The sequence below is a fragment of the Beta vulgaris genome, chromosome 8 (genome assembly GCF_026745355.1).
Source record: "Beta vulgaris subsp. vulgaris cultivar EL10 chromosome 8, EL10.2, whole genome shotgun sequence".
In the NCBI taxonomy this organism is placed as follows: Eukaryota; Viridiplantae; Streptophyta; class Magnoliopsida; order Caryophyllales; family Amaranthaceae; genus Beta; species Beta vulgaris.
Genome location: NC_079209.1, coordinates 9,412,157 through 9,484,245, shown reverse-complemented (window position 1 = coordinate 9,484,245; position 72,089 = coordinate 9,412,157). Strand labels below are relative to the sequence as shown.

The 72,089-nt window shown below is 37.9% G+C and overlaps 4 protein-coding genes across 4 annotated transcripts; 1 reads left to right on the top strand and 3 right to left on the bottom strand.

Annotated features, from left to right (window-relative positions):
* Window positions 1-27,340: 27,340 nt before the first annotated feature.
* Window positions 27,341-28,303, bottom strand: LOC104901026 (uncharacterized). Its single transcript, XM_010688568.1, has one exon. The coding sequence runs from the start codon at window positions 28,301-28,303 to the stop codon at window positions 27,341-27,343; it is 963 nt and encodes a 320-aa protein (XP_010686870.1).
* Window positions 28,304-28,485: 182 nt separating this feature from the next.
* Window positions 28,486-28,998, bottom strand: LOC109135728 (uncharacterized mitochondrial protein AtMg00310-like). Its single transcript, XM_019251270.1, has one exon. It carries the CDS (start codon window positions 28,996-28,998, stop codon window positions 28,486-28,488), a length of 513 nt encoding a protein of 170 aa, XP_019106815.1.
* A 9,618-nt stretch (window positions 28,999-38,616) lies between these two features.
* LOC104900970 (uncharacterized) lies at window positions 38,617-41,119 on the top strand. Its single transcript, XM_010688510.4, has 2 exons — window positions 38,617-39,069; window positions 40,392-41,119. Exons 1-2 carry the CDS (start codon window positions 38,775-38,777, stop codon window positions 40,757-40,759), a joined length of 663 nt encoding a protein of 220 aa, XP_010686812.1. The 5' UTR covers window positions 38,617-38,774; the 3' UTR covers window positions 40,760-41,119.
* Window positions 41,120-41,742: 623 nt separating this feature from the next.
* Window positions 41,743-44,404, bottom strand: LOC104900969 (S-type anion channel SLAH4). The gene is made up of 2 exons (XM_010688509.2): window positions 43,477-44,404; window positions 41,743-42,236 (listed from the first exon to the last, which is right to left on the bottom strand). Exons 1-2 carry the CDS (start codon window positions 44,383-44,385, stop codon window positions 41,967-41,969), a joined length of 1,179 nt encoding a protein of 392 aa, XP_010686811.1. The 5' UTR covers window positions 44,386-44,404; the 3' UTR covers window positions 41,743-41,966.
* Between the last annotated feature and the right edge of the window lie 27,685 nt (window positions 44,405-72,089).

Sequence of the window (72,089 nt, the reverse complement as noted above, 5' to 3'; positions counted from 1 at the left end):
ACTTGTTCATGGACTTACTAAGTTATACTTATGGACTGTATATTAGTTAGACCAACTCAATTTAAGTGTTGCATGTTCACTAAATGGGGCTCAAATCTGACTTTTATTGTTTTAGCTAAACTACTTATATTAGATGGGCCAAAGTGAGTTAAACTAAAACTAATTTAGTATTTCATTAAGCTATGTTAGTTTAATTAATCAAGTTAAGTATAATGTTGGGCTTATAATCTGATTTACTTAGTTAAATCATTTAAGTTAATCTTGTTGCTTAATATATTGAGCTTTAGTGGGCTGATTTAGTTAGTTTTACTAAACCACCTAACTTATTTACTAAAATCTATTATTGGGTTATAATTCATGATTTCTAAACTAGTTGAGTTGTTTAAAACTAATTAAAAACTAATTCATTAAGCATGTTGTTATAATTAAGCTTAAGTAGGAGTACTTCATTAATCCTTAAAGATCATTTATAAAAACTAGTCACTTGACTTTTTAGTTTTTAATGACTAATTAATATTAAAATAATGTTAATGGATCTATTATAACTTTAAACTTAATTAATTATTATTAATGGATAACTAATTAGTTATTAACTATGAACTAGAATAATGTTATGTTTTGAAAGGTTATATAATATGTAAATATAACTTTAATGTTTCGATAATTCTAAAATATAGCTAAATGAGTTATTTTAATTAGTTGTTAAAGAGTCACCTTAATTAAAAATTATTAACGATTAAGAAATAATGACCTTTAAGGAGACCTTTACGACGTTATAATAACCGTTATGACCTTAATAAGCGCTAACTAATATTTAGGCTTAAAAGCTAAATAACGAAACATTCATTAATAAAATATTCTTGAATAGATTAAGGAAGATAAAGGATATTACAAGCCTCCCCGGCTATCAAGGTTATTAAGCAGGAATCCAGGTAACGTCTACTGCTAACACCCGCATTCCCCTTCAAAGTATGTTTTATGATCATGATTAATATTATGTTTATATATGGATTGCGGGAAATGAAATGTTTTATGATGGTTATTATGATATGATGCTATGAGATGATGATGATGACGTTATGATGAAATGAAAGAATATAATTATTCACGATGATGATGTTACTTAAAACCAATGAAACATGATAAATTCAAGTGAAAGACGGTTCTTGGCAGTATGATACGGGCACCGCAAGTGTCACCTATGTTGTGACCGCCTGATGTTTTATACGGGCACCGCAAGTGTCACCTATGTTGTGACCGCCTGACTGTTTTATGATACGGGCACCGCAAGTGTCACCTATGTTGTGACCGCCTGATGGTTTAAATGATACGGGCACCGCAAGTGTCACCTATGATGTGACCGCCTGACGGTTATGTAGTGGGAGACGTCCCCTATGTTATGATGTACTAGCCAAGTTACCAAAGTAAAAGATATATGATGATGAACATGATAAAGAAGATAATGTAACCATTATGATATGTTTTGAAATGTTTTATTATTCTCTTCTCTGTTTTTAACTAAAATGATGTGAAATGAATTTACGATGTTAGAGTAGTATGTTACTGAGCCTCGGCTCACGACGTTTTGTTTTATGTTTTAGGTACCGATGGTGATAACGGGATGGCGTAGCAGTGAGGATTTAATTAATATCTAGATTATCTAGACTCTCATGGTTTTAATTTAAGTTTATGTCAAAACTCTGATTAGTAACTAAGTTTCTATTAATCAAGACTAATGTTGGATCTATATTATGCTTCATGTTATAAATGTTTAAGTTTATGATTTTATGTTGCCTTGTATTTTCCTTATGGAAAGTACGGCGGTAACGCGCCGACTATCTAGGTTCCGCTGCTAATAATCGATTAATTAACTTAACCACGATGATTAGAGGTCGGGGCGTTACAGGTTGGTATCAGAGCAACGGTTCTCGATGCCTCAAGTAAAATCTAAAGGTTTTACTTAAATTAGTAAATAAATGGTAAAGTAATCTAGTAAAAGAGTCATCACCATAAGTTATAGGGTTTATATAATATAATAATATGAATACTAAATGGTGTAGTTAATAAGTGTTTAAAAAAAAAAAAAATGAAAATGAGTGTGAGTGTTAGGATCGGGGAAGGGAATATTTTATATTATTTTTACGATGATAGTCTATGCCTCGCTTAACATGTTATGCACATGGAATATGTGATGTTTTAGAACATGGCAACAAGTGGAAGTGGACCTACTAATGGAGGAAGTGGAACCCATGGGCCTGAAGTCACACTTGAAGAAATGAGGCAAAGGCTAGATACCTTGCGAAGTGACCCTGTTTTCGAAGAAACGACTGAAAATGCTAAGGAAATCAGGTGGATATAATGAAGCTGATGATGGAATTCTTGCAAGGAAACCGACCAAGGGCCAAGACGAGCAGGAAGAATGCTCCAATATGTTCAAAAGGTTTTCTGCTCACAAGCCGCCTACTTATGATGGAAAACCTGACCCCACCGAGTTCGAGGAATGGTTGAATGGCATGGAGAAACTCTTTGATGCCACCCAGTGTCCAGACAAGTGGAAAGTTAACTTTGCTGTATTCTACTTAAAAGGGCAAGCTGATTTGTGGTGGAAGACTGCTAGAGAGATGCAGAATCAACCTGGATTTGGATGGGAAGGTTTAAAGGAGGCTATGAGAAACCAGTTTTACCCTCAGTCTCTGCAACTCCAGATGGAATCTGAGTTTATCCATCTGAGGCAAAGGGGTATGTCAGTTCTGGAATATGCTGTGAAATTCAATGAGTTAGCTCGATTTGCTCCTGATCTGGTGTCTACGGATCGTCAAAGGATGAATCGATTTGAAGGAGGTTTGAATCTGGACCTTCAAGAAAGGCTTGCTGCAAACATAAGTAAGTCCTATCAAGAGCTATATGATCGGGCTATAAAGTTGAAAGGAAAATGAAGCTGCGAAAGGATGTTTATGAGAATGGAAAAAGAAAGGTAAAGGTCAAGAAGTTTCAATAAGCAATGCTTTAAGAAGCAGAACACTGGATTCTCAGGAAACAACAATGGTCAGAGGCAAATCCCTCGCTGCAACATATGCTCCAAATTGGGCCATGTAGCCAGGAATGTCGAGCAGGAACCGATCAGTGTTATCGGTGTGGTAAGACGGGCCATATGGTCAAGAATTGCCCGGCTTTGGAAAGGAAGAACGAGAACACTAACAACCGTGGCCAGTGCAAAGGAACAACTCTCAGAACTATGGTTATGGTGGAATGCAAGTAATAATGCCAACAGAAACCCTCCACGTGGACCCCCACAAGCCGGACGAGTGTTCATGATGCAAAAAGAAGAAGCTGAGGCTGATGACACCGTTATTACTGGTACTTTTCCTGTCAACTCTGTACCTGCTTATGTCCTTTTGATTCTGGAGCTTCCCATTCGTTTATATCTACTGCATTTTCTAGAAGCTTGAATGCAAAACCATGCTCTGAATTCTCTGCCATGTCTGTCACCATCCCTAATGGTGAATCCATCTTATGTGATGTCATGTATAGAAATTGTCCTATTCTCATAGGAGGATGTGAATTTCAAGTAGACCTCATTCAATTTGAATTAACCGACTTTGATTGATATTGGGAATGAATTGGTTGTCGAAGTACAAAGCAGACATAAATTGCCTTAACCATGAAATAACCCTCAGGAAGCCAGAGGGTAAGGTTTCTTATCGAGAGAAAAAAGTCCAACCCAAACCTGAAATCATCTCATCCTTGAAAGCCTTTAAGTTACTTTCAAAGGGTCATCATGGTTACCTATGCAGTGTGGTAGACCTAACCAAACCTGAACCCTTGTTATCCGATATTCCCATAGTTTGTGAGTACCCTGATGTATTTCCGGAAGAGATACCTGGCATGCCACCAGAAAGAGAAATAGATTTCAGCATTGACCTCGTTCCTGGATCTGCTCCTATCTCCAAGGCACCTTATCGAATGGCACCTGCTGAATACAAGAACTGAAAAAGCAACTAGATGAATTCTCGAGAAGGGGTATATTCGACCTAGTGTGTCGCCATGGGGTGCACCAGTTCTATTTGTCAAGAAGAAAGATGGAAGCATGAGGTTGTGCATTGATTATCGAGAGTTGAACAAGATCACCATCAAGAATAAATATCCATTGCCTCGTATTGATGATCTTTTCGACCAACTTCGAGGTGCAACTATCTTCTCCAAGATTGATTTAAGATCTGGATATCATCAACTCCGCATAAAGCCAGAAGATATTTCAAAAACGCTTTCAGGACCGATATGGTCATTATGAATTCCAGTAATGCCATTTGGGTTAACCAATGCCCCTGCTGTCTTCATGGATCTGATGAACCGAGTATTTAAATCATACCTCGATAAGTTTGTGGTTGTATTCATCGATGAAATCTTGGTGTTTTCAAGAAACTTGATCGAGCATGAAGAACATTTGAGGAAGGTGTTAGAAGTGTTGAGAGAAAGGAAGTTGTATGCAAAGTTGAAGAAATGTGAGTTCTGGTTGAAAGAAGTTGCCTTTCTAGGGCACATCATTTCAGATACGGAGTCTCGGTTGATCCACAAAAGATAAGAGCTATCATGGAATGGCCTAGACCCACTAATGTTCCTGAAGTTCGGAGTTTTATGGGTTTAGCTGGATATTATAGAAGATTTGTCCAAGATTTCTCCAAGATAGCCATGCCTATAACTCGATTGGTGAAGAAGACGGTTAAGTTTGTATGGAGTGATGAATGTGAAGGCTTTTCAAGAGTTGAAGAAGCGTCTCACTACTGCTCCTGTTCTTACTCTCCCTTCTGGAACTGATGGATTTGTTGTGTATAGCGATGCCTCTAAGCATGGATTAGGTTGTGTGTTGATGCAGAATGATAAAGTTATAGCATATGCTTCCCGTCAACTTAAGCCTCATGAACAAAACTACCCAACTCATGACCTTGAACTAGCCGCAGTTGTGTTTGCTCTCAAAATATGGAGACACTATCTCTATGGTGTTCCGTGTAAGATCTTCACCGACCACAAAAGCCTTAAATACATTTTCACCCAAAAGGAATTGAACTTGAGGCAACGTAGATGGCTTGAACTCCTAAAGGATTATGATGTCGAGATCCTATATCACCCAGGCAAAGCTAATGTCGTAGCTGATGCTCTAAGCCGCAAATCCTACCTAAACACAACCTTAACCTTGCCGAAAGAAATCAATGATGATTTGATGAAGATGAAAGTGGAGATCATGCAACCAAAAATAGAAGCACAATTGTACGCATTGGAGTTAAGGCCGACTTTGTTGGAAGAAATAAAAGAGGCGCAAGATGGAGACTTGGAGTTGCAAAAGATAAAGAGTGATGTGAAAAAGGGAAAATCACAGGGATTTGTGATCCAAGATGATGGCACGTTGAGATTTCAGGGTAGAACATGTGTTCCAGATAAGGAGGCATTAAAAAAGAGAATTCTGGAAGAAGCTCACAACAGTCCTTTTTCTGTTCACCCTGGAGGAAACAAGTTGTACAAGGATTTAAAGCAGACCTTCTGGTGGAGCAATATGAAGCAAGAAGTTGCAGAATTTGTGTCAAGATGTCTGACTTGTCAAAGGATAAAGATCGAACATCAGAGACCTGCAGGATTGCTGCAACCATTAGATGTTCCTGCATGGAAATGGGATTCAATTTCCATGGATTTTATCATGGGGTTGCCACCATCATTTCGAGGAATGAACTCTATATGGGTCATTGTGGATAGACTGACAAAATCCGCACATTTCTTAGCCATTAGAAATAATTGGAGTTTGGATAAGCTAGCTGAGTTATATATGAGCACAATTGTCAGATTGCATGGAGTGCCAAGTTCTATTGTGTCAGATCGTGATTCGAGATTCCAAGCAAAGTTTTGGAAGGAATTACAAAAGGCACTTGGTACGAGACTGGATTTTAGCACCGCTTTTCATCCAGCAACAGATGGTCAAACAGAAAGGACCATTCAGACTCTCGAAGATATGTTGAGAGCATGTATTCTGGATTTTCAAGGAAGTTGGGAGAAATACTTGCCATTGGTTGAGTTTTCTTACAACAACAGCTATCAAGCTAGCATCCAAATGGCACCATATGAAGCACTGTATGGAAGAAGATGTAGAACACCCCTGTGTTGGAGTGACATCGATGAAGCTCGAATGATTGGACCTGACTTGATAAAAAACAACGGAAAAAGTACGATTAATTCAAGCCAGGATGAAGGCTGCACAAAACGACAAAAGAGTTATGCGGACCGTCGAAGGAGACCATTGGAGTTCGAAGTGGTGATCATGTTTTCTTGAAAATTTCGCCTACTAAGGGTATTATGAGATTTGGTCAAACTGGTAAGCTAAGTCCGAGGTACATTGGTCCATATGAGATTTTGGATCGAGTCAACGAAGTAGCTTATCGCTTGGCATTGCCGACGACTTGGATAAAGTCATAATGTTTTCCACGTGTCGATGTTGCGAAAGTATATACCAGACCCTAGCCATGTGATCAGACACGAGCCTTTGCAGCTAAGGAACGATTTGACTTATGAAGAGAAACCGATTGAAATTCTTGATCGTAGGGAAAAGCGACTTAGAAGCAAAGTAATTCCTATGGTTAAGATTTTATGGGCTAATCACACGTCATCCGAAGCCACTTGGGAAGTAGAAGATCAGATGAGAACAAAATACCCTCACTTGTTTGAATAGATGACTTTGATGTGTTTAATTATGTGCTTCGAAACTTATGTATGAATGTTCAAGTTTATGAATGCATGATTTTATCCTTTTGACAATGCGATGTAAGTTTCGAGGACGAAACTTTTTCTAAGGGGGTAAGAATGTAATATCCTAAAAATCTTAAAATATTTAAGTGAGTAATTAACGTAATAATGTAGTTAGAATATATTCTATTTTATTCGTTTCACTAATTAAGCAACGTATAATAAAATGTTTATAGAATTTTCAACACAAAAATTTACTAACTTAAATTATGACGATAATATATATAATTTACGATTTTATGAGTTAAACAAGAAGGCTAATAAAGTTGATAATTCACTTAAAGTACAAAATGTTAACATTTCACCCAAAATGTCATCAAGCCACGTTTGAAGGTGTTAGTGTGGAAAATTTCTGATTTTTGGTTGGATACAAAAAAGGGCAAAAGAAAAAAGAAGCATGGTCAATTCCCCCATTTAATTTGCCTTCTTCCTCACCTTTTCATGCCATTTGGCACTCATGCAATCATCACTCTCTTCTTCTTCTTCAGTCAAATCTATTACCAATCCTCACAATTGCTTCTTCAAGTTAACAAAATCAGATTACTTACTTCACCATCTTCCTCCCAACCACTGATTTTAACTCCCAAATTTCCACTATAAATAGCCATGGAAATTCAACATCAAGAACACACAAACAACCTTCATCATCTCTTCTCCCTCTAATCTGAAATTCAGTCAATAATCGCCAGAAATTTGTAACTAAAAGAAATCAAAAAAAAAAAGAAAAAAAGAAAAAGAGAAAATCCCAAATTCATAATCTCTCTCCTCTGTTTCGAACCCCCCCACGACCGACAACCGTCGGCCACCGCGCGCGCCACCTGCGCCGCTCCCAGTCCCGCACCCACCTTGTCTTCACTCGCCGGTCACCAGCCCGCTGCCGGAGCTCCGCCAAACCGCCAGCAGCTTCGTTCTCTCACTCTCCTCTTCGCACTCTCTCACTCCTCTTCTCCTTCGCGCATCACTGCCGCGCGCGCAGCACCGTCGAGACCCAGCCACCACGCCACGCTGCCGTCGTTTCTCGCTGACCGCCGCTGCTGCTCGCCGTCGACCACCGAAGCCGGCGTCCACCTCAGTCGCGATTCGTCCTCCCTGCTCCTAGTAGTAGAGGTGATGATATTCTCCTTTTTAAATTTATGATTTCCTTAAGTTTATAATGCAAGCCCAAATTTCTACCTATTGTTAAGTTAGTTTAGATTGGGCCAAGAATAGTTCAATTAGAACCTAACCTAAGTAACTTAAAACTGAATCCTTGTTGTTGGACTTAGATGTAGTTGAACTTGTTCATGGACTTACTAAGTTATACTTATGGACTGATTTATATTAGTTAGACCAACTCAATTTAAGTGTTGCATGTTCACTAAATGGAGCTCAAATCTGACTTTTTTGTTTAGCTAAACTACTTATATTAGATGGGCCAAAGTGAGTTAAACTAAAACTGATTAAGTATTTCATTAAGCTATGTTAGTTTAATTAATCAAGTTAAGTATAATGTTGGCTTATAATCTGATTTACTTAGTTAAATCATTTAAGTTAATCTTGTTGCTTTAATATATTGAGCTTTAGGGCTGATTTAGTTAGTTTTACTAAACCACCTAACTTATTTACTAAAATCTATTATTGGGTTATAATTCATGATTTCTAAACTAGTTGAGTTGTTTAAAACTAATTAAAAACTATTTGCTCAAATTTGGAGATTTCTTGCCGTAAAGCTAATTCTTGTCCAAAAATCATCAAAGTCCCCTTCTCTCTCTGAGTTAGGGCATAATACCCAGCGTGTCTGGCTGGGGTCGCTACCTTAGGGTGGCCGGTTTTGACGTTGATGGCGGATGATTTAGTGGAACAGTGTGCTAGGTTGAATATTCTGGCGGAGGAGGAGGAAATTGTAGATCTGGGGGCGGTGGATTCTCGAAATTCGGCGGTGAATACTTCTCTTATGTTAGTAGGTAAAGTAATTACGGAGCGTACGGTTAATCTTGACGCTCTTAGACGGACGATGAACCAAATCTGGGCCCTTAATCATGGTTTGGTGGTGCGGATGATTGATACAAATACCTTTGTGTTCCAATTCTTTCACTGGAAAGACAAGGAGAAAATCCTTGAAGGGAGACCTTGGAGTTTTGAACAGAAATTGTTGGTTTTGCAACCCATTGAAGGGGATGAACAACCCTCGCAGGTGGTTCTGGATTCCTCTCCGTTTTGGGTTCGTCTTTATAATCTCCCATTCAACTGTCGAGCGGAGGAGGATGTGAGGGCGGTGGCCTCCTGCCTTGGTCCGGTGCTGGAAGTGGATGTGGACGATTTTGGCATCGAACGATTTTGTCGGGCGAAAGTGATGTTGAATATTTTTAAACCGCTACGCCGGCAACAGCGCATTAGGCGGAAGGATGGTGTGTTGACATTGATTGAATACAAATATGAACGACTTCCGTACTTTTGCTTTCGGTGTGGTGTTTTAGGGCACAGTGATAAGGATTGTAGTGTCGAACTGTTGGCTGAGAATGAATGTGAGTTGGGTTGGGGAGCATGGTTGAAAGCGTCTCCACATAAGGGGAGGAGCAGGAATAGGGAGGAGGCGATGGCCATCAAAGCTAGGAAGAAAGTACTCTTTGTGGTAAAGGAGGAAGGGAGGAAGGGTGAAGATCTTAACTCTCTCTCATGTAAATCTGATGTTGGTGTGCTGAATGCTGGGATGGGGGCGAAGGGTGTGAATGATAGCCCTTCTTATTTGAAGGCTGTGGGTGAGGAAGGATTGGTGCATGGGGATGTGGTGGACTGCGGGCCACACATATTGCCTAACACTGTCTCTCTTCTGGGGCAGGGGGATAATCCAATGGTGGGGCGTGGACCACTTGTCAATGTAATTGATGATGAGAGAGAGGGGGAGTTGAGTATTGATGAGGGGGGGACCACCTTGTCATTATTGTCGGCTGTTGATGTAGGGGGGAACCAGGTGGATGTGATGTTACCAACTGAGGCACAGCTCTCGAAACAACCTTCTGATTTCTGCTCTACTTTTCACGTGGGGTCAGTTGCATATGTTCCCAAGAAGGTGAAATCCAAGAAAAAGGTACACGTTTTGCATAAAAAGGTGGATCTTTCTAGTTATTCTGTCTCCCCTATGGATACTTCATATTTTTCCCCTGCTGCTCCTATTATTGTGGAAAATTTTGTTGATGATAATAATGGGAAACGTAAATGTATGGATGACTCTTTGACTGTGGATGACACGATTATGGTTGGGGGTAATAAAAAATTAAAAGGTGGAAGCCAGGATCAGGCTATGGTCCAAGTAACGGAGGTTGGTGTTGTCCAACCCCGTGAAGAGCAATGAAAATTTTAAGCTGGAACTGTCAGGGTTTGGCCAACCCTTGGACAGTTAGTGCCCTTCATTCTTTATGTTGGAGGGAGAGGCCGAATATTGTCTTTCTTATGGAGACAATGATTGAGTCCAAGATACTTGAGAAAGTTCGTAATCGGTGTGGTTTTTCGGATGGCTTATGTCTGAGTAGTAATGGGAATTCAGGTGGAATTGGTTTGTGGTGGAATGAGCTGGATGTTTCAGTGATATATTTTTCAGCCCATCATGTTCTGGCAGTGGTGTTGGATGATCAGAAGAATCCGAGTTGGTATGCGGTGGGAATTTATGGCTGGCCCGAAGCAGGGAATAAGTACATGACATGGCAACTGTTGCGTCAACTGAGACAACAATGTAACCTTCCTTTGGTATTTTTTGGGGACTTTAATGAGATTGTGAGTTTGGAGGAGAAAGAAGGGGGAGTTCCTAGGGGTGAACGATTGATGGATGCCTTCAGGGAGGTAATTGATGATTGTGGGGTCAAGGATTTGGGGTTCAATGGGAGCAGGTTTACTTGGCAGCGGGGGAATTCTCCATCTACTCTTATTCGGGAGCGTCTGGATCGTATGTTGGCTGATGATGAGTGGTGCGATCTTTTTCCGTCATGGGAGGTGGTGCATCTTCCGCGGTATCGATCGGATCATGCCCCGTTATTGCTGAAAACGGGGGTTAATGATCAATTTCGGCGTCGTAATAAGTTGTTCAAATTTGAGGCAATGTGGTTATCGCAGGATGATTGTGCGACGGTTGTGAAGGAGGCGTGGAGTGAGTCGAGCGGTGATGATGTGACAGCTCGACTTGAAGCTGTGTCGAATAAACTATCCTCATGGGCGGCGAAGGTTTTTGGCAATTTGAAGAAACGTAAAAAGCAAGCTTTGTCTCGCTTGGATGTGTTGCAGCAAGGAGCCCAAGATGCTGCGGTTATTGCTCAATGCCACGCGATTGCAGATGATCTTGATGCTATTCATCGCTTGGAGGAATCTTACTGGCATGCTAGAGCTCGGGCAAATGAAATTCGTGATGGTGATAAGAACACCAAATATTTCCATCACAAAGCTAGTCAGCGCAAACGTCGAAATTGTATTAAAGGGTTGCTAGATGAGAATGGTGTGTGGAAAAAAGGACGAGAAGAGATGTGTGATGTGGTGTATCAATATTTTGCAGAGTTGTTTACGTCCGATAATCCATCGGAAATGGACGTGGCCGTCGATGGTCTGCATTCATGTGTCTCCGCGGCAATGAATGAGCAGTTGGTTTCGCCCCCTTCGGGAGAAGAAATCCGTGAGGCTTTGTTCTCTATGCATCCGAATAAGGCTCCAGGTATTGATGGTCTTCATGCTCTATTTTTTCAGAAATTTTGGCATATTGTGGGTCCGGATGTTATTTTGTTTGTGCGAGATTGGTGGAATGGTGGGGTTGATTTGAGTGCCTTAAATAAAACCTGCATTGTATTGATTCCGAAATGTGATAGTCCGAAAAGTATGAGGGATTTTCGCCCCATTAGCCTTTGTTCTGTGATATACAAAATCTTATCGAAAACTTTGGCTAATCGACTAAAATTGTTGCTGCCTGCTATTATTTCACCAAATCAGAGTGCTTTTGTTCCCCGTCGGTTAATAACAGATAATGCTTTAGTTGCTTTTGAGATCTTTCATGCTATGAAACGGAGGGATGTGCGTGGTGATGGAGTCTGTGCGCTGAAGTTAGATATGAGCAAAGCATATGATAGGGTGGAATGGTGTTTTCTGGAGAAAGTGATGGAGAAGTTGGGGTTCTGTGATGAATGGATTTCAAAGGTAATGGCATGTATTTCGAGTGTCTCTTTTACCTTTAAAGTCAATGGGATGGTGGATGGTTTGGTGGTGCTTCTAGAGGTCTTCGTCAGGGGGACCCTATATCTCCTTACTTATTTTTATTGTGTGCTGATGCTTTTTCTACTCTACTAACCAAGGCAGCACAGGAGAATAGGATTCATGGTGCGCGCATTTGCCGGGGGGCTCCTTTGGTTTCTCATTTATTTTTTGCAGACGATAGTATCCTATTTACTAAAGCTTCCGTGCAAGAATGTTCTGTGGTGGCTGATATTATCAGTAAATACGAGAGAGCATCGGGACAGAAAGTCAATCTAAGCAAAACGGAAGTTGTCTTTAGTAAATGTGTGGATGAGGAGCGTCGCAATGATATTGTGAGTATCTTAGGGGTGCAGGAGGTGGCTAGACAAGAGAAATATTTAGGCCTTCCTACTGTGATAGGTAGATCAAAGAAGGTGACTTTTGCGTGCATTAAGGAGAGGATCTGGAAGAAGTTGCAAGGATGGAAAGAGAAATTATTATCGCGACCTGGTAAAGAGGTGCTTTTGAAATCTGTGGCTCAAGCGATTCCTACATATATGATGAGTGTCTTTTGTCTCCCGAGTGGCTTAATTGATGAGATTCACGCCATGTTTGCTCGTTTTTGGTGGGGTTCAAATGGGGTGGAAAGGAAATTGCATTGGCACAAGTGGGACTCTTTATGCCTTCCTAAATCAATGGGAGGTCTTGGTTTCCGTGATCTACACTGTTTTAATATGGCGCTATTAGCTAAGCAAGCATGGAGGTTAAGTCAAGATGGTCATTCTTTCCTTCACCAGGTACTAAAAGCACGCTATTATAAACGGGTGGAGTTTCTCGATGCTAGACGGGGCTACACTCCAAGTTTCACATGGAGGAGTATTTGGGGGTCGAAGGCTTTGTTGTTAGAGGGATTGAAGTGGAGGGTGGGTAATGGTGAAAGCATTAGGGTGGGGGAGGATGCATGGATTATGGGGGAGGGTTCCCACTTTGTCCCAACACCACAACCCAATAGTGACATGGAACTAAAGGTTAGTGCTCTACTGGATTACCACACTAGGGGCTGGAATACTGAATTGGTCCACCAAATATTCCAAGAGGCCGAGTGGCCCTTAATTCTTAATATACCGCTGTCGCGGTTTTGGCCCAATGACCAACGATTTTGGTGGCCCTCTCGCAATGGCCTCTTCTCAGTTAAGTCTTGCTACTGGTTAGGCAAACTGGGCCATCTTCGTACTTGGCGGCTGCAACATGGTGATAGAGAGAGGCAGCTCTGGCATAACGTATGGCGAGTGGAGGGGCCGCCGAAACTTCAACATTTTATATGGCGTGCGTGCAAAGGTAGCTTGGGGGTAAAGGAGAGGCTACATTGGCGGCATATTTGTGGGGAAGCTGTATGTCCGGTGTGTGGGGCTCCGAGTGAGTCGATCTGTCATGCATTATTTGAGTGTACTATGGCCCGAGAAGTATGGCAAGGAAGTCCATTTGTGGCCCTTATTGCTGCTGCCCCTATGGAGTCCTTTGAGGGGACTTTCTCTTGGTTAATTTGCAATAGCACGAGAGAGGAGATGCGCAACGTTTGTGCTTTAATGTGGGCTGTGTGGTATTGTCGCAACAAAATGGTGTTCGAACAGGAGCATTTGGTAGCACCGTCGGTGGCCGTGAATTTTGTGAAGCTAGTGGAGGAATATTGTGGGTATGCGAAGCGTGTGTTTCAGCCTTGTGGGGGTCTCCAGGTATCGGCTCCATCATGGTGCGCTCCTCCTGCAATGGTGTTCAAGGCGAATTTCGATGCGCATATTTCCCCTCGGGGTGAGTCTGGACTGGGGGTGGTGATTCGCAACGATGTGGGAGAGGTGTGTGTGATGGGGGTTCGACGGGTGGTTGCAAGCTGGGATGCGGCTACTGCCGAGGCTATGGCGCTGTTATATGCGGTTGAGCTGGCTACCAGGCTTGGCTATGGTAATATCATTTTTGAGGGTGATTCCCTGCTGGTGGTGAATGCACTAAAGAACCAGAGTGAGGGTGGATATCCTATCTTTCATATTTTTAATGACATTCAGCGTTTGTGTTTGGATTTTGTTTCTTTTTCTTTTTCTCATGTAAAGCGAGCGGACAATTGTGTGGCCCACCTGTTAGCTCGTTGGGAGTGTGCGGGAAACTCTGAGTTTGTATGGTTTGAGTCTTTTCCTCAAAGTATTGCTACTTTGGCGGAACTAGACCTTCTTTAATCTAAATCCTCTTTTCCCCTCAAAAAAAAAACTAATTAAAAACTAATTCATTAAGCATGTTGTTCATAATTAAGCTTAAGTAGGAGTACTTCATTAATCCTTAAAGTTCATTTATAAAAACTAGTTACTTGACTTGTTAGTTTTAAATGACTAAATAATATTAAAATAATGTTAATCGATCTATTATAACTTTAAACTTAATTAATTTATTAATGGATAACTAATTAGTTATTAACTATGAACTAGAATAATGTTATGTTTTTGAAAGGTTATATAATATGTAACAATATAACCTTAATGTTTCGATAATTCTAATATAGCTAAATGAGTTATTTTAATTAGTTGTTAAAGAGTCACCTTAATTAAAAAGTTATTAACGATTAAGAAATAATGACCTTTAAGGAGACCTTTACGACGTTATAATGACCGCTATGACCTTAATAAACGCTTAACTAATATTTAGGCTTAAAAGCTAAATAACGAAACATTCATTAATAAAACTATTCTTGAATAGATTAAGGAAGATAAAGGATATTACAAGCCTCCCCCGGCTATCAAGGTTATTAAGCAGGAATCCAGGTAACGTCTACTGCTAACACCCGCATTCCCCTTCAAAGTATGTTTTATGATCATGATTAATATTATGTTTTATATATGGATTGCGGGAAATGAAATGTTTTATGATGGTTATTATGATATGATGCTATGAGATGATGATGATGATGACGTTATGATGAAATGAAAGAATATAACTATTCACGATGATGATGTTACTTAAAACCAATGAAACATGATAAATTCAAGTGAAAGACGGTTCTTGGCAGTATGATACGGGCACCGCAAATGTCACCTATGTTGTGACCGCCTGACTGTTTTATACGGGCACCGCAAGTGTCACCTATGTTGTGACCGCCTGACTGTTTTATGATACGGGCACCGCAAGTGTCACCTATGTTGTGACCGCCTGATGGTTTAAATGATACGGGCACCGCAAGTGTCACCTATGATGTGACCGCCTGACGGTTATGTAGTGGGAGACGTCCCCTATGTTATGATGTACTAGCCAAGTTACCATAGTAAAAATATATGATGATGAACATGATAAAGAAGATAATGTAACATGTTATGATATGTTTGTGAAATGGTTTTACTTATTCTCTTCTCCCTGTTTATAAATAAAATGATGTGAACTGAATTTACGATGTTAGAGTAGTATGTTACTGAGCCTCGGCTCACGACGTTTTGTTTTATGTTTTAGGTACCGATGGTGATAACGGGATGGAGTAGCAGTGAGGATTTAATTAATATCTAGATTATCTAGACTCTCATGGTTTTAATTTAAGTTTATGTCAAAACTCTGATTAGTAACTAAGTTTCTATTAATCAAGACTAATGTTGGATCTATATTATGCTTCATGTTATAAATGTTTAAGTTTATGATTTTATGTTGCCTTGTATTTTCCTTACGGAAAGTACGGCGGTAACGCGCCGACTATCTAGGTTCCGCTGTTAATAATCGATTAATTAACTTAACCACGATGATTAGAGGTCGAGGCGTTACACATAACAATATGGAAACAACAAAATAAACCATCACGGCCAATTATTATCCTTTAGAAAAACAATTCAACTTCTGTGAACTTTCCTATCTGCACAAATTCCAGGATATGTATAATCATTGTTCCTTTTGGCGGTTTTGTAGTCCCCTTTTAATTTTTGTCTTTTGGTTTATTTAACCCCTTCCCTTGCACTTTTATTCTTCCCAAGTACTTTATCTTCCCAAGTACGCCACTTTTATCGTCACTTTCTCGCCTTTCTTCTTGTGTCATCTTCCTAAGAAAACTATTTTTAATACATTTCTCTCATCTTATGTTCCTTTATGATGACTCGAAAACACAACAACCCCTGATCCCCTCCTCAAAGGAATGTTCAAAACCTCTCTCCACCAAATGGTAAGTCCTTTATATTTTCTAAAATTGCAAAATCTTTTGTTTATTGGCATGTTTCTTGAATTGTGTGAAGCAATGATTGTTTATTTGTCCGTGGTTGTAGTAATTTACTTATTTTAAGAGGTTTTTTTTTATGTTAGATGGTGTTTGTAGTTGACCTAATTAAAACTGAACTTAAATTTTCTGAGCTTGATGTCTGTAATTTTATAATAATTCTTGTAGTGAAGTTGATTTAGTTAGTTTAGTAGTTGTGGTTAGTGTTGTAATTTGAACAACACCTTATCATGGGTTGGTCATATCATATTAATACGTATATATATAATTGAGTTTACCATGTGGCAGCCACATTTTGACAATGCCCAATCAAAACTGTGTATATGACCAAAAATTAGTTTTAATCCCCATTATCACTCTGTCAATATACAAGTTAAGTACAACATGTATAAGTTAGATATTGGGAAATTGTAGTTGAACTTAAACACAATAATATTAAATTTGAACCCCTACGTTTTATGTTTAGAATGAAATTGTAAGGGGCAACAACACTAATATTATGCCCACATAACAATATGAAAACAACAAAATAAACAATCATATTATTACCCTTTAGTAGTGATGTTAGTTTAGGATAATGATGAACTCTATTTTTTTTTAATGATGAACTATGTTTGACAGCCCTGGAGAATGCACATGAAATCTGTAGTGATATGAATATTCTGCACTTCCATATCTTTATCAAACTGGATTGGCAGGCTAGAATAAATGTTGAATTCACTTGCAAAAAATGACGCATATGGTCAAGGCATGGATATCTTGGTTACCCAAATTAAAAGGGCCTAATGGGTTTAATACCTGAGCACTTGATGATATCATCTACAACAATGACAGGGACCTCATTGCTTGGTTTGAAAAAGATATCACAATGTATTTTGATGGGTTTCCTTTGCTATTCGAGGAGTATTAGAGGATGACAGTTCGTGTTTGTGGTTGATTTTTTTTTTGCTGATATAAATGGTGGGTAGGCATAACATTTTTTTGGGGTTAAGTTGCCTTCATTGTTATGTTGATTGTTGGATTTTGGTTTGTTTCATAGCTTGTTTGAAGTGAATGTGACAAACACTTATTTACTTTTGTGTTTTTCACTGTTGTGACACAATACTAGTTTATGGGAAGCATGACTAAACACTATTTGGTTGTTAATATAAAGTGTTTAAGCCATTATTAATACTATGTAATAGAGATGATTTATGAAATGAAATGACTATTTTTATTACACACTCCTTTTTGTTTATATGTTATTTATTAGGTAAAACTGTACATTATGCAAAATTTGAGTTGAGTCGTCCTTGTATAGTTGTGCACTATGGGGATTATGGAGCATGGATTGTGGTGTGCTTTACCATGAAGGACATGTCAAAGTGTTTAAGTAGTTACCTGCCTCTTTTAGTGTGTCACATACTAAGGTCATAATTAATAGCCTTGATCATATTGGATTTTTAAAAGCACGTATGAAAAATCATTCAAATACTCAGGCTTCCACTTGTGAAAGACCACAGAAGTAGCTCAGCAATATTTAATATAGTAAAGTTAGGCAGTAGCCAACTAATCCATAAGTTGTAGTGCAACTTCCAGAGCAGGATGTTTGGTAATAACTAACCCAAATACCAAAAAAAAAAAAATCCATGATACAGCATAACAACTACACTTACTAAACCAACATAACCTTGGTTGATTGAGATAATAACAACTCCGGTGCAAACTAAAATAAAAAGGCATCATATAATTCTTAACCATCTTCGGGGTCGAAACGAACATCATTCTCATCATCATGTTGCATCACTAGAAACATCCTCCTCCTCCTCCTCCTCCTCATCATCCCTATCAGTATGACGCGTGCTTGCACCATCATCCCCCTCTTCATCATCCAAGTTATTGCCATTATCTTCGCTTGTGAATCACACAGAATGACTTTATTGCTTAAAAAATGCGCTGATGAAGTGTGGACTAAAGATAATACACCTGATAAAAAAAGGAGAAATTCACAAGAGTGGGCCCAACTATTACCCATTTTCTTTTATAAGTCCCAACTATGGATTATTCTCTTGTGAATTCAATATCTTGTGAACACAGGCAATTGGATTGCTAAATTATTAATGTGGTATGCGGACAAGAGGAAGAAAGATGGGATGCTTAGACATCCGGTTGATTCTCCGCAATGGAGAAATATCGATCGAAAGTTTCCCGATTTTGTTAAAGAACCTCAAATATTAGGTTTAGACTTTTTTACAGATGGGATGAACCCATTTGGCACACTGGGTACCCAGCATAGTACTTGGTCGGTTTTCCTGACCATTTATAATCGCCACCCTTGGTTATGTATGAAGCATAAATTTATTTTGCTATCGCTTCTTATCTCGGGTCCTTAGCAACCCAAAAACGACATAGATGTGTATCTTGATATACTCCTTCAAGATCTGAAATTGTTGTGGGATAAAGGTGTTTTGATATTCGATGCGTAATATGAAAACTGACTTCATATTACGTGGCATGATATTTTGCACGATTAATGTTTTTCCGGCTTATTGGAATGTGTTAGGGTATACAATCAAAGGAGCAAAAGGCATGCCCTATTTGTGATGAGGATATGAATGATGAGCGGTTACATTATTGTGGAAATAATTTATACCTGCATTATCGTACATGGCTTCCTTTAGATCATTCATTTTGTAAGAAGAAAAAGTTGTTCAATAGAAAAGTGGAGATGAGAGAGCCCCTTTACCCTTATGTGGAAAAGAGGGTTCTAACCGGGTAAAGGATATTAAAACGGTGTTTGGTAAGCCCTTTAAAAGTGTCTCAAAGAACTTATACAAGAAAAGGTCTAAGTTTTTGGACCTCCCATATTGTGAATGATTAGATGCTAGATATTGTCTTGATCTAATGCATATTAAGAAAAATGTTTGTGATGCCATTGTCGAAACATTGTTGAATATGCCCGTAAAGACAATGGATGGAGTTAAAGCTAGGAAAGACATGGCTGAAATGGGCAGACCAGAACTAGCACCTCAAGAGTGACAACACTATTATCTTCCACTAGTTTGTTACACTTTGTCTAAGAAGGAGAAAACGAGTTTTTGTGAGTCTCTGCATGGGTTAAAGGCCCTCGCTGGATACTCGTCAAATTTTTGAAACCTTGTCTCACTGAAGGACTTGAAACTCATTGGTTTCAAATCTCATGATTGTCATATCTTGATATAACACACTACTACATTTTTGAACAAAGGCAACAACTTGAAAATGGCTAATGCAACGACCTAATTTATGTCGTTGCAATAGAAGTGTCTAATGCAACGACTCATATCAATATGGATTAATGTGCTGGGCAATGGAAATGAAAAATTGTAAATTGTTGCGCTAGATTGATGAATGGCAACGGTAACGATTTAGTCGTTGCAGTAGGTACATTCAACTTATTAATCTATAGCAACGATCAGGGTTTAAACGTTGCAGTAGCATAGACTTGTATATCTTATCACCCTCGAACAACCTATGGCAACAATATCTCAAATTTAATGCATTGCTTGCATATAATTTTGTTTCCCCCTAATTCTCTCTAAATTTCAAACTCTAAATTTCAAACCCTTGTCACGTTATCTAGTAGAATTTGCTGCTTTTGTGTGGGGTATTTTCAATTGAATAACCAGGGGAGACTCTAACCAGGGATTCAAATTTGATTTTAGGGATTAACTTATATTCCACAAACTTGCAGTTTCACATAATCAACCAAAATTCAGGCTAAAAAAATGAGGAAATATTGAAAACGGACATAAGCAGGAAAGCGAAGAGCCAAAGAGAGAAGAGAATCGCGGCCAATTTCGATGGCTTAAAATGCAGCATACCATCTTAGGATTGAAGTTAGCGCTGTCGAGAAGTCCGCCGATGAAGGTGTTGAAAAAGACAAGAGTAGGTAGTGATAACTAGGGTTATCAGACCTTGAATTCCTAGTGTAGTCGAAATTAGGTAATTTTTCTTTCTCTTATATCTTTTTGCAATCATTAACAGGCATAATTCTGCTAATTTTGAGTTAAGATGAAAATCTTGAGATTATTACGCCATGATTATCTTGTACGCCATGCTTCGCTGCTTCGGTTTGGCTATAGTAATATCTTTCCTCTATCACCTTTACAGTTTACAGTAATAAATTGCTTCATAATCTTTTTCACTTTTCTTTTCTATTTTTTATCAGCTTCTTACTTCATAATTTCAGGGGAACATTTTGATTTTTCATGAAATTTGTGCTGTATAATGGCATAACCTTCATCTATATTGTTTTTCGTCAATTGTCTTTTTGGATGCCTTTTTATTTTGTTAGTAATTCAATGATTTGTTTATTGGATTTGATTTTGCGTATAATTAATGTTTCACTAGCTGTTTGCAGTATGGTTTGCTCATACAAGCTTATTTATGGTTTAGTTTAAATTCATTAAGGGATTGCTTGGCCTCTTTACATGTGCTGGTAAGTCTTTTACTGACAAGTTGTGTGCTACATGGATGCAGTAGCTATCTTTGCTTATGCACTTACTTTTACTATTGTTTTAAACTACAATCTTTCTCTCCCAGATTTTCCATGGGCTGCTTTCTTAGTAGAAGATATCAAGTAGGTGATCTAAATACTTCTCATCCAAAAGAAATTGCGATTTGGACTCTTTTCTTAAAGCATTTCCCAGCATATCTTACCTTTAACTGCTGTCATTCCAACTTTATAGATGTTTAGATGAAGGGTCTAATATCATTGCATACTTCCCTTGAACCCCAAATGCTGTTTGATATTGTTTGTTTTTGTTCACTAGAATATCATGACCCCAACAAATAATACTATTGGTAGGCTTTATTATAACCAATTCGTTTTGGTATTGAAGCTCAATATTAGATGTGTCACTAATTATCACTGGGGGTTATCTAACAAAAAGTTGACATAGGAGGATAGCCTGGATTGACTGGCTAGGTGAGTGGGGAGAAGAAGAAAAATAGTGTATCCTTTTTAACTATATTACCTATTATACAGTTTGATTGTATTATATTCATTTGAGTTTGCTTACTCAGATGTTTTCTGAACTCCATGATGAACTTCATCAGAACCATGATTTACAGTTCCTACAAAAAGTTAAAAGATTGATTTCTTCTAACCTATTGGCTATCGACCCTACTCATATCCTTCCTCTACAACCTAAAACATTATTGGAGTAGTAGAAGGGAACGAGAGGAAGAAGCTGAGAAAATAACACATATTAATTTGCTATAGTTATTGTTAGTTCAACTCCATTTTTTTGAATTCTGAATTAAGCATTTTCAAACTATTACAATGTTTAAACTTTTAGGTGATTAATGAGCCAAATTGAGGAGATCAACGTATATGTCTCACTTCTCAGATGGCACGCACTTGTCAAATGAGGTACTATTCTTTGACTCTACTCACAACTAGGCATGAGTGCATTTTCCTGTAGTAGCTTAACTAGCTGTGTTGCAAATGAGGTATAGTAAGAACGTGTGCCTTCCACTATCCAGAGCATAATTTAGAACTTGGTAACCACATCTCTTGAGGCAATGTATCTCGGGCTGATGAGGACAAGTTTACCTCTTTGGATTTAATCCCTAAAAGGGCCATGTACACGACAAGGTTAAGAATGAATAAAATTGATTCACGGTAATCCCTTTTCCACTAGTTTCTTCTATATCTTACTCTTACTCCATTACTTTTTATTGTTGTTTCATCTCCATTTTCGATTTTAATTGCTAAATTTAATGTTTTTCTAACCATTTACAGTGTTTGAATTATTAGGTGAACATTAAGCTAATGGAGGAGAGCAAACATAGAGGTTTCACTATATACGCTATTGGTGGCCAGATTTAGTCAGCTGTATATTGTAATTTGAAGCTTGCAGGCAATATATAGAAGGAAATTAGGGATGTGTATGCTAGAAATATTTTGTGGTACATTATATTTAGCTGGTTTGATATAGTACATTTTTTTTATATTAATAAGAATTTATTCATGATTGTAGTACTCTTATTAATTAATAAGTTTGAGAAATTTCAATGCAAACATGACAACTATTTTGAGCTTCTTGAATGACGTTCAATCTATTGTGCATTATATATATATATATATATATAGTGGTACAACCCCTTGGAGTAATAGGGTTGCAATAGCTTTTACTAATAGGCGTTGCAATAGCCTAACTATCGCATAATCTACATGAAACCAATGACTCACTTAGCCGTTGCATAAAAGATTGGTCTTGAGCAACGGTTCATCAAGCCGTTGCAATAGGTCCCAAAAGTCGTTGCACTAGACCTATTGCAACGCCACCAAATGCGACGGTTCAAAATCGTTGCAATAGGTCTACTGCAACGACTTTTGGGCCTATTGCAATGATTTTCATGTGTTGCCTTTGCCCTTTAATGTTTACCTGTTGCAATACGAGGCATTTTGTCTTCCCAAGGAAGATACACGATTCCAAAGTTGTGTTTCTTCCTCAGAACCATCTCTAGCAAGGTGATTGATCCTAACACTCTAGATAACTTGCAAGCCGATGTAATATAGACGATGTATCGATTTGAAATGTAATTCCCACCATCGTTCTTTGCCATCATGCCTCATTTGGTAATTCATCTTGTTTGAGAAATTAAACTTTGTGGGCCTGTTTGTTTGAGGTATATATGGCCCTTTAAAAGGCATATGGGTACTCTGAATGGTAAAGTAATGAATCCAATCAGGCCAGAATCAAGTATTGTCCAAAGAACATTTACGGAGGAATATCTAAATATGTAAGTCAATATCTAGAACGTGCACAAGCAATTGGATTGCCAAAAATCTAGACATGAAGGAAAGCTTGATGGTTATGATAGCATTGGGAGAAAAAGATTGTGTCTTGATGGAGAGTTGAAAAGAAAAGCAGAATTGTTCGTGTTAGAAAATCTGATACAAGTTTTTTTTGATAATTGAAAATCTGATACAAGTTCATCCTTACTTAGATGAGCACACGATTATGCTTAGTTTTTAGTATCCATTGAAGAGTGAACGTGAGTTCATGATTGAACATAATCGGTCGTTCATTGATTGGTTTAAAGAACGAGTTATGAACCAATCATCTCACAATCCTAATGATATATAGTATATGTTGAGATTGTTGGCATATGGGTCAAAGATGCAAGCTCTTTCGTACGAAGGGTATGAGATCAATGGTTATTCATTTTACATTAAGTGGCAAGATAACTGATAAGTTCATTTTTATATATAGTTTTTAGGGGTATTTAGGTTGCATTTTAGAGCATTTAGTTTCATATTTAGGTTCATTATTGCATTATATTCCTAAGTTATGCTTTTCTACTCCTATTCGGTATGTTTTCTTGTTTTTGATGAATTTCAGGCATTTAGGACGTATTTGGAGTATGTTTAGCTAAACTTGAGGATTAGGAGCACTTGGAAGGAAGTTACAATGCATAAGGATCGTATAGATATGTCATAGTACGAGTTTGAGCAAAAACGAAGCGGAAAATCATTAGAAAAAAAAATATGAAAAAGAGTCAAGTCTACTCTTCTGATCATAACTTTTGATGTGCTCCTTAAAATCGAGTAATTCCAGCAGGTTTGGAAACTAGACTTGAAGAGCTTTCCAACGATAGGTGGCAGTTGGCACGCCCCGAGGAGACTTTTAGTCAAGGAGTTATGCCTTTCGAAAGATTGCACTGTTTCTGCTGGAATCTGCCACGCGTACGCGCGGATCACTAATCCGCCTATTAATGATTTAATTAAGACTATTCTTATCTTGTAAATTACTTTCCAAGTCATATTAGGTTATTGAATATTATTTAGATAGGTTTTCATTCTTTCTCTCTCCTCCTCCCTTGCACGTTATTTTTTAGGTTTTAGGTTTTAGTTTTCTCTCCTCTCTTTCTTTCTAGTTTTTAGTGTAAACCCTAGTTTCTTTTATCTATGGTTAAGTTGAACCCTAGTATGATTTAAATCATGATTATTTCTTTAAATTCTCATATTAATTGTTAATTTTCTTGCTTAATTGATTGTGCAGATTCCAATACTAGATTAGGGATAACTAGTATTATTCTAATTCCATTGTCTTGATCACAACGGGAGTTGGATTATGACGGATTTGAGTATTTCAATTAAGGACATGAAGTTCTCCACGGTAGTAGGTAGAATGGATTGTTGGGAAGTTAAAGTGCCGCGTTCAATGTCTTTAATTTGCATGATTCCACGGGAGTAGGCTCGAATGCATATTAGAGAAGCCATAGATACTCGGGAGAGGTCTATGATACTTTATAGGGTGTACTTTTCCTTGTGAACATTTAATTAATTAGTTTGGGGTAGGAATTATTTTGATTACTTCGTGCTAGTGGGGATACTTAACTGTAGAGTCTTTTATTTATATATTGATTAGTATAGTTGATTCGACGATCATTGTTATTAATCTCCTTTAGTCTTACCATTATTTAAGGACTAATCATAGAACAACTTTCTCTCTGTGGGATCGACTCTGACTTACCCTACTACATAGTTAGGAGGATTAGTTAGGTTATTTATTTTTGTTAGGTGTGCGACACGCCTATCAATAACAAATCCACGATGCAAAACAGTGGTGTTATGTTCGGGCCTTTGTCATTAGAGTATAAAAGTGGAAGGGATAGAACGATGGTTGAGACAATGAAGCCTTACTACGAGTTCGATGAATATGTTCTTCTTCAAGCTGAAAGTAATCATCCTAACCGACTGAAATTGACTAATGTAAAAAAGTCATGTTCATCCTTCTATACACCATGACGAATATCCACTTGTATCATAAAAGCGGAATCTTGAAGTCAACATAGTCTAGTTCTAATATCTCTTCAATGAACTCGTAGTAAGACTTCATTGTCTCAACCATCGTTCTATCCCTTCCACTTTTATACTCTGATGATAAAGGCCCGAACATAACACCACTGTTTTGCATCGTGGATTTGTTATCTTGCCGCTTAGTGTAAAATGAATAACCATTGATGTCATACCCTTCATACGAAAGAGCTTCCATCTTTGACTCATATGCCAACAATCTCAGCGTATCCGATATATCATTAGGAGTGTAAGATAATTGGTTCATAACTCGTTCTTTAAAACAATCAATGAACAACCGATTATGTTCAATCATCAACTCACGTTCACTCTTCAATGGATACTGAAAACTAAGCATAATCATGTGCTCATCTAAGTAAGGATGAACTTGTATCAGATTTTCAGTTATAAAAAAAAACTTATATCATATTTTCTAACACAAACAATTCTGCTTTTGTTTTCAACACTCCATCAAGACACAATCTTTTCTCGCAATGGTACCATAACCATCAAGATTTCCTTCATGTCTAGATTTTAGCAATCCAATTGCTTGTGCACGTGCTCTTGTGAATTTCTCCTTTTTTTTTTTATCAGAAAACCAAGTCAGTAGAACCATCCACTTTTACAGACTTGTATATATTCATAGTTCAGAACAACACCGTACCCATTAATAATGACAACTAGGTTTCATAAGTCATAACATCATTGTTCATAGTATACATATACATAATTGAATCATATCGTATTTCATCATGCCACATAAACATCGTAAAACATAATCAGATCACATAATCATATCACATAATCAACATCATATACTCATATTCATGCGTATGAGCACATATATATCAAACATCACATACAACATATACGGGCATACACATATTTGTTGGACATGAAAGGTTACCTCAAACGCTAATTCCTTTCCTTTACTCCTTAAGTACCTTCATTACTCAACCTCCAAGAACCATACATATATCCTCCTCAAAACATAATCAATATTTCAGAAATTACCTACTACAAACATTCCTTGCCTAACTACCCATAAATTATTATCGTTATCAGAATACTCGTTTATAAAATAAGTTTAAGTGTGAAAAAGATAATTTACATTATCCTAATTTACACATAAATATTGTCATAAGTTAGTCTTCAATACAAGTTTAGCCCACTAGTTAACAAAACTCAAATCGGTCTAGTTTTAATAAAATCAGCCCAACAAGTCAAAGAATAAAATAAACTAGGTAGTTTAATTAGGCAAATCAATTTTAGTTAAACTCTAATAGCCTAACAATTAACTAAGTGGCTTTCTCTAACATTATGTAAATCTGATTTTAGCCCCATAAATTGTAGTGACAAATCAAAAATAGTTGAATTACTTGAATAAGATTTTAGGCCCAATAGTTAGGCTAACTAACAATAATAGACTCCGGCTTAACCTTCAAATTAAAAGCCATGATTAGAAACAAATTAAAGAGGTATGTGTACCTCTGCTACTCGAGCAGGGAGGAAAACGAACGACAAGAGAGCTCGGAGCTCCGGCGAAACCGAATAAAAGATCTCGGTGGTGCTTCGGAGAACCGGCATGGTGGCGGCATTGCAGGTAGGAGGCGGCGTTCGTCCGTTCTCAAGCTTAGTGCAGCAGCGAGAAAAGCAGCGAACAAAGTAGAGGAAACAGCAGGGGAAACAGAAATCCGGTGATAGGCGGTGAAGCACCGGCGAGAAAGAAGCAGCAACACGGCAACATAAGGTCGGCGGTGTTCGTTGGTGGAGCAACAAACAAGAGGGATGAACGAGCAACACCATAGCAGACGAAGCGAAAGAGGCGAATGAAGGGAGAAAGGGTGACGGGAAGCGCGGCAGAGCTGTGGTAGTGCAGCTAATCTGGATGGCGCACCAGTGTTGCTCTGGTGGTGGTTGTACGGCGCACAAAGGTGGTTAACAGGTGGTGTTGATGGTGGTGCCGAAAGGAGTAGAGGAGGAAAGATTGTCCTTTTTTGTTGTGGTTTCATGCTCAATTCAATGGGTTTTATGGAGGGTGCTAAAGGGACACACTAGAGGTGGTTTACATGGTGATTGGTGGTTCAACACCTTGGGGAGCAAGGTTAGGAGACAAGTCATAGAGAAGGTAGAAGAAAGAAGAGGGTGGTCGGGTGTGTATCAGTTTGGGGAAGCTGAACATCAACTTTCTTCATACCTCATTATTTGTTTTTCTTGTTTTCGATCTTTTGATGAGAAAATAAAATGTCAAACTTTGATCCTTTTACATGTGTTAGGTTTTTTTTTGGGAAAAGCTAGCACCATTTTCATTCATCTTTGGACAAAAAATCCATAAAGACATATGGTTCAACCTTAACAGGACTGTGATTCTCCCATATTTGTTCTATACCAAATGGTACTATCTTAGCAAGGTGATGGGCTACAACATTGCCCTCCCTTTTAACATGAGACAAAACCAAAGAATTAAAACAACTACTAGACATTAGGATATCCTCTAAAACAGCATCCAAATCCGAGAAGTAGACCATGGCTTTCGAGAGCCGCGAAATGAGTACTTGGCTATCCGATTCCAGCACAACATTTTCATAGCCAAACCTTTTTGCCAATCTAACGGCCATGAGAAGCGATGTACCTTCAGCTATTTCGACCGGCCACTGTGCCCGCACACGCCTCAATGCTGCGAACAAGACTTGCCCTTCACAGTCTCTTGCGACTACTCCCAAGCCCACCCATCCTTCACACGCGAGGGATGCATCACAGTTCAGCTTTATCACCCCTCTTGTAGGTGCCTTCCATGTTTTGGCGCTCTCCGTTCCACCGCCGCTTTGCACTCCATATATTTTCTTCGCGTACATATCATGCTCATCTATAGCACGCCGCACTCTTGCTAAAATGATCGAGTTGGCTGTGTTGGCATTATTAAAAACCTTTGCATTACGTTCCATCCAAATACACCATGCTAACATCACCGCTCTCCTTTGTAGCTTCTTTTCGGCCCTGGCCCAGCTCGCCACTATCTCCTTCATGGGTTTATGTGCCACACCTTCAAGCAACTGCGCACAGCCACTTTCCCCCCATAATTTCGTGACCCGAGGGCATAGGAACAAAACATGAGACACCGTCTCCTCCTCCCCACACCATGGACAACAATGATTATCAATCATATGCCGATAATGTAGCAGCGCACGAGTGGGTAGAGTACCCGTACAGAGGCGCCATAGGAACAATCGCACTTTGTAGACACTTCGACCTTCCACAACATCACCCATGCCTCGTTGAACTCATCCAGGTTAAACCTCTTTCCGAGCATGTATGCCGTTTTAACTGAGTAGACCCCATCTTTCGTAAAGGCCCAAGTGAGAACATCTTCAGAACTTCGTTCGCTGAGAGGGAGTGCGAGAATACATTTTGTATCTCGTTCATTAAATACTCGAGTTATAAGATCTATATTTCACGTATTAGTACCAGCAATTATCAAATCTTGAACCTTTTGAGCCTCATCAACCATAGAACTCGAGATAAACCTCCCTTCTTCATCTGCAATCCACGGGTTCCCCCACACATTAACATCTGCACCAGTGCCCACTCGCCATATCATCCCTTCTCTAATCAGTGCCTTAGCACTCCAAATGCCTTTCCATGAAAAACTAGGTGAGTAGCCAAGCGGAGCGTCAAGAAAAGAGCTTCTATGGTAATACTTCACCTTCATCACCTTACCAAGAAGCGTATTATCTCCCTTCATAATTCGCCAAGCTTGTCTCCCAAGAAACGCATCATTAAAAACGTCTAGGTCCTTGAACCCTAGCCCACCCAGACATTTGAGCTCACACATGGATGCCCAACTCCTCCAATGGATCCGTCTCCTTCCTTCAGTTTGTCCCCAAAAAAATTGTGCCATAGCCGAAGAGATCGCATTGGTCACCCAACTCGGAAACTTGTAAATTCCCATCAGATAAGTAGGCATAGCCTGTATTACAGGATTTCAAAAATACCTCTTTGCCTGCTCGTGACAACAACTTTTCTTTCCAACCCTACAACTTCTTCCATATTCTATCCAAAAGTGCTCCAAAAACTGCTTTTTTCGATCTCCCTGCCACAGTAGGAATGCCCAAGTACTTCTCATGCCTATCCACTCGTCTCATCTGCAAAAGACCCATCAATTCTTCTTTTTGTTCAGTACTAACCCCTCTGCTAAAGGAAACTTCCGACTTATCATAATTTATTTTCTGCCCGGATGCTGCTTCATATATGTTGAGTAAATCAACTATTTCTAAGCATTCCTGTCGGTTAGCTCTTGCAAAGAGAAGTCTGTCATCTGCAAAAAGAAGGTGAGAAATCTCCTGCCCACCTCGACTTGCCTTAGCTCCATGGATTCTTTTTTCCTGACCTGCAGTAAGGAGCATACGAGAAAAAACATCTGCGACAACTATAAACAGGTAGGGGGATAGAGGGTCTCCCTGCCTGAGGCCCTGGGAAGGTCTCACTGCTCCTTTCACTCGACCGTTCATCACAAACGAGTAGTTAACAGATGTAACACAGTTCATTATCAGATTCACCCATCTGCCATCAAACCCCATTGTCAACAACAATTTCTGAAGAAAACTCCACTCCACCCTATCGTAAGCCTTACTCATATCAAGTTTCATAATAATCACACCTCTCCTACATTTGTTCCTATACTTCATAGTATGAAATAATTCCATAGCTATTAGAGCATTGTCTGTAATTTGTCTTCCAGGGACAAAAACACTTTGATGTTTAGAGACCAGTTCAAGGAGAATATTTTTAAGTCTGATAATAATTGCTTTGGAAACTAACTTATACACCATATTACATAAACTGATAGGCCTATATTGAGCTACCTCAGTAGGGTCTTTCACCTTGGGGATCATGACAATGTTAGTTTTGTTCACATACTACCATGTAAACTATTAATCACAAAGTGGGACACATCATCACCTACAATATGCCAAAATTTTTGGAAGAAAAGTGCATGCATACCATCCGGGCCAGGGGCTTTACAGGGATGCATTTGCTGAAGCGCTTCAAAAATATCAGCTTTCGTATACGGTTTCGTCAGCTCAGCATTCATGTCGTGTGAAACAATTCGTCCCATATGTTGTAATCCACGCTGCATTTCAGCGGCCCTAGGCTCCGTTGAAGAAAATATCTTGCTATAATAGGAAGCCACTATCTCTTCCATTTTTTCTTCCTTCTCCTGCCATACACCCTCATCATCATAAAGCCTCTTCATCTTATTTCGGGACCGTCGTTGGGATGCCTTAGGATGGAAGTAGCTCGTATTCCTGTCACCATCCCTAACTTCCGTAACTCGCGACCGCAAATACCAGTAAGCCTCCTGCTTGCCAATTAGATCGTCTAGCTTCGTCTCGAGATTATTACACTCCATGCAGCTGTCCTGTGTAATTCTCCATTGTTGCGCCACCTTAAGGGCCTTTTCGGTCTGCTCAACTTGCTTTGCCAGATTATTCAAGCTCTTCTCACTCCACCGCACTAAGCCCCCTGCCACCTCCTCAATACGCTCCACCAAGTTCCTCCCCTCGGCTTAATCCCATGCCTCCTTAACCACTCGCTCGCACCCCTCCTCCAGTAGCCAGGCCGTTTCAAATTTGAAGCCTCTCCGTCCAGCTCCGTGTAGCGGCGTCCGAGGCCGGAGACGCGCCACTATCGGACAATGATCCGATTTATAACGTAACAATTGGGACACTGTAGCCCTTGGAAACAAGTCCACCTAGTTTGGCGTCGCCATAAATCTGTCTAATCTTTCTCTCACACGTGTGTTATTAGACCTCCCCCGTTCCCAAGTCCACCATTGTCCATCATAACCCAGGTCACGTAGCCTACATGAGTCCATCACTTCTCGAAAATGTACAATTTCTCTTCTTTCAGTTATCGCTCCCCCTTCTTTCTCGTCATACGATAATATTTCGTTAAAATCTCCACCAAAAATAACAGGAAGCTCCGTCTCCGCACATAAATGACGAATAAGGGTCCATGTGTGATGCTTCATAGACCCCTCCGCCCATCCATATATCCCAACAAATCGCCACTCCACCCCATTTTCCATCACCACATCACCACATATATGATGTTGAGAGAAAGAAACGAGTTTAAAGCTAAGTTTCTCCTCCCTCCAAAAAACACAAAGACCCCCAGGGCGGCCTTGACTTGAAACACCAAAAGCATCCGAGCAGTTAATCGAACCTTTTAGTCTCTCCACTCTCTCTTTATCCACCATAGTTTCCGACAAGAAAATCAAGTCGGGGGCAACTTCACGACTCCATTTACGAAGTCTACGAACTGACCAAGGGCTGCCCATCCCTCGGCAGTTCCAGCAGAGTAGACTCATTGGGCTGGGCGGGTCTGCTCCTCCGCAGAACCCGTCTCACGCCATCCAAATATTTGTTCCATAGTTCTACTCTTCTTTGCCTCGCCCATCTCCATTACCTCTCCACGCAACTCCTCTCGTCCCCGTTTACATACTGGTTCAAGAGGCACGTAATCATGCTCAATACGTTCCATAGCATCTCCCTAATCCCTCGCTACCTTTTTCCACTTTCTCCCTTTCTTCTTCCCTCCATCTGCTGCCCCAGATGAAGGGTCCACCACACCAACAGTCAAACTAGCTCCCTCTTCATCCCCCTTTGGACCCATACCATCAAACCTCTGAACCCCCATATATGCAAACTTATCCTCTTTATTCATTGAACCTGCCTCGCTAGAATTCAACACCCGCCCCTTACTCTCCCCCTCATCCTGGCCCTTGCTTAGCACTATAGGCCCCACTCCTCGGCCTGACCTTTCCACCTCATCCACAGGCCACGCTTAATCTCTTATTACTCTCCCCACACCCGACAGCTCCTTCTCGCCACCCGCCTCCTCCTGCACATCCTACAGCACTCCACTCACCTCACCCCTTTTATTGAACTCCTCCCCTACACCCTTTAGTCCGCTCCCAGGTGCTATAGCAGTCCTGGAGAATTGTGGTTTAGCCACGAACAAGGTCTTCCTGTATGATTTAGCCTCCTCCTGCACATCCTGCAGCACTCCACTCACCTCACCCCTTTCATTGAACTCCTCCCCTACACCCTTTAGTCCGCTCCCTGGTGCTATAGCAGTCCTGGAGAATTGTGGTTTAGCCACGAATAAGGTCTTCCTGCATGATTTAACCTCCTCCATTTCTTCTTGCATTTTATTGACTCCACGTCTAGGAGTAGCCCGCAAAGACTTCCCCCATCCCATACATTGTTCAGGCTCGTCATCATCCACGTTCACACACTCTTTTTCACCATGGCCGATAGTCCCACATAAAAAGCAAAAGAAAGGTAGACGTTCATATGCTACCTCTATCCGAAATACTCGCCCATCCTTCCCTGTAACGACACAAAGGTTGAGCCACATCCATCATCACATGCACTCTACGATAATTATCAAGAATCAAGGCATCATCCTCCAACTCCATCACCTGCCCCATTTTCCCAGCAATCGCCCTACAAATCATAGATGATCTGTAGTTGAACGGAAGTTTTTTTAATCGAATCCAGAAAGGTGAATGGGTTAACGGTACATCCGCTGGTTGGTCCTCGCCATCTATGGCATTCAAAATCAAAAGCTGGTTCTCAAAACACCAAGGTCTGCCTTCCATAACTTTCTCCTTATCGCACCAATGAAAGAATTGAAATACAAACCGATTCGAGCCTATCATCTGTATTATCAGCCGTTTGTTCACCCCCCACGCCTGAATCATGGTTCTTTTGAAAGCCTCAATATTAAAACTCCTATCCGTCACCAAACGTCCAACAAGAACCAGAGAAACTTGGTCCTCATCAATTCCATCATCCAGTTCGCTAATTTCAAGAATTTGTGATTCCGCGTCATTTATTCGAAGGTTTTTGCACTTTTCAATGAGTTCTCCAGCCATGGTTTGTCGAAGAACTAGCCCTAGGGTTAGGGTTGCCTGTCTTTCAAGGGAGAGCTTTTCCTTTCTTTCAAGGAAGTTGTTCGCATACACTGTTCTTTGCTTAAGAACTTTACAAGTGTTAGGTTAGTTTTGACTTCAAAATATCAAATCAAAATCATATAGTAAATAAGTTTTCTTATTAAATCCATAAACTATATTATAAAATTGTTTATCATAATAAATATCACATTTTGTAATACTAAAGTAAATATATTTACTTAAGAAAATAATCTTAACCATAATTATTTAGGAAAATTTTAGGATGTAATTAAGCTAATAAACATAATTAGTAGATAATAAAACGATAATAAAGATTAGGGTATTACAGCAGCGGTGACGAGTGAGAGAAAAAAGAGTGAGCGAGAATGAGAGAGAGAGAAAGAGAGAGAGTGAGAGAAAGAGGAGTGCAGCGGTAGTGAGACGGCCGCAAGGAGTTGTCGGCGAAGCGGGCGACAACAAGAGTGGGGATCGGAAAACCGAGAGAGAGAATGATCGAAAACCAAGAGAGAGAATGCAACTTTCTAAGCAGCGAAAACAGAGGGAGCGTGCGAGTTTACGGTTGCCGGAGAACTTGCGGTTGTAGGCGAGGTTGAGGGAGCGTCGGTGAGTGTGAGGGAGCGCCGGCGAGTGTGAGTTTGATGTAATTGCAGGAGAGGGAGAGGGAGAGAGAGAGAGTGATTAGTGTGCGAGTTTGAGAAGTGGAGAAAGATTTAGGGCTCGACAATATGCCGTTGGAAAATTAATTGGGGTTCGTTATTTGCATTGCACAAGCTTTGGTGTCCGGCGGAGATAGTGATTTCTGTAAATTTGCATTGCACAGGTTTCAGGATCCGACGCAGATAAGGTGTGTCCATAATTCTGGATACAAGCAGTGATATGCATCGTATCCTCTTAGCACACGATGCAAATCACTGGATGCAACCATCTGAGACGCTTGGGAGCTTTACACGACACAAATCGTTGGAGTCATTTGCGTCGCTCCCCCGATTATTATGCGATGCAAATGAACCTTCCACTCATCTACTGTTCTTTTTTTGTGTCGCACGTTTTTGATGTCCAAAGCAAATAGCCTCTTCCTGAGCTTTTGCGTCAGTTCTTTCAGCGTCCGACGCAAATAGGATGACACAAATTATCAATTTATACTAGTGTGTGTTTCCACATGTATGAGTCACCCGAGCAATGCTTTGGAAGGGCAATTTTTCTTATTCTCTACACTTCCCAAGGAGAAAACCATTTTTCGAGCATGCCAACCTTCCATTCACCATCTTCAATAAAATCTTACACCACCAGTGGAGTTGCCTCATCCATCTCACGAACTGAACTTTTTACCCTGAATTGTGGAATCCCTGGAATCAAAGGCTCTACCCATATGTTAATGGAGGCCCCTGTGCCCACCACCTTTTTTTCACTCCCTTCAAGATCAAGTCACGAGAGGAGAGTATGGACTTCCAAGTAAAGTTGGCATTAGGGCTTACCTTCACCTCCTTAAAATTACGAGAAAGGAAGTACTTACCTCTTAACACTAAGGACATCAAAGATTGAGGCATAGTAAGAGCTCCCCAAGCTTGTTTAGCTAGAGAGCCTTATTAAAAACTGAAAAGTTTCTAATTCCGAACCTGTCCTCTTTCTTTGGCGGGAAAAGTTTATCCCATGCCACCCACAACATTTTTTTCTCCTCGCCTCGTGCCCCCGAGAAAAAACTTCGAGACATTTTTTCGATTGCCTCTATAATACTCTTTGGGATCTGAAAAAACATTGCATTGTATATGTCGGAATTGCTTGTGCCACATATTTTATCAAAACTTCGCGTCCTGCTTGTGAGAAAAATTGTCCCTTCCATCATTTTAGCTTCTTCCAAACATCATCGTGAATCACTTGGAAAAATATTTAGTTTTCCTATGAAAATGGGGAGACCTAAATATTTGTCATGTCTATCTACGGTCATGAAAGCAAACTTCATCTGAACGATATTAATCTTTTCCGGCTCCAAATTTCGGCTATAGGACATTTCAAATTTCTCTGTGTTCAGTTTCCGCCCAAACGCGGCTTCATGGATTTTCAGGACCCATAACACATTTTCAACCTCTTCTTCCGTAGCTCTAGTAAAAAGTAAGCTATCATCAACAAAAAATAGGTGAAAGATGGGATTTACTCTCTTTCCTATTTTTACACATGAATGAGCTTCTTCCTTTCAGCATCTCTTAGCAACGTTGATAAACCCTCTGCACATATAACAAACAAGAATGAGGACACAAGATCTCCTTGTCTCAACCCTCTAGTCGACACAAAATTTTTGTTGGTTGTCCATTTAGGAGAGTAAAGAACATGGATCTAGACACACACTTCATCACAATACCCGTGTAACTCACAAGAAAACCCAACTCCAATATTATTTGCTCCAAAAAACACCATTCAACGTTGCTCATATCTAGTTTGAGCCCAAAATACCCTTTTTTCCTGTCTTCTTTTTCCTTGAATAGTGAAAACATTCATATGCTACTAACACATTGTCTATTATTAATCTTCCCCCAAAAAAATAAAAACCACTATGGCAATCATGAATAACATCAGGAAGAACTTTTTTTTAATCTGTTAGCTAGAACTTATGGAGCCAGTTTGTACTAGACATTACATAGCTTATTGGCCGAAAATTAATAGGAGACTTAAATTGCTTCTTTTTGGGATAAGAACATTATGAATCTGATTCATGTCACCAATATTATCAACATTATTAAGAAAATTAAGAACCTTGTTAGTAATATCTTCACCTATGTTTTCCAAGAAGGTATGGTAAAAGAGAGCATTCATCCCATCTGGCCCTGGGCCTTGTTGGGATGCATTTGCTCCAGAGCAATCTTCACTTCCTCACGCTGGAATGGTGCAACTATGACATTTCATCATTGATGCGTGACTCGACCAAGTTTAGAACATGAAGCATGTCATAATTATTACCTAAACTAAATAAGCCTTCGAAATAATCCACAAAACAATCCGCAATTTGCTCCTCCTCCTCAAAACAATTCCACGCTTCATCTCTTATTCGGTGCACATTATTATGTTGTTCTCTTTGATATGCTTTTTTGATGTAAAAAATTGGTGTTCAAATCTCCATTTTCCAGCCCATTATGTCGGCTCCTTTGATGCTAGTACACCTCCTCTTGCCTCTCCAACTAGTCCATTCTACTATGCAGCGACTTCACTTATTCTACAATCTCCTTCATTTGATTGTTTTTCCATCAATTCCTTCATCTTATGTTGACATTCTCAGATCTGCTTATAGTTGTGTTCCCAATTTTTTTTCTACTCCATTCATTTAACTTTATGTTGTGCATGCTATGTTCAAAGTAACATTTCCCCCCCTTTTCCACACATCACGCACAACCTCCTTATTTTTATCTTCTCGTAACCACATTGCTTCGAGGCGAAACAACTTCTTCTTTCTACATGTCTCACCTATGTTCAGCCCACCTTTCATACATAGGGAAATGGCAAATGGTCAGACTTATGTTTTGTTAAATAAGTCATAAAGGATCCAGGAAATTTTTTCTTCCACAACTCATTAGCAAAGAACTGATCAAGTCTCTCTTGAATATTATCCCCCCCCCCCTATGGTATTGGTCAATGTAAAATCATGGCCTATATACCCAAGGTCCATGAAACCGTACACATCTACAACTTTCCTTAATATTTCAGCTTTGTTAACTTTGAAACCATCTCCCCCTCTTTTCTCATTTGCTATTAACATCAAATTGAAATCGTGTCCACAAAGCCAGGGCATTAGACGAGCTCGAGCCAGCGCTTCTAACAATGCACCTATTTTCTTTTTATTTTCTTCTTTTGGGAAACCATAAACCCTTGTGAACCGCCACTCCCGGTTCTTCTCAGTATCAACAATAACATCTATATGCATGGTTCCGTGAAAATGTATTAACCTGCATGTTAATATCATTTTTCTATAACAACACCAGACCTCCTCCCCTTTTCCTATCTTTGCCCGTGCATTCCACATCCACATGTGACTATTTTTGCTTAACAAAATTTATCTCTGTATGTTTCAATTTTGTTTTCTTAACGCACTCACTGTAGTTGGATTCCCCAACCCCCATACAGTTCCATGATAGATAGTGTATGTCATTGACCCGGAAGAGCCCTTTCTTTGGGACCCGTCACATTTTCATCAACTTTTGCACCCTCCAATGACATCACCATCAATGAGCCAATGTCAATCTTCTTAAGAGCACTCTATCATTAGCCTCCCTATTCCTTTTTTTCTTTCCACCCTCCCCTTCTCCATCTTTCTTTTTATTGCTCTCCTTTTTTCTATTCATTTTCATTTTTTTATCTTGTCCTCCTTCATCATACATGCTTTCCCTCAACTCTTAGCATTTAACCCATGATCTCTTATGGAGGAAGAGGAACTCCCTTAGCTTCATTGGCTTGATTGATCTCTCCCTCATGAATCTCCTCATATCTTTCCTCCTTATAATACCCTCATCCTGTGTAACCGATTATTCACTCCCTTTTCTTTCACTCCCAAATTTTAATAATGGTATATTTGGAAAGGTGAATTTCAGTGCATTAATTTCCTAAGATACTCTTGAAACTTAAACGTTAAACTTCAAAATCCAATAATGGTACAATTGGATAGGTGAATTTCATTTCAAATTATAGAATTGATCAATTCCATTGTTTGGATGAGTATGAATTTGAAATTCAAAATTTGTCAGAAATTCAAGATTTATCGAGGAAAGCCCATTAAATGAGGAAATTGAAATGACGTGATTTTTCTTGTCATTTCAAATTACTCAGCTTACTTCTCAAAACATCTCTATCTCTCTCTCCCCCATTTAAAAGCCCCCGCACTATCACTCTTTCTCTCTCCTCCACCTATTGATCTTCGTCGGCGGTTTTCTTCAAATATCATGAGTAGCTCCTTATACAAAGATGAAATTGAAATTGTAGATATGGATTTCTTAGTTTTCCCCAAACAAGAGTATTTGGATTTGGATTCAAGGATTTGAATTCCTGGATTTTAAGGCGCAATTGAATTGAAATCACCATTCCCAAACACAACATAAGGATATTTTGAGAATTAAGCCAAACCTCAAGAGTACCTCAAGAAATTTCTTAACTTTTTAAATAGGAGACTAAACTTAATAGTGGTGGCATTCATGCCGTTTTTCAAGTGACCTATTTATTTCGAATAGTTAGTTAAGACAGTGTTGTTACAGACCATCTCTATTATATAAGGGAAGAGGAGGGGGACACCAAAACTGGTAAACCCTTTTATACCCTTAAGTAATAAAATTCAAATTCACCATCTTTTCCCATTACACCCTCAATTAACAAAAATATTTACATCATCCTTGATTTATTGGGTTTCAAAAAACAGAAGAAAAATATACAATGATCTTTATGAATACTTTTTCGTATATATTATTACGCAATTGACTTTTTATTTTTTTCGCATGCATCATGTGCGTACAAGATTAGTTTAACATATTATTCACAGTACCTCAATCTTAACCACTAGGCCAAGACATCCTTAGTGATGTGGTGCATACTTAAAAACTAATTATTCTGTTAGATGAAACTTACAGAGAATAATCCATCATGATTACCACAAACAAAACACCCAAAAATAGCAAAGACCTCCACTTCCCCCCACATTCCTCTTCTCCTTTCCCTCTTCCTCTGAACTCTTCCTTTCTCTCTCCCTCCTAATCTCTGACCCAGAAAACCAAAGTAACCCAGAAAAGATGATACACCTTCTATACACAGTAATCTTTGGAGAAGCAGCAATGATAATGTTGCTGTTATTCAAATCTCCATTAAGAAAACTCGTAATTGCCGTCCTTGACAAAATTAAGCGTGGGCGTGGCCCAATTGTTGTCAAAACTGTCTCTGCTACAATCTCCATTTTTTTCATTTCAACCCTTTATAGCACTCTTAAGATCCAACGCCGTGGAATTGGTGAAGATGGTGCGCCTGATGCTCTTAACCCTACTGATCAAGTCCTCTTTTCTAAGCACCTTCTTGAAGCTTCTCTTATGGGTATTCCTCTAATCTCTCTATTTTGTCCTTAATTTTACTGGGTTAGTTTTTATTTTGTTGTTTATCTTTGGAATATGATGGGTTTTTCAATGTAGGATTTGTTTGTTGTGGTTCGATTTTGGATTATTTCTGGATGAATGCTTATAAATCTGAGAGTTGGGTTGGTTTGTTTAGCTTTTTAGCATTGTTGAAAACTTTGAAATGTGGAAATGTGCGCCTTTTTAAAGCTATTTTAGTGGGTGTTGATCAATTCTTCTTTATATCTTTTCAATCTTTATCTGGGTTGGTTTAGATTTTCTGTCATTTTGTGGGCATTAAAGTTTGGATTTTGATGTGATCAATTGTGAATTCGTCGTCTTATAAGCTGTATGAGAAATTGGGGCTAATTTGCTATGTTTGGTTTGATAAATGCTACTAGCTAGAAGCCATGCTTGATTACTCTTCAATGGCTGAAAATTGGATTTATTTTTTTAATATTGGTGTCATCTATCTTTTAGTGCGCAGGATTGCTAATGCTAATCAGAATTATATGTTTAATGGTTTTGTTTTGTTTTGTTTTATCCAATGAATCTGAAAATTGGGCTCATTTGCTCTGTGTTGTGTTGTGTTGTGTTGTTTGAGGAAGGTAATAAGTAATAACTAGGTGAAAATGGTTACACTATGAAATAGAAACCATGACCCCGTCCTTATACCAAACAAGTGAACAACATGTAATTGAGATGGTTTTTTGTTTCCGTATCCGACATTGACTTTTCATTCTAAACATGCTCATGGTGTCATCATCTATGATTCAATACAACATGTTGCCGTTGGTAATTAGTTGAAGTAGATGTTCTTTCAGATTAGAAGTTAATCACTTCAACTTGTGATGGGATATTGAGTAACTCACTATTGCTTGGAATGACGAAACAGACAAAGCGTAAGTATGACTGTCGTTTTGGAAGTGGATTTTTGGTTTTCTAATTAGGGGCGAGAATATTGCAAGATTTTTGTCTTGACCAATGCCTCAGCTGAAATTGCAACGAAAGTTGAATTTTACGTGGTATTTAGTCTACATTGTGGAAAGATTTTCAGCCATATAGCCTGTTATTTATACAAAGTGATAATATAACTTGTCCAAACTCCAAATATTTTCGGATTTTCCTCTTTCTTCGTCCCCTTTGATTCTGAACAACCTAAATAATTATATATAGGTCTTCTGCATTGATTCTACATGTTGATAAAAAGGTTAATTAGCTAATTTAATGGCTTCTCTTGGATGATCATTGGCGACATTGTGATCCAGTGCATTTAGCTCGCATTTGTGTTTTTGTTCTCTGCAGGATTCATCCTGTTTCTTTCGCTCATGATTGATCGTCTGCACCACTACATCAGAGAACTTCGTTTAAGAAGGAAGACCATGGAGGCTGTGAAGAAGAATGACGTGAAATGTGCAGGCCCTGAGGAAATAAAAGCCAGAGAGCAGCAGGTAGAGACATTCAAGGCTATGATTAGACAGCTCGAATCAGATCTTGAGAGTAAGGTTAAGGAAGCAAGTACATCAGAAGCTACTGTTGAGGCTCTTAGGAAGCAATCTGAGGGACTGCTTCTTGAATATGACCGTTTGTTAGCAGAAAACCAAGAATTTCGGAATCAATTACATACATTGGACCGTAGAAATTCATTTTCCTCGGGCAAGAAGGATTCATAAAGAGTTTTCTGCAACGCGTGTGAAAGATTTTGTACGTTCCTCAGTCTTCCTTTGAAGTCACAAAAGTTTTACATTTTTGACCTCTATACTTTACATCAGAGCAAGACACTATAACTGGACAAGAAAAAAGATACTGGAAGTCATATAAGAGGAGTTATTCTGAATTGTGCGTTTGCTCATGAACAGTATGCATAGATTTTTTTTTCTTTTTATAATTTATAAAATAGCATTTCGTAATGTATGTGTTTGGAAGTTTTAGAGTTCTAGTAGACATTATTTTTGTTTGTTTGGTCAATATCTTCATTTATTTATTTGTTTTCTGACACTTTAAGTTCTGCTAGTTCAAACTCCACTTGGTAACTCTGTTATGCACCTATGTTTGCTCTTTCCACCAGAAGATAAATCTCAACTTATTGATTAATTGATGGATGAATTAAATCTTCAATTAATTGCTGCTGCTGCATTATTTTCTTGTTTTAGGTACTTGACATAAAAGATTATCTGTTAAGAAAAATGTGGATTTTTTGATATAGTCTTGGAATTTATTTAGAGCAGAGGTGGCTATATGGCACGGAAGCTCATTTGACAATCACGGTTTGGCCGATTATTATTGGATTTTGGACCTTGTTTTGGCTCGAGTCGTGATTGGCTAGTATTGTCGAGCCTGTTCGTGTTATAGGCGTCTCATAGTGAGATGGCATCTCACAAAAATTTGGTATCAAAGTTAAGTCAAAGTGGTACCAAAATAGAATTATTTGGTACCAAAATGTAACGTTGGTACCAAATTAAAATTTGATACCAAAATAGAGTTTGTATCAAAGTACTCTATTTTGGTACACTTTGAGTTAGCTTTGGTATTAAAATTTTTGGGAGATGTCATTCTGATATCTCATTATGAGTTGCCAATACTTTCTCCCCAGGAACCATCTCTATCTGAGACTGATTAGGTATCATCAACATTTGAAGAACATATGCTTTCAAAATAAATTACAACAGTTTACTGTCATAAAACGTAGAAAAACTTCATCCAATTGAACGTGAATTATACTGCATATACACGGCATAAATTCCGACTAAGAGAATTTCTGCAGAATCTGTTCTTATCAGTTCTAATTCTGAAAAAGATCATGACGTAGCAAATCTATATGTTTAAGCATCAGGATTTGAAAAACTATACTAAGAAAAACCAGGGAAAAAAGTACAGTTATTAAGCCATTGGATCCTTAGCGAAGCTTAGAATAGGATCATTCTCACGAAGCAGCTTAGGAACATTAAGCACAGTAAACAGCACGAGCCCTATGAAAACAAGGAGTGAGAGTCCTGAGATTATGAGCATCAAGGCTGCTGCTGCGTGGCCCTTCACCTCCTGCGCATATTCTGCTGATGCTAGAGCTAGCATAGTTAGCGGGAACGAGTAAGCCCACCACGCGATGTTGAACTTCCTCATCGATTTCTTGAAGAGGGTCGGCCTGCTCACCTGGTTTACATGTAAAGACATTAAAGTCAGTTTACATTGCAACGTAACTTTCTTGCTATTTTCAGTCTTTTTGTTCTTTTGAAGATAGAATATTAGATAGATAGAAAATTACGACTGTCTATTTGATAGCAAAACTATTTGCTTGGTTCTAGTGTAGTAGTCATTACTTGTGTTCTGTCAGACGATCCGAATAAAAGGTTTTTGTCAAAGCACTTCATTTTTTTACAGTTGTTTTCAGTGACTTTGGAGTTAGGCTCTATTTGGTAAAGCGTAAAATATTTTCAGTGTAAAATAATTTTCATGGAAAACAATTTACAATGAGAAACACAATTTCAATATTAGTTTTTCGTTGTTTGGTTCTATGTAAGAAAGATGATGAAATGAAAGGAAAATGAAAAGGGAAGTAAAGAGGTAGTAAGAGGAGTGTACAGAGAAATAAGGACAACAGTCTCCCTTCATTTTAAAGGAAAAATGGTTTTCCATCATTAAGAGAGTAATTTTACTTCAAGGAAAAATGATTTTACAAGAGAGTAATCAAATGGAGCTTTAACTTTTTTTTTTTTTTTTTTTTTTTGTAGCTATGCAACTTTTTACCTAAGTTTTCTAACTTTATTAGTTTTTTGCTTAACTAATTGTCGTTGTGGCCAAGATTGCCGAATGCTCTGGACTATTTGCGTAAGATGATCCAGCTGTAAATGACTTGACACAAACAGAAGATTAAAAAAAAGCGCTTAAATTAGCATTTACTATTTGTATTAGTTACAGAATCTTGCTTCTGTTTTTCCTTTGAATCCTGTCATAAGTCATGTTTAAGTTAAACACAACGTCCTGTTTACGAAGTGTTAGGTTGTTTTTGTTATACTATATGTTAGTTAATCTTCAAGTAATCAAATTTTTAGTTATTCCCCCCTATGCATATTTAGGTGTTTTCTTTGATTTTGTCCTATGTAAATCTGCTTAATGAATCTTGCTCAAATTTATAAAATTTTATTTGGTCCTTTCTATTTTTATCATCTTTTGTCATCCCTGTTTCCCAAGCCTATGTATGCAGGGCTTTCCAAGTTCCACCTCCAAGATCTGTTTCTGTACGACATGATCACGCTTTTGTTTGACCCGCCTCTCCTACCCCGCGAATAGATCACCGTTTGATGAGATGTGGGTGGTAGAGTAAACTTCTAAACAGTCAGTTAAACCATATTATTTGAGAAATCTTCATAACCTAGGAAAGGAAAATAATTACCAATGATGCAAAGAGGAAAAGTGAGAGGAAGAATAGCATTCTTGATCTAGTATCAAAAGACCCGGAGATTGAGCTCCAAGCCAAGCTAGCCATGCTTGGGACAGCGAAGAAGAGGAAGAAAACAGGACGAAGCAATGCAGGAAGGCTGTCTCCACCAGACAACCTTTGGTAGAGAGTGACAAATAGCACTAAGTAGTGAACCATCCCTAAAGTAAACATGCAAATCGCGCTTTCATTCCACCCCATTTGAGCCGCGGCCCTAGCCCCTACTAGATTTCCTAGGACCGATATCTGGCTTGTTGGATTTGCCACTAACGAGAGGAATCTCTTCTCGGTGGTGAACCATTGGCCAAAGATTTTTACATCAAGGACTATTATTGGGATGGAAAATACCCACCATAGCGTTAGATAGGGAACAGTCTTTGGAGCAATGAAGATTGGGATAGATTGGAGTAGAAGGAGCCAAGAGGTCCAAGGTGCAAAAAGATAATTCACACCTACATGGTGTAAGAGCTCTGCTTTTACCAAGCGGAAGTGATAGAAGCATCTAAGGATGTAGATGAGTGAAAGCGATATTAGGATTAACAGTGATAAACACCATAGGAGAGGAAAGACTGTTGATGGGAGGATGTGCAAGACATTAAGAAGAGGTGATGGCATGTCGCTTGTACTATTACTATGATCATGGTTGGAAGTTTGGCGAAGCATTTTCCATAAGAGTGCTTGGCTTCCAAGAGAAATACTGATTCTAAAATAGCCTGCATGAAGACGGGCTAGAATAGATGATAAGGATTTTTTCGAGGTTGTGTATGAAAGGTTACGATTTATTCTCGGAGTTTTCGAAATGGTGGTCGTGGAAGAATCAATAACTAGCTGGATAGAAGGTTGTTGTAGCTCTGTAATTGACATTTTGTTGTAGGGTGAATGTTGATGAGGGGTTGATGTTTTTGTTCTGCTACCTAGATGGGGAGTTTATATAAAGCTACAGAAGGCTAAGTTTATGACTAAGGAAAAATTTTCTAGATAGTGACTTGGAGGAACTTAAGAGATATTGTTCCCTTTTCTTTAATAGTTTTTGCATGATATGTTACGTAACAATTAACATAGTAGTGTTTATTAAGTGTAGTGCAGAGCAAGTAATTGAACAAGGTAGCACCTTGGAGCTTGGGTTTGAAACATCTAGCCAATCAAGGGAGGACATAACGCTTAATTATATGAAGCTACCAAAATTAATTGGACATAACGCTTAATATGAAGCTACCAAAATAAGTTTGAGCTTTAATCAATACATATATACAGCAAAGGATAGGAGTTAGCTCAAGTGGATAGAGCACTCTCCCTTAGCCCTTGAGGTCAGGGATTCGTTCCTTACCCCCAGCATAATGCTGGGATATTTCCTTCGCATGCTATGCATGCCTTACCAGCCAATGTGTTGTTTCGTACAGGCTAGTAGCCTTGTAGGGGTTAGCCCTTGGGCTGACTTAGTTTCCTAATAAAAAAAATAAATAAAAAAATACATATATACAACCTATTCCATATATTAATTTCCCATATTTCATATTGATGAAGTGGTTGGGGAAGGGCTACATATAAATCTCTAATAATTAGCAGGTATTATGTCTTATAGCAATGCTAACATAATAAAACAAAATGATACTAAAATAGTGTATGTGATATTAAAAGAGGGTCAGTTTCTCGCTAAAGTAAATGAAATACCTTCAACGTCATTATCACATATTTTTGTTTTATGAAAATTATTCCAAATAATGTTGTCTTTGTCTTTCAAAAATGTCTATATTTTATATAAAAGTATTATCATAATATAATTTTGATGGTTATTATGGCCATAAGTACCTTTGATCTAATGATTATGGGTTGATAATAGGGGGGATGGGGTTCAAGGGCACGCACAATTAAGACTATTATATGCAAATAAGGAACCACTTATCATATACAAATCGATAAACAAGTTTGCAGTATTAATAGTACTCCTATTTGGTATTAGTTGTCACCTATATAATCTCAATTTCTCAATGTTACGTTAATGATATGATACAACACTAAGAAAGATTTATATTTTATAATAGTTGAGTGAAATCTAACATCGTCCACATGTTCATTCTTTAGAAACGTGGTATAAAAATACTAGATTAAATATATAGTCTCAATTTCTCATAATCAATGTTCATATTATTTTTGGGTTCAAAACTAATTACAAAATACAAATTTAAAGGCAATCGTTTTTAGGTCTTATATTTGATCACGTCTAAAATTTTGATAATTGGACTGCTCACTAGTCACTAAGCTAACTGACATGTACAAATACTTTAAATTCTAAAGTGCATTGATACTCAAATAGGTTATGACCCTAACTAGAGTTGCCTATAGGCTATACATGTATACTTTATACTGAAATTATGCCCATACGTAACTAGCAAGTGAATTATCATTTCATGTTTAACAAATGAGAATCATACTATTTACAGTTGGATACTCATTACTTTATCGCGTTAAGCCGTTAACAACCGAAGCTACTTTGTTTAGGCATTGATGAAACAATGTAGAAACTAGAAACTAGTAGCTTTGCAAGTTGCATGAATAGAAGTGTGACTGACAAGGAAAGCTGTAGTAACAAAGCCACAAAGGTAAGGAGGGACAAAGCAACGGTTCACATTAATAAAGCATAATGATCCTACGGAAATCAAAGGAGGAAAACTCATAAAGAGCCTTCGTATATTTGCTACTATCAAAAAAGTAAATTGGGCGATATTTTCTTATTTTGCTATGTGATTAGTGGAGTTCAATGCTTGATATTCTCATGGGCAAAACTAGTATAATTCTCTATGTCTTTGTGTTTATCCATTTAATGGATATGTTGATGGGTTATGACAATCTTTTCTTTTCTAATTGTTAGAATATAATATATTTAGGATATATTGTGTTCCTAGAATTCTAATCTGCATTGGTTTCCTTATTTATATAGGACTATCCTTAGATTGTGATTATAAATATTGATTAATGGTAATCACTCCAATTGAGAAGTTTTCCCAAATTTAGCACGGTATCACAACTTTAGGTTTCCACAACAATAGTATTTTTTTCCTTTCCTAGACCGGCACCTAGCCTCGTGCGCCCGCTGCTTCCTTGTGCGCCACCTTGATTCCGCCTCCCATGGCACCAATCGAAACCCCTGAAACCTCAAAAACCGAGCCCCCTCCCCACAAGTTCCACCCTATACTTTCCATCAATGATATCAAAAATTGAATTCCCTTGATTATTCTTGATCGTGAGAAAGTTCAGTATTCAAATTAGGTTGAGTTGTTTGAGTGTCGTTCTCATGCCTTTAATATTTTAGATCACATCAAATACCGACACCAAACACCCGTCTGACATCTTGGATGCGTTATGGTCATGTCTTAATTCCATTGTCAAACAATGGATTATTTATGGTACTATTTCCTTTGATCTATCACATATGATTCTTTGTCGTGGAGATTCCGCACAAACTCTTTGGGATAAGTTGAAGGATATTTTTAGGATAACAAACATAATTGGGCTGTGTATCTTGAAAATCAATTTCATGTCATTCACTTGTCTAATTTTTTCTGATAATTCGTCGTATTGCACAAAATCAAAGAATTTCAAAGATCAACTTGCCAATCTGGATCAACTAGTTTGGAGTAAAAACTGACCTTAATGGTACTGATTTTGATGTTGCAGCTACGATGATCCAACAAATGGAGCCGTTACCGTCTGTCGAATATGCAAAATCCCGTCTTTTGCTCGAATAATCTCTCGGGCACAATATTCGGCCCCTTATGCTCCTTACCAGGATTATAGGCTCTTTATGACTCCCACTGAATTAGGCAATGCTTTTGCCACAATGACCCTCCCGCAAGATAACTCTTGGTACATGAAATTAGACGCCACGACTCATATGACAAACTCGTCAGGTACTCTCATGCCCTTATATAATTTAGGAAAATTTCTCATAAACCACCATTTATAACCACTTTTTTGTGAGAAACCACCTTTTAACAAAAACTGGGAATGCAACCACCTTTTTCGTTTTATTTTTTGTTGGAAGCCACCACTTCTCACAATCTGGTCGTTGACTACTTTTTTTTTATTTTCTCCATTCTTCCTCCTTTAACCTTATTTTGCGAAAATCACCACCACCAAGCCACCATTGCCGCCGCCACCACCAAGCCACCATTGCTGCCGCCGCCACCACCAAGCCACCATTGCTGCCGCCACCACCACCATATAGCCTTCTCCCCTGCTGCCACCACCCTCAACCCAAGGCCTCCCCAACCATTGCCCAACTCTATCCCACACGCAGCTTCATCCCCCCGCAATCCCCCCACGACCATCCCCACCTTCCCAAGCCCTTCTCAACCCTCGCATCCCCCGGCTACCCGCACCCTCCTCCCATCCCCCGACAACCCCCTCCCTCCTCGGACCCCCTAGCAACCCCCCATCCCCCCTCGCATCCCCATCCCCCCCGGCAGTCTTCTCACCCCTTCCTCTTCTTCCTCCTTCTCCCTTCATCCTCCCTTGCTTTGAAATTTCAAAAACAAAAATTCGAGGGAGGAAGATGCTAGCAGAAGAATGGAGAAAGCGTGAAGGTGGAATAAATGGCAAAAATCTGGAACAAAATAGGTTCTATGATGTTCAATGCTGGAAAATCGAGGTCAATTACCGGATTTTGACAAGTGGTGGCTTCCAACAAAAAAAGAACCAAAAAGGTGGTTGCGTTACCAATTTTTTTAAAAGGTGGTTTCTCACAAAAAAGTGGTTATAAAAGGTACTATCTGACAAATAATCCTTTAATTTAAGCACTTCTAATCATATTTAAGTTGGTAATTGTCATCGCATTCCTGTTTATGGTTATCGTCAGTCATTCTTCCCCACTCCTCACCCACCCTTAGCCATCTGTGATGTTTTATTTGCCCCACAAATTATCAAAAATTTAATTGCCATCTAGAAATTGATCACTGATAATAATGCCTCCATTGAATTTGATCCTTATGGTTTTTTCTGTGAACGACCTTCGTACGGGGAGTATAATAGAGAGGTGCAATAGTTCGGGGGTACCTATATCCTGTGACCACCACTCAACCATCTACATTTCTAGCAAGCAGCCTCACATCCACCTCATTCATTACCTGGCATGATCGCCTTGGACATCTAGGATCCCAAGTATTAAGCTTTATTAGGAGTAGAGATTTAATTAATTATCATGAGGAGCCTTACTCCGATTTTTGCAATTCTTGTCAAGTAGGTAACATCTCCATTCACCATTTCATCAATCTAATAGTACTATTGGTTTTGCTTTTGATATTATTCATGCTGATTTATAGACCTCTGCTATTCGTAGTTCTCAATAATGTTACAAATATTATTTAGTGTTATTGGATGATTTTACTCATTATGTGTTGACTATACTGCTCAAATTTAAATATGAGCTATATCAAAACTTCCTCTATTTTCGCCAATATATCAAACAAAATTCAAACGCCCCATTAAAGCTTTCCAATGTGATCATGGTCGAAAATTTGATGATAGCCTTTTAAAATTATTTTGTATTCAACATGCATAGTATAATTTCTGTTGTCCTCATACCTCTTCACAAAATGGGAAAGCCGGACGCATGATCAAAACTTTAAACAATATGTCTTGTACACTCCTATGTCATGCATCCATTCCACAACAATTTTGGGCAGCCCAATCTCTTGAAACGACCACCTATTTTGTCAATCTCTTACTTACTAAAACACCAAATAATGTTCCTCCTGTATAAATATTATTTCCCATTACTCCTTATGATCATATTCAGATATTTTTGTGTTTATATGTTTTTCAAATTTGACAACTACTACTCATAAATTAGCACCTCGCTCCACTCGTGTTTTCCTAGGTTATCCATCTCATCGTCGGGGGGTATAGATGTCATGACCTTGCCAGAAATAATCATCTCGCGTCATGTCACTTTTGATGAAAACACGTTTCCCTTCCGAAATTTGGAGTCTTCCGAAATTTGATGAAAACATGGTGATTACTCCTTCCTTAAGGATACTAGATCAAGTCCACTCCTCTCTCCCTTGTGGCCACTTCAGCCCACTGCTGCTCCCCCTCTATTGCGGCCCAACCTACTGCTCCCCTTGGTACACTCCTCCTGTCTAGCCGTTTTGCCAAGTTCCCAGGCCCATATCACCCCCCACCCAGTGCCAAAGCCCCACGCCCCATACCCCGCACCAAGCTCCTAGGCCCACTATCAACCCCAAACCCCCTTCTCTAATACGGACCTAGGGTCACGCCCCCTCCCAGCCCAAGCATAGCCCCCCATTACACGGACTCCTACCATCAGGCCCACACTCCCCCTCATCCAGCACACCCCATGCACACAAGGTCCAGATCTGGTATTTTCAAACCAAATCCTAAATTTGGCCTAAACACACTTGCCTCTTCTATTCCTCTATATCGCTCCCCAATTCCTAAATCTCACAAAATAGCCTTGACTAATCTGAATTGGAATGCGACGATGATGACAAATATAGTACTTTAATTAATACAAATATTTTCAATTGCATGTGGATTTATACACACAATGAAAATGATAAAGGTGATCTTCAAAGACACAATGCTCGTCTTGCTTGTGATGGCAGGTCTCAGGAGGTTGGTGTGGATTGTGATGAAACATTTAGTCCCGTTGTTCGTCCGGCTACTTTTCATGCAGTGTTGCGGTTAGATATGGCCTGTAACTGGTCTATTCATCAGTTTGATTTGAAAAATGCTTTTTTTACATGGTGATCGGCATGAGACGTTGTATATGCATCAACCCCCTGACAGAGGGAAAACTAGGTCGTCACTAGTCTCCTGAAGTCGAACAAAAGCTAACTAGATCACTAAACTAAGTAAAGTGACAAGGGTCATTCTTCCACAAGGACTAAGGAGCACCAATATATGTTAATTTAACAATAAGGTAAGTCGAAGAAATCGTCAAGTTTTGGTTAAACTAAGGGTATAAACTATTGAATTCAAATTAGGAAAATTACTAGGAATAATGGGTAAACACCACAATCATAGTTCACATCCAACAACCGATCAGAGATATATGATGGATTGCCACGTCCTGGAGATATGCAAAGGGAATAAATTAAACAAACCTAAACACCTCTAAAATCATTGTTAGGGAGTTTAGAGTTCTAATTATGGCAACAAAACCTATATTTCGAGGTGTTACCACTTAACTAGGCCAAGTTAGGAATTGAAATTAAAACAAGTTAAAACACTCAGCAAGTGGTGTATATCAACTAATTAATGAATCATGAATGTCAACTACATAAATGTACACCATTAAATGGACAACAAAAGGATCAAAAGGTGATGAAGTTCACATCAACTAAGTCACGATCAACATCAATGATTGGAATTGCACAAATCCCAAACATAACTAACCTAATAAACTCTACTTATGAAAATAGGATGAAAACAGTGATTGGGCGACTCACAATCCTAGTTAATGAATTATTCACTACCCATTATACTACCAAACATCCTAAACATGGAGAAATTAGCAATAAATCACGAATTCGAAAATAGCAAAAACCAAAAAATCAAGACTTTAAAGCAAACACAAAACAAAATCTAGTGAACAAACAAGAAGAAACTAGGAAAAGATGAAAACTTTAATCTAAATTAACTATTAAACATGAAGATTAAACAATGAAAATAATTAAAATAAAGCAATAAAAGAAGGGATAGAGAGAGAGAGAGTAAGAACTGCTAATAGATAAATGGTTGAATCTTTAAATACAAGTTGTCATCCTTGAATCTCCATATCTCCAACCTATATTTGAGTTTTCTCACTTTTCCCCTAAAGTAAGCTATGGAGGCTAATCCTCCTTAAAGCCTCAAAAATATTCTAAGAGTGGTGAATAAAATAAATATTTGTTCCCAAAAAGATGAGGGTTATTATACTACTCCTAGAATTAAAAGAGAGAAAAATAAAAGGGAAAACATGAAATTAGGAAAAGGCAAAAGAAGGTAAAAGAAAAATGAAAAAGAAAGCAAAATAAAAAGTTGAAAAAGGTAGAAACGAAGTGCAGGTGCAACAGAGTAAACTGAAGGAATATGTCCTTAGACGTCCCGACAATTACTAAATATAAAAGGAATTATAACAGAAATAATAAATTACGTTACTTTATAATCACATTTACTTACTAGAGAATAAATGTTGGATAGTGGGACAATATTGATTGAACCAACAACTAAGTTAACCTAATCCTATGAGGTCACACATTATAGTAGCTAATTGAAATAAGGAAACCGACCAATAGGAGAAATTAGGTTAGGTTATGTCTCTCTCTAGAACTAGTCTCCTACTATTATAAAAGGTTATAATAGGAGAGTGGAATAGAGCGTTCTTTTTATCAGTAACTTCTAAACTGAAAAAAAAAGAGAGAAAACCCTAATATTTCTCTCCTACTTTACCCACCCCACACAAATTAATTCTCATTGGTATATGTAGTAACAGTAACAAGGAAGATCTTTAGGAAACGGAGGGAGTATTTCGTAAAAAGTTACAAAATTCAAATGGGTTGCCAACCATGGCTGGGTGGACCCACCGATGACGGTGGAGCCACTGTGGCTGGCGGAGGGTTACCAGAATAAGGCTGGTCGAAGGGCACAGGTGGGGAAGGGTTGATGGCGCACGTGCGACAAGTGCAACCCCTCACTCCTCTTCGCGTGGCTGCTGGTGCGCGCTGGCAAGGGTGCTGGTGTGGGCTGATGGCGACGGAAATGGCCAGCGAATTCCGGCGTGTTTGCTAGAGTTGGGTTGTGTAGTGCCGGCATGTGTTGCGGTGGCTGTGTGTGCGTGTGATGCTTGGTGGTTGGACAATTTCAACATGTGCATGGTCATGCCATTTTTTTTTTATAAAAAAAAACAGTAAAATCTTTTTTGTTTAAGTTTGGGCATAAATCACAGCATTCCAATAATGCAAATTAATTTAGTTATAATGATTACTGCCATATGTAAATAAGTAATTGTTTGAAAATAATAATGTTTCCTAAATAATTTTTAGCATAAATTTGTTATTTTTAAATTATTATGGAATGTTTTATTTGCTTATTAATTGTTAGTAAGTAAATAGGTTGTGTTTATTTTAGTATGATATTATAAATGTGTGGATGTTTAATATAATATGTATGATATTATATTTTTCATGTTATGACTAGAATGGCCCAAATTAGGATAGTAAATATGATATGCGAATCGTCATATTTGCATGTAAATTAAATACGATATGCGAATCATTTGTATTTTTGTAACTTTAAATTTTCGTTATTTATTTAATTCCATTATGTAACCAAAGCATGAGAACCCAAGGAGTTTCAAGGATGGTTATCCATGGAGATTCAAGGGAGGATTCATGAAGATTAGTTATTTTCTTAAGTATAGGGGTCATACTAGATCATTTCAATTATTGCTTTTATAATTTCCTTGCATTTATTTTGTTAAATGCTTGCTTTTAAGTTTGTTTGTCGTTAATTGATTCATGTGTTCACTATTAATTGACCATATTAGTAAACTTAGGTTCCCACGAGTAAGATTGAGTTTTAAGTGCTTTTCCAAACAACACCTATAAAGCTTTAGATAATGAGTAATAGGTTCTGCCAAAGCAGGGTGTTACTCATATTCCGGGGATAAGAGGGTAGGCTTTTTTAAATTTACATGTTAATGTTTGATAACTCAACAAAATCATCGAAAGATAACGTTTTGGGTTTTGAAGCTAAGAGATAGGAGTAAATAAGGAGTTGTTAACCTGTCTACTGAGAATTATCATTAGTCATAATTAGTAAAGTGTTTACTTACCTCAACTACTATAAATTGAAGGCAGGGCCAAAGTCCATTGGATTGTAGTGGGAGGGGATCTTGGTTATTTCTTTATTCAATAGGGGAATTTCATTTTGAATCAAGGGTAGTTTTTAATTAAATTTGTTTAATTGCTACTTTCTTGATAAACATTGATTAAATCTTGTTTTATTATTCTTTTGTTGTAGTTATCATATCTGGTTCAAACAACACCACCTCCGATTTTAATTTCCGCTATTTATTTGAAAAGGAGAAACTGACTGCAAATAACTTCTTAGAATGGGAAATGGCTGTGAGAATTGTTCTCAGAGCCGAAGGATGGGAAAATGTTCTTGACAATCCTCTCCATGAACCCCTGCTAGATACTGCTACTCTAGCTGAAAGGAGAGCAAGACAAACCATTGAGGTAAATTCTGTGCAAGTAGCTTGCTTGCATGGAACCAGAATTTCAGAAACGTTTTAATGGTCTGGACACCTATTCCATCCTCCAACCGTTGAAAACTATGTTTTAGAAGAACGTGAGGCTGGAGAGGTTTGAAGCTCATTGGAAGTTGCTGGAGTGCAAGTTGGGCAAAGGAAAACTCGTTGGTCCGCATGTGTTCAATATGATTGGACATTTTCAGATCATGGAAAAATTGGGCTTCCCTTATCCCCCAAAACTGGCAACTGATATTGTGATCAAATCCTTGCCTGAAAATTTTCAAAATTTCTAGTTGAATTTTTACATGCAAGGAGAGGAGGCTACCTTGCAAGAGCTGCATAGTATGCTTACTCAGGCTGAAAGGAGCTTGCCAGCTGAACCCGAACATAAGCATGTTCTTATGGTTAGGAAGGGCAAGCGATTCAAGAAAAAGGGAGCACCTATGAAGAAGAACAAGGGTAAGATTGTTGCCTCTGATGATACTTGTAAGCCAAAGGCCACTCCTAAGGCAAAAGTGGCAGCACTACACGAGTGCTTCCATTGCCATAAGATTGGCCACTGGAAGAGGAACTGCCACAAATATCTGGAAGATAAGAAGAGTGGTGCTTCAACTTCAGGTATTTAGTTTATAGAGATTAACTTATCTACTTCAACTTCATGGGTATTTGATATTGCGTGTAGATCTCACATTATCTGTAATGTGTAGGCACTAAAAAGAAGTATAACGTTGAGCAAAGGAGAAGTGGACCTCCGCGTGGGTAATGGAGCACGAGTTGCTGCTTTGGTTGTGGGAGATTGTAGTCTACTTTTACATTCTGGTTTTATTAGAACTACATAATTGTTATTATGTTCCAACTATTACCAAGAATATTGTTTCGATTCCGGTTTTGGATTCGGAAGGTTTTTCATTTATAATTAAGAATTATTGTTGTTCTGCTTATTTCAATGCTTTATTCTATGTCTCAGCCAAGTTATCAATTTGTTTATATGTGCTAGACTTAGAAACCCACATCTATAACATAGACAGTTTGAAACCTAAAATAAATGATTCAAACCCTACATACCTATGCCATTGTCGATTAGGCCACATAAGTTCAAAGTGTATTGAGAAGCTTAATAGAGATGGAATCTTCAAATCATTTGATTTCGAATCATTTGATACTTGTGAGTTTTGCTTAATGGGGAAAATAATAAAGGGCCAATGACCTTTTAGCCCTCATACATACGAATGTATGCGGACCTATGAGCCTGTCGGCTAGGTCTGGGTACAGTTACTTCATTACTTTTACGGATGATGTAAACAGATTTGGATTTATTTACCTCATGCGACATAAGTCGGAATCCTTTGAAAGATTTAAGGAATTCCAGAATGAAGTACAAACCAACTTGGGAAGAAAATTAAGACACCGCGATCCAATCGTGGTGGTGAATATTTATCTCAAGAATTTGGTGATCATTTGAAGGATTGTGGAATACTTTCACAATAGACTCCACTAGGAACACTGCAGTTGAATGATGTTTCTGAAAGAAGGAATCGAACTCTAATTGATATGGTTCGATCCATGATGAGTCTTGTTGATCTTCTTCTTTCATTCTAGGGATTTACGCTTCAAGCAGTGGCGTTCACACTTAACAGAGCACCATCTAAAGCAGTTGAAAAGACACCATAATGAAATGTGGACTGGAAACGTTCCAAAATTGTCTTTTCTAAGGATATGGGGTTGTGAAGCTTATGTAAAACATTTACTTTCTGATAAGCTTTCACCCAAATTCGACAAATATCTCTTTGTAGGTTACCCAAATCCAATAAATGTCTCTTTATGGGTTACCCAAAAGAGACAAAGGGATACTACTTTTACAATCAAAGCAAAAACAAAGTGTTTGGTGCTTGTAATGGTGTCTTTCTGGAAAAGGAGTTTATTTCCAGAAAAACAAGTGGGAGAAATGTATACCTCGAAGAAGTTCGAGATAAGCAACAAATGGATGAGGATAACACCTCATCAGAGGCGGCCCGACATGAAAATGCTCAAGATGCGATGCATTCAATTCACGTATCTCCTACCATCCCACTTGGAGATACTCCATGCGAAGTCACTCAATCTAGTTAGGTAGAAACTTCTTATGTTGTTATCCAACGTAGGTCTAGTAGGACCATCCTTCCCGTTGAAGAGATATATTGATTTACTTTTGACAAAAAGTTCTTAAATAACGATTTTAGAATCAGAAGAATCTACTAGCTACAAAGATGCTTTGGATAGTCAAGACTTTGAAAGATGGCTTGAGGCCACGAAATCTGAAACGAATTCCATGTCTGAAAATCAAGTATGGGACTTGGTTGATTTGCATGATGGGGTAAATTAAAACCCATTGAATGCAAATGAATTTTCAAGTTGAAAACAGACAAGGATGGAAACTTTAGTGTTTTCAAAGCAAGGTTGGTTGCGAAAGGTTTCAAGTAAATTCATGGTATTGACTATGATGAAACCTTCTCACGACTAGCCATGCTAAAGTCCATTAGGATAATCCTTGTGATTGCTGCCTTTCATGACGATGAGATATGGCAGATAGATGTCAGAATCGCTTTCTTAAATGGGTTCTTGCAAGAGGATGTGTACATGACACAACCTTAGGGTTTTGAAGAACCAGAAAATCTAGGGAGGGTATGCAAGCTTACACTAGTGGAGAAAACCTTATATGTCACCTCGTAACAGATGCAGTTTTAGTAAAATCACATCCGAAAATCAACATAAAAAATAAGAGGAAAAGCTGGGAGGACAATCTGATGTGGTCCACAGTGGACCGTATCAAATTACAAAACCTGATGCGATTGGTGGACCGCATCAGATTTTCCTACTTTTAAAAAATCTCGCGAAGCCTATGTTCGTGGCCCAGTTTCTGTGGCCTCATGACTCCCAGCCCAATCTCCGCATAACTCTCTCATAACCGGATAACCCTCTCCCTTTCCCTCTCCCCCTCTCTTTCCCTCTCCTTATCATAACCCTGTAACCCTAAAACAACCACCAAAACGGCGGCCTCTCCTGCTCTCTCTCTCACAAACCCTAAAACTACCACGTAAACAGCGCCTTCTCCTCTCACAAAAAATTCGTCATTTTTATCATCTCCCATAAAAAATTCGTCGTTTTCATCATAAAAAATTCATCATTTTTATCAACCCATATCTCGTCTCTCCTGTCATCACTCATCAAAGGTTCGTCAATAAAAATCTCGTCTCTCTCCGTCGCTCGTCTCTCTCCGTCGCTCGACTCTCTCCGTCGGTCGTCGCTCGTCGTTGTCATCAGGTCCGTTGCTCATCGCTGTCATCAAGTCTGTTGCTCGTTGCTATCATCAAGTCCGTTGCTCGTCGATCCTCTCATTCCTCTTCGTGTTTCGTCTTTTTCCAGATCTTGGTTTATATTTTTTTATGTTTATAATTTCATTTCTGATTTTTTGTTTTTTGTTTTCATTGTTATTTTAAGTTTTTTTTTCTAGATATGGGTTTTAGTTTATGTTTATTTCTTTATTTCCGTATTTTTGTTCGATTTTTTGGTTATATTTTTGTATAAGTTTTTGGTTTTTATTTGGTTATATTTATCTAAATTTTTTAGTTTGTATAATGTTTGTTATTAGATCTGAATTTTTTTTAAGTTTCGTGACTTAGACCTGCTATTGTTTGGGTTGTGTTATTTGAGTTGTCTTCCTGCTTGTTGCTGCAGACCTGTAGTGCAAAGCAGGTTTTAAAAAAAAAGTTATTGACCCAAAATCTGATGCGGTCTTGCAAAACCGCATTAGGTAGTGAGAATTTGATGCGGTCATGGACCGCATTAGTTAATTTTCTTAATCTGATGCGGACCAAAACTGCATCAGTAAGCCCAATTTTGACTGCATCAGATGGGATTTTTTCCACTAGTGTTAAGAAATCCTTTTATGGACTAAAGCAAGCATCAAGGAGTTGGAACCTCATATTTGATGAGGCAGTCAAGAAATTTGGCTTTCTTAGAAATGAAGAGGAATCTTGTGTATACAAGAAGTTAAGTGGGAGTACTATTACTTTTCTGGTCTTGTATGTGGATGACATACTTTTCATAGGAAATGATAAGACCATGCTTAAGTCAGTCAAGGAATGACTTAAAAATTGTTTCTCTATGAAAGACTTAGGAGAGGCAGAGTACACATTGGGAATATAGATTTATAGAGATAGATCAAAAAGGCTAATTGGGCTTAGTCAAGAAACTTATATTGGTAAGGTTCCTGCAAGGTTCAAGCTAGAAAACTCCAAAAGAGGTTTCATTCCCATGCAACATGGCACTATACTTGGCAAGACTCAGTGTCCTTCGAGTCCTGATGAGGTCAAGCGTATGAGTAATGTTCCTTATGCTTCTGCAGTAGGATCCATTATGTATGCCATGATATGCACTCGATCGGATGTTGCATATGCTTTGAGTATATGCAGCAGATAAATCCAGGAGTCGCACTGATTGCAGCGAAAAACATCCTTAAGTACTTGTGAAAGACTAAGGATAATTTTAGTTTATGGTAGAGATGATGAGTTGGTTGTTACTTGATACACCGATGCAAGCTTCCAGAGCAACAAATGTGATTCTGATCTCAATCTGGTTTCATATTTTGTCTCATGGAGGAGCTGTGAGCTAGAAGAGCTCTAAGTAGAGTACCATCGCGGATTCTATAACGTAGGCTGATTATATTACAGCAGTAGATGCAGCAAAGGAAGCTGTTTGGATCAAAAAGTTCATAAGTGAGCATTGTGTAGTTCCCAGCATTTTGAATGACATTGAGTTGTATTGTGACAACAATGGTGCTATAGCTCTGTCTAAGGAACCTAGATCGCATTAAAGGTCAAAACATGTGCTCTAGAAATTCCATGTTATTCAAGAAATTGTGGGAAGAGAGGATGTGAAAGTAAGCAAGGTTCATATTGAGGATAGCGTAGCAGATCCTCTGACTAAACCGCTTGCTTAACCAAAGCATGAGTGTCATACTAGGTCCATGGGGATTAAGCATATAGGAGAATAGCTTTAGGTTGTTTACTTAGCTTCATGTTTTTAATTGTAAAGATATTTATTATGCTTTAAAATGTTTATCAATTAAATTCCATTCTTATTTAATTATTTGGTTTAGTATTAAATAAAATGTCCTGATAATTTGTGTTTTCAAATTGGATTATCGAAAACATTTTGATATTGGAACCCTATAAAGTGAACTGAAATCACAATTTATTTGAAGTCCCTAGTCTAAATCACTAAATTGGACATAAGTGATTTATTTAATAAACTGGTGTATAATTAATTGATAGCGCAGTTCCATGGGTTATGGAGACATAGAGATGTCTAATTGATTATATAGATGTATACTTGATACATTGAGACAAGACCTAGTTAAATTATATAATTAGAATCAAACTACTATATTTAGGGGATTCCTTAGACATGAGTATGTCATAATAACCACAATATGACTATTACCTTGACGCTGTAAAACACTGCGCCGTAAAAGGAGGTTATAAAGGCAGTGATCAAGTGTGCTAAGAATTAAGTGGGATCTATGGTTATACAAGAGTGGATAAGTCCTCCTATTGAATAGGAATGGTGTTCGGGCCTCTTAATGAGCAAAAACTGGAAAAATGCATGGACATGTGGAATAGGATTAAAGAGTTAATCCTTATTTGAGCAGTTTGAACTCAGCAATCAAGGAACATAAATTTGAGAACAACATTGTGTTATCAAATTTGGCATTAAGTGACTTAAGGAATTTAACATTGCGCTCTTGTCTTCGGACAAGGGGGAGATTATAGGAATATGTCCTTAGACATCCCGACAATTACTAAATATAAAAGGAATTATTATAGAGATAATAAATTACGTTAGTTTAGTAATCACATTTACTTGCTAGCGAATAAATGTTAGTTAATGGGAAAATATTGATTAAACCTACAACTAAGTCAACCTAATCCTATGAGGTAACACATTGTAGTAACTAGTTGAAATAAGGCAACTGGCCAATAGGAGAAATTAGGGTTAGGTTAGATCTCTCTCTAAACCTAGTCTCCTACTATTATAAAAGGTTATAATAGGAGAGTGGGATAGAGCGTTCTTTTTGTCAGTAATTTCAAACTGAAAAAGAGAGAGAGAAAACCCTAGTATTTGTCTTTGGAAAATCTGGCACCCTCCCTAAAAGCAAGAGAGTGAAATCCGTTCATCCTCTTTTATTCTAGCAAACGTGGGAATTCAATTGGTGCTCGTGGACTAAGTAGAGGGAAATCAATTGTTGTTCTTTGATCTCTGGTGCTTGCAATCCGATGGAAAAAACGCTACAAAGATTGTACATTCTTTTCCTTATGATGTGATTCATTTTTATGTTATGAATGCGATCTTGTGATAAATGTTAGGAAATTAGTTTCCTAAAATTCCGCTATATGTTCATCTATATTCCAACATAAACAAGGTTTTATAGAGAAAACTAAAAATTAGATCTCCTTCTCTTCTTCATTCTTCTTCGCTGCAACAAATAAAAGTCCCTATTTCGCTCATAATTTTTGACGGTGAATAATTCTTCATCATCATCAACCGTGTACGCTAATCATTCATGGTCGTCTGATATTTCTCAAGTTGAGTTACCGTTGCTAAAACAATTTGATGGGGGTGGAAGCTCGTCTCCTTCGTCGCATCAAACCATAGATTGTTCTTAGTGAATAGCATGTTTTGGTTTATTTAATGAAGATTTTATAGCACATTTTTCTTCTTCTTCGAGGCAGAACCTCCCTTGTACCAGGAGCCCGGGAGGGCAATGCATTGGATCGGCGGGCTGGTGCATTAACCGGACCGGTTGGTGGATTGCCCGGACGGGTTGCGCCATACTTTGGTGTGGTGGAGGATGATGAATGGGTAAGTAGAAGTGCTATGGTGTGATGGAGGTTAAGAGTGTTGTGGTGTAGCATAAGCTTTGAGTGACAATTTTACATCGCTTGCACCATATCTCCAAAATGTTCCCCATACCATTACACCTACAAACAAAACAAAAACACAAAGGGGAAAAACGAGGTACGGAAAATAAAAAAGTAATAGAAATAATAGTAACAAAAAGGAAATAAAAATAGAAATAAATTACGAAAAATATAAAACACTAAACACAAAAATAAATCACTTATGAAATCAAGACTAACAACTAGTAAATAAAACTAATTACTCAATTAAGATACAAAACATAAAAAAAAAAAAAAAAATAAACGCTAAGACATATAGAATTAAATGAATATAAACTATGAAAACAATATAAAAACTAATCCTGAAAAGTGACATAAATGTTACTTATCACCCCTCCATTTCGTTGATAAAAGGTTTCATAATTATGTTTGTCGCCTTTGCAAATCTCTCTATGGTCTCAAACAAGCTCTCCAAACTTGGTATCGGCATTGTGCGCATTTTCTTCTTCAGATAAGATTTATTGTTGCGCAGCGTGACAAATCGTTATTCGCTTTTCGGCACGATAACAATATGGCTTATCTTATTCTATATGTTGATGATATTATTTTATGCACATTTTTTGATGGCTTACGGGATTGTATCATTGCTCACTTCAAATCTGAATTTGTTATGTCTAATTTGGGGTCACTAAGTGTTTTTTAAAAGTATTTTAGTTACTCGCACACCTTCCTACATGCTTCTTTCTCAAAAAAACAAGTATGTATAGGAACTATTAGAGCGCGCAGGTATCGGGACTTGTAAGCCTTCTGAGACTCCTGTTGACATAACTCTACGCTTAGTGCAAATTCGAGTCATCTGTGGCAGATCCGACTGATTATCGCAGTTTAGCAGCAGGTGCTCCACAATATTTTGTTATTCTAGTATGAATACTAGACCAACTACAAGTGGGGAGGGGTGAATTGTAGTTGAGGGAAAAATTTCAATTTTAATTGTGGAATAGAAACAAGTTAGAATGAAAGAAAGATTGCACACACGATTTAACATACAAGGAAAACTTCCTTGGCCCAATAGGAAGAAAAACCTTAACACCAAGGGATTTTGACTCAATACTCTCTTTATTATAATAGGCCAAAAGACTCTCTTTACAACCTATTACTAGACCCTTCTCTATTCCTCTAGGAACTTGTTCCCAGTCACTCAGTTTCCCTTGAACTGATGACACTTGACTTCACTCGAAGTCTTCTCTTTTCTCTCTTTTCCTTTCTCTCACTTGATTATAAGGTTTTTCTGAATTTTTCACTCACCCAAACACTAAGAATATTACAGTGATATGTGATGTAGGATATAAAGTATATCTTGAGTATATTAAAACTCACTAATCTTTCTCCACAAATAAAAATTAACAAGACAATATTTTTGAAATTTTATATTTTTCCAAAATAAAACTATACAAGACCTAATTATTTGGCATCATCAAAACATGGAATACAACATACCTCACTTTTACTCATCCAGATATTGCTTATGCAGTACAACAGGTATGCCTTTTTATGCATGATCCCCGGAAGATGTATTATAATTTATCAAACGCATCATGCGTTATATATCAGGGAACCATTGATCATGGATTACATGTATATCCTACTACTCAGTTACATTTGATCACTTATATTGATGTTGATTGGGGTGGGTGTCCTGACACTCGTCATTCTACTTCTGGTTATTGTTTTCTCGGCGATAACTTGATTTCTTGGCCGTCTAAGCGCCAGCTTGCTCTTTCTAGATCAAGTGTTGCGGCAGAATATCGTGGCATCGCAAATGTTATCACCGATGCTTATTGGTTACATAATCTTTTTCTAGAGTTACATTGCCCTCTTCGACAGATTACTATTGTTTATTGTGATAATGTCAGTGCTATTTATTTTTGCCGCAACCGAGTCTAGGACAAACGTACTAAACATGTTGAGATGGATATTCACTTTGTTCAGAACGAAGAAGGTTATGTTGGGTCAGGTACGAGTTTTGCATGTTCTTACTAGATATCAGTATGCTAACATAGTCTCAGTGTTCCCCCTCCTTCAGCTCCGACTGTGGGGGTGTGTTAGAATATACTTCCTCCGTTTAGAAATAGTTACACCATTTGCATAGTGTTTACTATTCACATCTTATACTTTGATTATCTTTGGTGATTTATATTCTTGGAAAAATAGAGTCATATGGGATCTTGTTAGATTCGTCTCAATGTATATTTTTTTAATATTAACTTTTTATAATTTTTACTCATTGATATTTAAAGATATTAACGTTTAAAACCATACACCAGCAAGCGTAAAAACATGAAACATTGCAACTATTTCTAAACGGATGAAGTAATATATTTAGGATGTATCTTGTTCATAGAATTCTAATCTTCGTAGGTGTTATTTCCCTAGGAACACTACAAGAGGGGGGGTGAATTGTAGGTGTAGAAATAAACGTAACTTTTTGCGGAAATTAAAACTTAAACGAATAAACAAGCTAAAGGAACACAAGGGATTTTTACGAGGAAAAACTTCTTGGGCCCAACAAGAAGAAACAACCTCGACCACTAGGGATTTTAAACTCAACACTTTCACTAATTAGGCCAAACAACTCTGTTACAACCTAATTCTAACTCGAGCCCTACCTTGAGTTCCTAAACTCAAGTTCCTGAACCACTGTTCCCTTAACAGCAGTTCCTCTCAACTTCACTCGAAGTTTTCTCACACATACAAGCTTCACTCAAACCTTTCTCTTACAGAACTTCACTCAAAGTTCCCTTACCCCAAAAACCAAAATACAATTGATCGAAATAAGCTTAGTGGAATTAGAGTAAGAAGGCAAAGAACAAATGGCTATTATGAGAGAATGAAGGCACTGACACTTAATAAGTTAAACTCACTTAATTACTTAGTCAGACACACTTTGGAACTTATCTAGACTTCTATATTTATAGTGTTTAATCATGAAGAACGTGGGATTAATGTTAGAGTACACGTTTTAATCCATTTACCCATGATGTTCCTTCCCCTAAGGAACACGTTTTACATCATGTCCCATGATCCCATGAACTATAAATGAACGTGGATAAAATGCAGCCATTACTCCTAAATAATAGGAGTTCCTTCAACATTATCCGAAAATCAGTTTTTATAAACTCTTTTTATCTTTAAATCTGAATTTCTAATCTTTAAGAAAATAATATCTTTGAAATAAAATCTTTCTAACAACCGGATATTTATTTTCTTATTTTCCGAAAAATAAATATCTTTCCAAAACAGATTTTCTTTTTAAAACTGATTTTATCATTTGAAATTAGAAATAACTAATTTCCTATAATCTAGGCATGACTTACTCCATTATCTTTTAACCGTTACACTAAGTACACGCCTAAGTCTAGTTCCTTATATTTGTTCAGTTCCTTTAACATATTTACTAAGTGCCACTGAGTTTGTTCCTTACAGAGGAACAAAGCTTCATTCTCAAATATTCTGCCACAGTTCCTTACCATTCTTTCTTTGTTCCTTTACATTGGAACTAGAAAATAAAACGCCTAGCTTCTATTATTCTTGATCCAATGCTTGCTCCAGTATCAACATAGAAACTTCTTTACTTAGCCTTTGAAATCCTCTCTTGACTTCTTCATTGACTTTGTATTCTCCCAGTTCCTTGCATTGATACCTTAGACACCATACACTTAAATAATTCATTAGTTCACTACTTAGTTTGTTCCTTTGTTTCTTTGTCATTATCAAAACTAGGGTTCAACAATTTCCCCCTTTTTGATGATGACAACAAAGGTACAAACTAAGGAAAATAACAAATAATAAGTGAATGAAAATAAAAACATAAAGAAGAAAATGAAAAATAAACACAATTATATGAGTAACTGAAGTTTTGATTTTTCATTTACCTTAACCTATTTTTGATTTTTCATTTACCTTATCCAATTTTTAATTTTTTTTCAATTTTCATTTTTTTTTTTATGTACAGTTTTTTTTTCATTTTCCTCTTTATTTTTAATTTTTTTCAACTTTCATTTTTTTTATGTACAGTTTGTTCCTTAAATCCTTTTCCCCCTTTGTCATCCTCAAAAAGAATAGACTCTGCATGAATTGATGAATTGATTTAACACCTTAAGACCAATATGCAAGCACCATTAGTGGTTAAGTTAGAAAATCAAAGAGTAAACTTGCTCAAACATCAATCACATAATACTAGCCATTCCAAGGAAGAAATTATGCAAAGCATTTAGAAACATAGACAATATAGCAAAAGTCATTGATTATATAGCACTTGTTCCATAACAAAACAAAGAAAAGAAAAAGGAAGAAACAAAAGATGTGTTCCTTAATGAAAGAAACAGGAACAACAAAAAATAAAAAACTAAGAAAGGGAAGGGGAATGGTGTTCCTCACAACTTCTTCTTCAACCACATCCTCCAACTTTTTCATCACCCCCATGATGTAGTTCAACCTGTTCCTTCAGCTCCTCCAAGGCACGAGCCATAGTCCATCTTCTTTTGCTGCGCAACCACGGTATCACTCAAATTCTTCATAAGACTTATCATAGTATCAGTTTTGGCATCCAAAGTCCAATGAAGATGATTGTAAAATTTTATCATATGTTGTGCAGGAAGGCAGACTTCATTAACCCAGTTAGTGTCATCCGGATTTTCCTGTTCCTTACCTTGGAACTAGAGGCAGATGGGGGATGTTGTGAAGGAACTGGGGAGGTTTGAGTGGAAGGCTCATCTGTTCCAGGAATGGAAACAGAAGGTGAAGGGTGATAAATGGGAGGAAGAAATGGTGGTGTGGGTGGAAGAGTTGTGGAGGTGGAAGCAAAAGGATTTGGTCCTTTTATTTCATCCTTCAACTGCTCAAAACTTGAAGGAACAGAGAAGGACGAAGGTGAAATGGAGGGTATTTTGTGAAGGAACAGAGAGTTTGGGAGATGGTGGAGGAGTGGTTCCTTGAGAGTAGAGGGTACCTGTTCCTCATTATCCGAAAGGACTAAAGGAGAGTCCTCATTGGAAGGAACAGGAACAGGAGCAATTTTTCGACGAGTGCTCTTTCTCACTCTCAAAGGAACAGAGGGTTTAGGCTTAGTGGCAATGTGTTTGCGCCTCTTAGGTTTTGTTCCTCCGGTTAGGAACAGGACAGGATTATCCAAAATTACATCATTTCCTCTTCTAATCAGTTGAGGCAGTTTTCTTTTTCCTGAGGAACTGGAACCATTTTCCTTGAATGAGAACACCTTCTTGGACAGCAAGCCAAGTCCATTTAGAGGTCTTCTCATTCAAGATGTTCCCTTGTTTGATCCTATGGTGGTCCAACCCGAAGTCTTACTTCAAAGTGATGAAGTAAGAAGTTATAGGCACCGTACCAATACACAATGTTTCAATACAGTGAGTTAAATGTTGAATGAAGAGGGAAGGGAATTGATTTGTATGTGGTGGTCCAAGCAAAACATGTAACACATATCCAAGAGACCCACTTCATTCCTCTTTTCAGTTCGAGGAATGAGTGCTCTCCAAACCAAGTTAAACAGTACTTTGTGAAGGGGAGAGAGTAGGTTATGGTTAATTTGTTTTGGCCAGCTGTTCCTCCAAAATATTCTAAGATTTTGTCTTGAGGAAAATTCGGAAAGGAAACAGTTCCTTTCCTTTTAAAATACAAATCAGTTCCTTTGCAAGGAACTTCCCATACTTTGCTTAAAGTTGCTTGATTAAACCTTATTTTCTTGCCTCTAACTTCAGTTGTGCAAGTTCCATTAGTATTAACAAAATTTGCACAAAACTCGTCCATAGCTAGAGGAACAAGAGCATTATTAAAGGCGAATTCAAACAAGAATTCCATGCCTTGTTCCTTTAGAATGGAGTTAATTCTAGAAATTCAATTTTATTTGCCCATTCTAAATCGACGCAAAAGCCCAAGACATACCTAGATTCACTTCGTTCGACCCTTTTCTTGGAAGACGAAGAAACAGTTCCTTTGGAAGGAACAGGTGCAGTTTCTTCTTCTTCCCCCTGAGATTGTTCCGGGGTTTCTTCTTCATCATCTTCCCCAATCAATTTTCTTCTTCTCATGCTCCTTCTAGGAGATTCTAATTGCTGTTCCTCTATGGGGTTTTCTTGAATTATGTCGGTTTCAAGGGTTTTAGTTGGGATGAAGAAATTTCCATTTTTGAAGTGTCGGTTGTTTTTGATGTTGGAAAAGGTGAGTTTCTTGAAGTTTTTGCCATGATTTATGAAGGTTTGGAGGTTTTTATGGAGTATCAAAGGGTGTGATGAGGTTTCGGATTTGGTGAAGATGAAAGCGTTTGAGAGGAACACGGTTTCTTAGATGAATTGAAGAAGGAAGTTTTGCATGTAATAGTAATTATGACACGCGGGAAAGAAATAAAGCAAAAAAAATAAAAATAAAAATAAAGAAAAAACGAAAAGATAAAAAGAACCAAGATTTAATTAAACTGGTTCCCCTTAATTTTTGGGATTTTATTCGGATTTTTATGAATTTTAATTTTTGAAAGAAAATAAATGCTAAGGAACTTGTGCTATAGGAACAACTAATGCTACATTCAATATCCTTCATACTATGCATGTTTCTTGACCTTAGGAACAGTAAGGGGAGTATTATGTGACATTTGTGAGTTGTTTATTTCTTTGACTTCATGTTATGTTTTCAACATTCCAATTTGCAATGGTCTTAGGCAATTAAACACAATTATTTTTAGCACACAAAGTCACTCAAATTGATTCAAACATGGGGGAATTGACATAGGAACAATCACTTAATTTTTATTAAGCCTAACTCAAGCCTTAATTTTCATATCTATCTCTTTGCAAAGGCTTAGTTAGGATATCAGCAATCTGATAATCAGTTTGACAAAACTCAAGTTTAATCAAACCTTTTTCACATTTTCTCTTAAAAAGTGATGTCTAATAGTATATGCTTTACTCTAGAATGATGCACTGGATCTTTAGATATACTTATAGCACTTGTATTGTCACAATAAATAGGAACACATTCAAAGTTTATTCCATAGTCACTAAGTTGTTGTTTTATCCAAAGCATTTGAGAGCAACATGCAGCAGCAGCTACATATTCTGCTTCAGCAGTGGATAAAGCAACTGTGTTTTGTTTCTTGGTACTCCAAGAAACTAAACTATGACCAAGGAATTGTGCCATACCTGAGGTGCTTTTCCTATTAACAAGATCTCCAGCATAATCTGCATCTGCATATCCTTTTAGTTCGAATGTATCACTTCTTGGATAGTAGAGTCCAAGATCATCTGTTCCTTTAAGTATCTAAGAATTCTCTTCACAGCAGTGAGGTGAGACTCCTTTGGATTTGCTTGAAATCTAGCACACAAACCAACACTGAAAGCTATGTCTGGACGACTAGCAGTTAGATACAAAAGTGAACCAATCATTCCTCTAATTTTGTTTGATCAACACTTGTTCCTATGGAGTCTTCATCTAATCTAGTTGAAGTTCCCATAGGAGTGTGATTTATCTTTGAATTTTCGAGGCCATATTTCTTTAATAGTTCCTTTATGTATTTTTGTTGGTGAACAATTATACCTTTTTCAGTTTGTTTGATTTGTAGTCCAAGAAAGAAATTTAACTCACCCATCATACTCATTTCAAATTCATTGCTCATGAGATTGAGAATTCTTTGCACAATGTTTCATTAGTAGCTCCGAATATGATGTCATCAACATATATTTGAACAAGCAAAAATCAGTTCCTTTAGATTTTAGGAACAAGGTTTTATCAACCTTTCCTCTTTTAAAGTTTTTTTCTAAAAGGAACTTTGATAATCTCTCATACCATGATCTAGGTGCTTGTTTTAACCCATAAAGAGCTTTATCAAGCTTGTAGACATGATTTGGGAGATTTTATTTTCAAACCAGGGGGTTGTTCAACATATACATCTTCGTTTAGATAGCCATTTAAAAATGCACACTTAACATCCATTTGATATAATTTAATCCCATGTAAGCAGCAAATGCAATTAAATTCTAATGGCTTCTAATCTAGCTACAGGAGCAAAGGTTTCTTCATAATCAATTCCTTCTTGTTGGTTATAACCTTTTACTACAAGTCTAGCTTTGTTTCTTACAATGGTTCCATATTCATCTAGTTTGTTTCTAAACACCCATTTTAAGCCAATTACTTTTTGTTGTTTAGATGAAGGAACTAGATGCCATACCTTGTTTCTTTCAAACTCATTTAATTCAGCTTGCATTGCAATAATCCAATCAGAGTCAGTTAAGGCTTCTTCATGATTTCTTGGTTCCATCATTGATAGGAACGCATGAAATGCACAAAAGTTCCTTAACTGAGATCTAGTTTGCGTACCTTTGGATATGTCGCTGATTATGAGTTCCACAGGATGTGACTTTTGTAATCTCCAAGGTTTTGGTTGAAACTCTCTTATAGGAACATGTTGTTCCTCATGAGTTCCTTGAGTGGATGAGGAACTCTGCTCAGTTGTTCCTCTGTTAGCCTCGGTGGACTCAGTTCCTTCATTTAGAGGAACAGGAGTATCTTCTCCTCCTTGAGGAACAGGAATCATTGATCTCATTATTTTCGAATTCCTCGTTCCTTTCCTCTTTCACTTCTTCTTCTTCTTGTGAATCTGTGTTCCTTGACTAGGTTGCGCTAACCCTATCTCATAGTCATCAACCTGTATGCTTGGATTATGTTTGTCAGATTCATCAAAGATTACATGAATCTTTCTTCAACACACATAGTTCTCTTGTTATATACTCTATAAGCTTTACTATGTGAGGAGTATCCTAAAAAAGGTTGCTTCATCACTCCTTGCATCAAATTTTCCAAGATTATCTTTTCCATTATTATGCACATAACATTTGCATCCAAATGTTCTAAAATAGGTGATGTTTGGTTTCTTTCCAAAGTAAAGTTCATAAGGAGTTTTATTAATGATAGGTCTCATCATGGCACGATTAATTATGTGACAAGCAGTATTAACAGCTTCAGCCCAAAAGTTCCTTGGAAGTTCACTAGCAATTAACATGGTTCTAGACATTTCCTCCAAAGTTCTATTTTTCCTTTCTACAACACCATTTTGTTGTGGTGTTCTAGGGGCAGAAAAATTATGATCTAGGCCATTATCTCTGCTTAGGTCATCAAATTTATAATTTTCGAATTCCTTGCCATGATCTGATCTAATGTGCATTATTTTATGTCCACTTAGGTTTTGAACTCTTTTAGCAAAGACAAGGAACTCATCATAAGTTTCATCTTTACTAGAGAGAAAAATAACCCAAGTGTACCTAGAGTAGTCATCTACAATCACAAGTACATACCTCTTTCCACTTCTGCTTTGAATTCTCATGGGTCCACATAAGTCCATATGAATTAACTCTAATGGTTTAGTGGTACTTACAATCGTTTTAGATTTGAAAGAGGATCTTACTTGTTTACCTCGTGCACATGCATCACAAACTTGATCAATATGAAATTTTATGGATGGTAATCCTAAAACAAGGTCTTTTGATCTAAGTTTCTCAAGTAATGAAAAGCTAGCATGTCCTAGACGCTTGTGCCAAGAAGTGAATCATCTTCAATAACACTAAGACAAGTTAAATTGATTTGAGGAACAAGGTCTAGATCCACAATGTATGTGTTCCCTTTCCTTGTTCCTTCCAATAACCTTCTTAGTTTTAATGTTGATGATTAAGCATTTTTCTTATCAAATTTTACAGTATTTCCTTTGTCACAGAATTGAGAAATGCTTAATAGATTATGTTTTAGACCTTCAACTAAAAATACATTTTCAATGGAGTGTAATGGTGACTTACCGACCTTACCCATAGCAACAAGTTACCTTTCTTATTATCACCAAATGTTACACTGCCACCTTCATAGGTTGTGAGTGAGAGAAACTTCGTTTTGTCTCCTGTCATGTGCTTGGAACAACCACTATCGAGATACCAAGTGTTGTTCCCCCTCACTCCAACCTGCAAAAATCAACTAGTTGTTAGTTGAAGGAACCCCATCTTTCGTGGGTTCCTGTTCTTGACTAGGATTTGTTTTGACAACCCATTTTTTCTTACTTATTGTCACATTTTTCCCAATCATCTCAGATTTTAGTTGACATTGATTTATGTAATGACCTACCTTGCCACAATACATACAGAACTTATCACTAGGTAGATCAACATATTTCTTTGTCTTGTTCCTTTTCTTGTAGTTTTCAAAACCAAGACCTTCCTTCCTTTTGGTCTGTGGTTTCTCAATCCACTTAGGAACTTTCATGATTTTGCCTCTGTTCCTTGCGACAACCAGTTCCTTTTTAAGATTACAGATCTGTTCCTTTAAAAATATTTTTCTCTTTATTTATTTTTTCAATCTCAGATCTGTATCCTTTCAAAGGGGTTGATCTTATATCAAAGGAACTCAGAACAGGGACAAATTCCTTCAAGTGTGAAATCTCTAAATTAATTAGATAATTTTCATTTTTCAAACTCTCATAACATTCTTTGATTTTTAAGTTTTTATCAAACAAATCAAAAATCTAGTTTCGACATCAGTTCTCATTTTCTTAAGCCATTCTATGTGTTCCTTGCAAACCTTTAAGGCTTGTTCCGTTTGTTCACGTTTTTCACGTTCATCTCTACATTCAAGAATTGCATCATAAAGAAGATCATATATTTCAGTCCTAGTTTTACCATCTAGTTCTGACTCAAGTCCATGTTGACTTACCTCAATTTTTTCTTCATCTTCTTTTTCGTCGATGTTTGCCATGAGGCAAAGGTTTGCTGTTTCTTCAGTTGGTTGTTCCTCTTCTTCTTCCGTCTCTGAATCTCCCCAAGCAGCTATCATAGCTTTGCGCACATTTGCCTTAGAGAAAGGTGCTTTTGATTCTTTGTTCCTTTCAGCAAAGCGTTCCTTGTTCCTTTCTTTGGTTTTGTCGTTTTCCCAAAGAGGACATTCTTGATGAAGTGATCTGTACTTCCACATTTATGACAAGCAGCTTTGTTAGAAAATTTCTTAGTTTTACCTTTGAAGTTTCCATTCTTCATGTTCCTGTACATCTTTCGAAATTTTCGAACCATGAGGGCTGCTTCTTCTTCTTCAGAGTCCGAATCATCTTCATCATCTGCTTTGAGAGCAATTGATTTTGATTTGGAGCTTTCACCATATTCAGTATCAAGGTGAAGCTCATGAGTCATAAGTGACCCTGCCAGCTGTTCTAAGTTGAACTTAGTGAAGTCTTTTGTTTCTTGAAGAGCGTGACTTTAGCCATCCATCTGTCCTTAGGAAGACTCCTAAGAACCTTTCGAACCTGTTCCTCAGATGAAATAAACTTTCCAAGAGAA

Excerpts from the sequence above, each read along its gene's own strand:
- LOC104901026 (XM_010688568.1), bottom strand. The coding sequence starts at position 28,303 with ATGGGTGATGTTGTGGAAGGTCGAAGTGTCTACAAAGTGCGATTGTTC.
- LOC109135728 (XM_019251270.1), bottom strand. The coding sequence starts at position 28,998 with ATGCCTACTTATCTGATGGGAATTTACAAGTTTCCGAGTTGGGTGACC.
- LOC104900970 (XM_010688510.4), top strand. The coding sequence starts at position 38,775 with ATGATACACCTTCTATACACAGTAATCTTTGGAGAAGCAGCAATGATA. Across the intron at positions 39,070-40,391 it reads TCTTGAAGCTTCTCTTATGG|GATTCATCCTGTTTCTTTCG; the intron begins GTATTCCTCTAA and ends TGTTCTCTGCAG.
- LOC104900969 (XM_010688509.2), bottom strand. The coding sequence starts at position 44,385 with ATGTCAATTACAGAGCTACAACAACCTTCTATCCAGCTAGTTATTGAT. Across the intron at positions 42,237-43,476 it reads TTTTCCTCTTTGCATCATTG|GTGAGCAGGCCGACCCTCTT; the intron begins GTAATTATTTTC and ends CATGTAAACCAG.